The following is a 72,089-nucleotide window of genomic DNA, read 5'->3' as shown; positions in this document are numbered from 1 at the left end:
GACGTACCGCGCGACTGTTGACATTTATTTCAAAAATATGGCCGAGTTGGAATACTGTATAGATAGTATTACCGTGACCGAACTAAGCATCCGACGCCGGTCCGTGGCGAAATACTTGTGATTGTTTCCGAGCAGCGAAGGAAGTTGCAATTTTTTGTAGCGCCGGCAAAAAAATGTTCCTCTAAAAGTTCTGCGGAAAAAATGTTGCTCTGGAATACGTTTGCTCGGAAAATTGAGTTACATTTTAGTTACCTCTTGGGTATGTGACGTAAATATTTAAAGAGCTTTTTATCAAACGTTTTTATAATTACCTTAACGGCCAATTTGAAAGCGTTTGAGTTTGTTGAGCTCTTCCCTGATTACTATCGGAATGCTGATACAATTATGTTGCCTGAGACTGTCTCTAATGGCTATGCAAATAGGGAGTGAATTCATTTGCAAACACGCAATTACCTTAATGTGCACGGCCAATAGGCCACAGCCTCTGCTTAGCAACATGAATTGTGCGACCCGCACTATGAAATGGATGGTTCACGCTTTGTGTAACGAATTGGCCGAATAAACTAAGGGCCCGAGAGGTTTCATTAGGTATTCCGCACTGAGAATAAAACTAACAAGCCTCTCTGTCTGCAATAAGCCGTTTGTGCTGAATGTGTCGGCGCTTCAGAAAGTCTTAAGGCTCGTTTCATGAAACGACACTCGAGTAAATCTACATTTAAGAACAGGTTCTTTTGCTACCTTTTTAGTCTAAATATCGAAATTCAACCGCATTCACAGTTATTTTGAATCGATTCCTTTAATTGATTTGATCGATCGAGGGTGCGATTCCCCCCTTACGCAGTTCGATTTTTTCAAGTTATTTATTTTAGTTTGAGAAGCGACTCTAATTGCTAAGAAATTTTAATACCTACCTATTTTGAATCGAGTTTTTGAGTGGATTTTCATATTATGCGCCAAACTCTTCCTCCTTTACGCTCCATTCTAGAAGATTTGAAATACCTACCTTTCACGAGGAGATGTGTTCCAATATACATTCATGATAATCGATGGTTAATTAGCAGCTACATAGTTTCTAGACATGTACATAGTCATACAGGTGGGGCAATAATCGCAAACAAAGGAAGAATAACCATCGACCTAAAATAGGGGAGCATTTGAATAGGGATCTTGCGCTTGCAACAATTGCGATGCAAATGCAGCACGTAAAAGCTCATCCGCGATTGTGCAAGTTGTAAGAGGTGGTCGATAGCAGCTTGTTTAAGCTAATGCGAACAGCTAGGGACTGGAATTCGTTGCCTGCTGCTGTCTTTCCCGAAAACTATAATCCGGGCCTTTTCAAGGCGAGAGTGAATAGGCACTTACAGGGCAGATATGTACCATCCTAGACCGCATCCCACTTAACATCAGGTGCGATTGTGGTCAAATAACTGCCTTGTTATGCATAAAAAAAATACATACGAATACATTGGTTAGATAAGTTTGTGAAGTTGATTACAATTTACATTTAGGTTAGCAGGGCAATCAACAACAACCTCTATATTGAGCCATGGATCACATGGATATACCCACAGACCATAGAAGGGATATACGTAGGTAATACTTATAACAAAGGACAACAGTACCGTACCTTATACTCATGCGTGAGTGATAGATAATGACGAGAAAAGAGGTGGAAAAAGGTCAAATAATGATTGAGCCTTGTATTTTCAGTGCCAGGAACAGAAATGTTATTGTTAAAACCTATAAATTCGCATTCGTGACAATCAGTGGGTATACCTACAATTGACGTGACCTCAATCAATTTTATCATGATAATAATATTTGTTGTAAATTATGTCTCCCGAGCTGTGGGAAATGTATGATGGTACATACATTAATAAATCATACATAAAAAAGTACTATAGAGAATTATTCGCCTTAACTTTTACTTTGGTCCTTACCTAATATGAATAACACTAGCAGTGCCCGCGACTTCGTAGGCGTGAAAATCATTTTGCTCTGCACCTATTACTCGTAGCGTGATGGTATAAAGCCTATAGCCTTCCTCGATAAATAGGCTATCTAACACTGAAACAATTTTTCAAATCGGACCGGTTGTTCTTGAGATTAGCGCGTTCAAGTAAACAAACAAAGAAACAAACTCTTCAGCTTTATAATATTATACTAGCTGTGCCCGCGACTTCGTCCGCGTGGAATAATGACTTTGGGTAGGCGTTTTTAATAATTTTAAAGGTTTATCCGGTGAAAGTTACTCGGTGGTATTATCTTTTTACAACGAAATCGAAAACTACACCTACCGCAGTATTATTGGTAAACTTTTTATTTTATTTTCCTACGGGAGCTAGAATCACCAAGCTTCTAGCCTAGCATGCCACTGGCCGTGGGAGAAGAAGCTTTTCCTCAAGACTATTCCCACTACCTCAAGGGCCTCCGCCAAAACTCTCGCGCGAAAATGAGTTTATGTATACCTACCTACAGGCCCTACAGCGCAAGCAGGTGCCCGCGGCATGACCGTCATGCATTACTATGAATAATTGTTAGGCGAGCGCACGCAGCGGGCACCCACTCCGAGGTTAAGTGGAGGCCCCTAGAGTATGATAGTCTTTAACATGACATGATTGTAAAAAAATGCACTAATGAGTAATTAATAATATCAACTTTGAAGCAAATCACCTCTAAAATAACTTTCTACCCCTTTTTAACATAGTTAGGGGGTGCATTTCACTAAAATACGAAACACATCTTCCATTAATTCTGTTATAGAATGCTTATGCGAAATTTGAAGTAGATTGGACGAAGGAATCTCGTTATCCCATACAAACTTCGCCCCCCCTTTTTACCTCCTTAGGGGTAGAATTTTGGAAAATCCTTTCTTATCAGATGCTTACGTCATACAAAGAACACACCGTCAAAGTTTCAGGTCTCTACGATCAGCGGTTTAGGCTGTGCATTGATCCATCAGTGGCGCGCGCAGTACTTGATCATTATTTTGCTGCGATGATGTTTTAAAACTGCGATATCTCCTAAGATATTTAATGAAATCGAATGGTGTAAAGGGCAAGTATGTTTAAAATTAAATACTTGTGATGAATAACTTATTTATTTGGATAAGGATTAATATCATGTTTATGAAAAAACCTCCGTAAATAATGCATTAACTTAAAACAGATTTTTTTTGCATAAAAAAGGTTACTAAGAGCCAACCTTAAAAGATAGACATATGCTATCGCGGACTTTTTTTTAGAACTTTTAAAGGGGAACAATCCTGTCATACATGATTTTTGCGAAACTTTAACCGTTTACGCAGCGTAAGCTCTCAAAAGGAAAAAAATCACTGATTTGAAACATTCTTCATTGGTGCTCCGCTCCTATTGGTCGTAGCGTGATGATATATAGCCTAAAGCCTTCAGGAACTAACGGGCTATCCAACACAAAAAGAATTTTTCAAATCGGTCCAGTAGTTCCTGAGATTAGCGCGTTCAACCAAACAAACAAACAAACAAACAAACAAACAAACAAACAAACAAACAAACAAACTCTTCAGCTTTATAATATTAAGTATAGATTAGTAATAGATTAATTCAAGATTTAGATTTAACTTTACTTGCGATATAGCAGATTGATATTTAAAAAAACATTCTCACAAACTAACGCCCGTATTCACAAACATTACTATGAGATCTCATAGTGCACGTGGACGCACAAAGTGACACACGAACCAATCACAAAGCTTTAACGCTGTGCGTTCAATTTGCTGCTTCACTTAAGCAAGCATTGTTTGTGAATACGGACGTGAAGCTAGATCAACTGCCATGATTCCGCACAGAAATCAAAAACATTTTCATATTAGTCTCATAAGACAAGTAATAATATTTGAACTGGCTGTTGCACTGAAGCTCAAACAAAACTAGCTCCGTACAAATTAAAGGTCGCTTCACACTTCAACGTCGTGATTGAGAACAATCTTGCTGCTTCTACAATTTCAATGCAAATGTTACGCCCGCGGAAATCTGCACGATGTGCAGTGTGCAGCCGTTACGTAACCGGTCGATAGCCACCGTGTCTATCATGATGATTGTTCAGCTAGATGACATTTTTTTTTGTCAGACAGATACTGGAAACTCTATTAGTATTTTTTCATTTTTTTTTCATACCCAAATAATAACGATAGTGTACCTAAGTACAGACGAGTCAACGTAACCACTGTGGGTTCTTGTGCAGTTGTAGGTAATAGGGACGAGTTTGCAACAAAAATGGGTAACAGGTTACCCATCAGAATGTGCTGTCGTGTGTACATTGAGTAGAAATGCTGCGTGACGTAACTTCTATGAAAAAATCAAAAAAGTGAGCATTTCAACAGATGCACGGAGGCTTAAACAAAACTAGCTTCGGGCAAATACCCTAACCTAAATAAAAAGTTACACCTAGGATGAACCTTGGATTAAATTGACATTTCCTTACTAAATGACAATTTAAGCCAGAGTTCAACTAAGGTTTAACTTTTATTAATAAGGGGGTAAAACTGTATTTTATAAAAAAGGTGGACTGAAATAAATGATTTTAGGTTTTTTGATTTTGTGACAAAAGCAGCTTCAACGTCAAGATTGAGGATTTTCAATACAAATGCAACGACCGCGAAAGCTCACCCACGGATGTGTAGTGTGCAGCCGTTACGTAACCGGTCGATAGCCGTCGGGTTTCGGCGTCGAATGTGTTCGAAGTGTGTGAACAGGCTAAATGTGCTGAAATTTTTAGGTTTGTATTTGTCGACTTTCAGTACCATTTTAAGATATAAAGTGAAGTACGAGTACTTGAGAGCGCTTGGCATGGAGATACAAATAAATACATCGGTTAGGTTTTCATGTAGCTTCGTTTGCGTGTATTTTGGCCGGTGTTTGTCTTATTTCTCTCAAGATTATATAAACCCAAAAATTTTAAAAATGGTACTGTAAAATATTAAAAAAAGACATTTATTTGGGTTTAGCAGGCAGTTTCAAAGATCAAATCGAAAATAGAAAATCTCTAATTTTCGCAAATATATGAAACTTCACTAAGGTACTGAGATATTTGTTCACAAATTACTAAAATCTGCTTATTATTAGGTCTTTACGATAATGTATTCATCAGTTAATTTGGTTTAGCGCACTTTATATTCAAAACACGCACCACCTGGGTAATATACTAACGATTATGAATATCACATGTTCTTGCAAACTTCTCGGCAACCACATAACGTCTGAAATTCCACATCTCACTTTATATTCTGCTGAAACAGATATGCCACTATTCGAATAGTAAGTAGTTGGTTCAATAAAGATTTTCAGTTCGTAATTCCTTCGGCGTTCAGTTTTCAGCGAAATATGGCTTAGGGCTCTTTCCTACGGTGACCGTTTTTTGCATGATTTATACGTGTTTTAATTAATACTAACATTCACACGAACATCCCGTTTTCAGGATCCCGCAAAAGTTGGTTCAATTTTTAATTTGCTTTTGGCACTAAACGGCCGCTACCAATCGGGCGATGTGGAAATCATTGGGGCAGACCTATGTTCAGCAGTGGACGTCCTGTGGCTGAAATGACGATGATGATGATTAAACTGGACCAGTAAAAACAAGATCCCATTTAATTACACGTAGGTATTGTTTAATAGACGTGATTTCACTAACGACTGCCTGTATTTTTTTACTGCACAAAACGGTATACTGATAAGTACAGATTTGTAGAATCTAGTAATGCAGGATCTTGCAAAACTTTATTGCAGTAAGAAAGGGCCATTAGGCCGCTTTCACACTAGGGCGACAGCAGCGCGGAGCGGCGTTTTTATAATGTAAAGGCAGGCATCCGCTGTCATATTTGTGCATATAGTATGAAATTATAGGCAGTGCGTTTGTTGCGCGTTTGTCGCGCTGCTAAAGTCGCCTAAATGTGAAAGCGCTCTTATTCTTTCAGCGTTCAGTTTCCAGCGAAATATGTTAGGCTTAGAGACAGTCGGCCTTGCTGGTACTGGGGTTAATATACAGTACCCCTGGGGATTAGTGGGTGAAATGAGAATGTATCAGAGGCTTTTTGCGAGCTCGCTTGGGGCAACTCAGAATTCTAGGTAAAGTGAAATAAATCATTGAAAGTGTTTCAAATTAGGTTCCATTGAATCTAGCAAATTGTTTTTTTCTTTGAAAATATTGTCCAGTTCTTTTATTATTAGTCTGTAACAAAATCCAACAATTCAAAATATTTGCTGCATCTATTTTACAACAACAGTTTCTTGTACAATTTCGTTTTATTATTGACCTCTTTCTCTTTTTTCAGGTAAGTCCATCCCGTCCATAAAAAACGGTAAGTCTTAGGACTATTTCGAGAAATGCATTTTTTTTTTATTTGGAGTTCAAAACCTAGCCATTATAAGTAGTCGCATACTGCTTTGCCTCATTAAGTTTCTCCTTTACGCAGTTGTTGGAACAGTGAGTAATCGGGAAATGGAATAGATAAATCATATTATTCTGATGCTTCCACAGCATAGAAAGGATAAGGGTATTTCTCATCGCCACGGTTCTCATCGTCACCTTCGTGGCGAATTTCATTTCTAACTTATTTCAACTTTTTGTAAACAAAAATTGTAGCGCTTGATGTGAAGATTGTATTCTCAGTAAATCAGTCAAATAGTGAGTCTCGTTTGGAAGTTTTAACGTTTTGAATTTTTTGATGCCACGAAAGTGATTCTGTACTTCACAGCAATATTTTTTTCAAACTTTACAACTGTATATGACTCTTAAGTGTTTATAAAACATATATTTTGTCTTATTTTCATAGATAAATAGCAATAACATAATATAAATAGGTACCTACTTAAATCTATATAAATAAAAATGAATTGATGTTCGTTAGTCTGATTAAAACTCGAGAACGGCTGGGCCGATTGAGCTGATTTTGGTTTTAAAATGTTTGTCGTAGTCCAGGGTAGGTCTAAACGTTGAGCAAATACGCGCGCGATATTGTTTTTCTGTGACAGACAAAATTCCACGTGGGCGAAGCCGCGGGCGGGAAGCTAGTACAAGATAAAATTTTACCGATTACGTCACCTACTAAGTTACAAGATTCTACGCAATTGGTTTTAAGGGTGACACTGGTGGCATTCTGAAATGCTAAAGAAGCAAAAAACGGATTATCAGTACCTCAATAAAAAGAACTCTAACTGATTATCAGTCCCTCAACAAAAATATATTTTTTATTTAGGCCAGAGGGCCTCGTATTTTTGTTGTACAACTTTTAACTCAAACTTCAGATTAAATTTATCTTACAAACAGAAACACAGTCACATATATGTACAGACATACATACAGTCATACAGACAGACAACAAAAATACGAGGCCCTTATTTATTTATTGATGTACTGATCTCTACTTACCACGTATAATTTATTAGTTATTAAAATATTGTAAAAACATAAACACCAGTCACTATATTTTAAAATAAACCAAAGCGAGAAATCACTTTCGTGGCCTAAAATCACCTTCGTGTTTAAAACACCACGAAGGTGATGCCACGAATGTGACGAAAATTTTAGTTTTAAATGAATTATCCTTAAATTTGAATTTAACGGTGCAAGTTTAATAAATACTGATGATTGTAGGAGATGAAGAGTACAGAATACCAATAAAGGTGATGATTAGATAAACGTAACTACTTTTATTGCCTCATATATTATTGGTACAATTGACCCGTTGTAGGGGTCAATTGTAACATGAGACATCGTTCAGTTCAAATTGGTTTTTCATTAAGTATTCGAAAGAATAGTTCAACTCTGCATGCTTAAATTTGTAGCTTAAGAGTCTAGTTTTTACAGCATCCTAACAGAATAAGTTATATTTCATTAGATTTCTCAATATTGAACAATTTCCAAAAAATGGTACTATTGTCCCCGGTCTACCCATGACGAGACAACGTCCATCATAAGAAAATGCTTTCAGAATAGCAATATTTCAAAATACGTGCTAAGGAAAGCGCTGGACGCAGGCCGCCAATCGATCAACATGGAAAGCATTGGGGGAAGCCTATGTTCAGCAGTGGACGTCCTATGGCTGAGATTATGATGATGATGATGATGACGTGCTAAGGTACGAGTTTACTAAGCTTAAATTGCACCACCTTAACTTTAACCGTAACTATAACCATAACCACTTTGTATGGAGTTTGTCAGACTTTTGACATTTATTATGGTGTGGAGTATGCAACTCAGCCTAAATGTAAAAAAGATAATTTGCTTGAGTCACGGTGTGACGTATATGTCACCGTAATATTGTGAATTCCGTCAGATTATAATCTGACGTAGTTAGATTACAATCTAACCTAACCTAACCCACTGTGAGTTTACAATCTCACGTGTTATATAAACTGACGGAGTTCACAATTTCGCGTTGACATATACATTTCTGTGACAATACACCCGCCGTTCTGACGATCACTTAGGCTGAGTTGCACCATCTAACTTTGACCGTAACTANAGCCCTAACCGTAACTATAACGATAACCGGTGTTTTGTATGGAATTTGACAGATTTTTGATGTTTGTAACAATTAAAGTAAGATGGCGCAACCCAGCCTTAGAATGAACACTAGTTATACAGATAGGCTACAAACTAAATACGTGCGTTCTGGGACCAACCCTTTTCCTGATATATCTAAATAACCTCTGTCAGAGAAACATTCCTAAGGGTTCTGAGTTTTCTTACGCAGACGACACAGCAATTCTGTTCTCCGGTAAATCTTGGTCCGAAGTGAGGAAACTGGCGGAATTGGGGATGGCCAGTGTGGCAGCATGGTTGGATGCAAGCCTTCTTACTCTGAACACATCCAAGACTCACTATGTTTGTTTCAGTAAAAACATCAGATCCCAACCTCCTCTAAATTTTAATTTAAAAATTCACAAGTGCGGCAATCCATCGGTCACTAACTGCCCATGTTCTGGAATAGATAAAGTTTCTTACGTTAAATACCTCGGAGTCCTCCTCGATCAGCGTCTTTCCTGGCACCAACATGTAGAACTGACTGTGAAAAGAGTGAGAAGGCTAATCTGGACTTTCAAAAACCTGCGTCATGTCGCGAACAAAGAATTACTGACCCAGACATATATTGCCTTAGCCCAATCGGTATTGGTATACTGCATATCAGTATGGGGTTCGGCCACTAAAACTATCTTCCTAAGTCTGGAGCGGGCTCAAAGGTCCCTTATAAAAGTCATGTTGTTTAAACCATACAGATACCCCACTGATAATCTTTATGTAGAGGCCGACCTTCTATCGGTTAGAAAACTTTACGTAACAAATATAGTTCTTAAAATGCACAAACTCCTACCCTTTGATGACAGTCTGCTGACCGGTAGGCGAAAGGATAAAGTTGCCATAATTCCCGCCGTAAAATCGGACTTCGCTAGACGGCAATACCACATGCAGTCTGCTACAATTTATAATAGGCTAAACAAATGTCTTATTATTATTATTCCTTTATTCATCTTACTTTCTTATTTTTAATTTTTTCTTTTTACAATGTAATTATTATCAAAAAATAAAAATACATTATAAAAACAAAAATCTTAAAAATAGTTAACCCGCTGGCAGCGGAGCAGGGCCCAGGCTACCGGTGGTCAGGGTCACAGGCTGAGGAACCTCCGGACAATGCGTGCCGTGCTGAGGATCACCGCCTTTTGAATCTGACCCTTGAGCCAACCATCTAGCGAGAGCTTCTTTAGATGTTGGTCGAAGCTCTTCGCTATTAGCCCGTTTGCCGAGACAACTATCGGGACAATGATCGTCGAGTCAACATCCCACATGGCGGTCACCTCGTGGGCCAAGTCAAGGTATTTGCTTTGTTTTTCCTTTTCGGCCTTCACGAGGTTTTCGTCATGCGGGATGGTGATGTCAACGAGCACTGCCCGACGTTGGGATCGATCAACCACCACAATATCAGGTTTATTACAGACAATAGTCCTGTCTGTGATGATAGACCGATTATTATTATTATTATTATTATTATTAAACTAATTTCGAGCAGTCACGGAGGGATTCTGCAATTTATACAATTATCTCGTAGCTCATCAACGCTAGACTCGCTATAATGAGGCCACTGAACATTTAATTAAAATGTCGCGAGCGACACGTGGATCGCTTTTGGGTTAGCTTAATTATGAACTAGCTGTTACCTGAAACTATGTCTGTGACTTTAGTGATGTTTTTGTTTCATAGTGTCGAGCAATCGATGAAATTGCAGAAGTGAACATTTGAAGAACCACAATGTGAATGGTTTACATACATAATGACGAAATTACTTTGTTTTAAACATGTATACGAGTACATAGCTACAATATGACAACAATTAAAACATTTATAAAAAAATATTTTGAAAATAATCCATAGGTAATACTTACCTCAATAAATTCAAATTCAAGTATTTGAATAGCTCAAATTAAAAAATATTCGTAGGTAGGTATTACCTATGGATTATTTTCAAAATTTATTATTAGGTTTTTTAAATAGGTAATTGGGATTTAGAGCATAGGCAGGCATTACAGCTGTGAATATTTTTTAATTTGACCTATTCAAATACTTAAATTTGAATTTATTTTACCTATTTAAAATCTACTAACTTTAAATACTGAGTGTGATTTTAAAACACTATCGGCGCATTTTGTCGAGAAAAATAACTTTACCTCTCACAGCATCAATTCTTAATTTATCTTATCAAAGAAAGCCAGGGTGTGAAATCATTTTTCCAATCAATCGATTTTCAAGTGTTTTCCAGCCAGCATTTCCGTTACCGCGCCATAGTAAAATAAGAATAGTAAATCTTCTTTGAAATATCCTTTATTAGCGGTTTCTTACTGTAACTCGAAGCCACTACAGACGACGGAACTTCATGCTGAAAAATGTAGTATCTTAGATAATAATAGCTACGGCTTTGGAGTCATACTTATTTTGTAATCTGAGGAGCTGTTGATTGTCTCTGGTATTCTCACTTCAAGAGTACTCAGCAATCACAGCAGAGGACATGAGTATTGTAAATAACCAACAAAGGCCACTAAGTTTCTTCCTCCACTTCTTACTTCCGCCCTACAACCGGGCCAACATATTATGGGCTTGGGCTATGTGCTGCTATGGGGCTATTTGGTATAGCTAGTCTACTAACTACTAGCTATAAAACTTGCAACTTGTACACTTCCAAAATATTTGGGACGTGTACAAGTGCCCTGGAAAGGACCTAAGAACTGAATGAATATTTTGATTTTGATAGTGGTTGTAGTGCAAAACCGAGTATGTAGAATATTTATTTTTCGGTTTTACTATGGTCGTGCGCTGCGCTCGGCATGAAAGAGGGCAAAGCAATTAAACCGTCGAGCCGCGTCCGTCTCCACAGAAGCTCCACCAAATTGCTCTCGTTACTTGCACTTTTTTGACGCGCGGCAGGCCTGGCTCACTCCGCGCGGTACATCCGATAATTACCTACAGCGAAGCGCCCCGCCGGCGGGTATTATATCAGTCGAGTGTCACGCGCGCGCCCGTCAGGACGCTGGCGTGCGTTGTAGTACCTAATTCTACGATCGAAGTATTATTTAAAAATGGACATAAAGAGAAAGAAATTGTGCGGCGTTCAGGTGTTTAAATTCAAAAAGAAATCTACCGGATTTTATTTATCTTTTTTTTCGCTTCCCAAAGATGCTGAAAGGTATGTTGGCCATGTAGGTAATCAATAATTCTTAGGATAGTATAGGAACCTAACCTACCATGACTACTGCTCAGAATGCGTTCGTTCGTTTCAGCCAAATGATGTCCACTGCTGGACAAAGGTCTCTCCCAAGGTTTTCCATAATGAATGCGTTACACTACATACGTACATACGTACGTAATACGTACGTAAACCTACATACGTACCTCATGACATGTAGGAATGTAAAAGAAAACAAACTTTAACTTTTATTTGGATGATCAAACGAACTTACCAAGTGAAGTTCGATCTGAATTATCCTGTTTTCGCCGAAGAGATTTATTTTACCGTGTAGTACCCCTGTACGACAAGCCAATCCGCACACAATATTCAGCGTAGTAGTAGTAAAAAACAAAAGAGCGGGCAACCCCACCCCTACCACGCTGTGGGCTCGTTGTCCGAGCGGTCTCATTATATTTAGAGAAGAGATGACATTGACGTTTACCTCCAGGGAAGAAGATATAGAAATCTTCGGGTTGGGAGGGACCTTAAATCTCTTCGGCGAAAACAGGATAATTCAGATCGAACTTCACTTGGTAAGTTCGTTTGATCATCGCTAAAGTTATTAGAAATAAACGGTGTATTTTCACGAAACTGAAAGCTGAAGTTTCTCTTGAGAACCCCAGCCCTACAACTCCTCGTCCGGGATAACGACTTTCATCAGGGCTGGATCTCTTGAGATTGTACGACGGAAATAATCGTGGAGCGTGGCGTGGACGGCGCCATTACCGGCAATCACGAGCGGCAACGTGCAGAAATTGGCAACGTAAGGCGGCAGAGCACCAACGACGACGACGGCTTATTTTACGACGCTTTTGAAGAAGACAATATTACGACGACGATGGCTGAAGAAAGAAACGAAGATTATTCTAAAAACGACGACGCAAAAACCATTACCGGTCACTACATAATGGACGGTATACCTAAATTCACCGGCGATGAATTAACGTACTCATCAACGAAATGGGTGCAAGATATTGATGACAACGCAGAAATTTTCGGTTGGACAGGCCAACAGAAACTCATCATCGCAAGGAGGTCGCTCGCCGGAACGGCACAACTCTGGCTGAGAACTGAAAAGGTATTTAAGACTTACGACGAACTAAAGACTGCGCTACAGAAAGAATTCCCTGAAGCGATCAACGTCAAACAGATGCACGAGATGATGAGTGCGCGAAAAAAACGTGCAGATGAGACGTACTATCAATACATGTTAATCATGAAAGAGCTTGGCAGAAGGGCGAAGTTCCCTGACTACGTGGCTATCCAGTACATCATAGATGGAATATCCGATTTCGANATTATTTGACAGACGATTTCTACTCTCGACAAATGCATTTGAATTAGCCCACTGGCTCACTCCGCGCGGTACATCCGATAATTACCTACAGCGAAGCGCCCCGCGGCGGGTATTATATCAGTCGAGTGTCACGCGCGCGCCCGTCAGGACGCTGGCGTGCGTTGTAATACCTAATTCTATGATCGAAGTATTATTTAAAAATGGACATAAAGAGAAAAAAATATATTATTGTGCGGCGTTCGGGTGTTTAAATTCGAAAATAAATCTACCGGATTTATCTTTTTTTTCGCTTCTCAAAGATACTGAAAGGTATGTTGGCCATGTAGGTAATCAATAATTCTTAGGATAGTATAGGACCTACCATGACTACTGCTCAGAATGCGTTCGTTCGTTTCAGCCAAAAATGACGTCCACTGCTGGACAAAGGCCTCTCCCAAGGTTTTCCATAATCAATGCGTACTTACCTACATACTTACCTCATTACAAATAAGTAGATTAATTATTTTTTTACTAGACACTACTAGATAGCAACCCTAACAGCGTAAGAAGAGTTCAGAGGCACGCGATAGAAAGAGACAAAACTTGTAGGTGAATAAAATTGTAGGTACTTAGTGCTGTGCGAGCTGAATTCCACTGTATCGCGTCGTAGCATGACTCGCATTTATTTAAATCGTCTTGCGGAGTAATCGTTCTGTACCTGTACTATTACTTATTCTGTGTTAAAGGGAAGAAATAAACCTAATGCATCATCATCATCATCATCGTCAGGTCATTTAGTCTCCACTGCAGGAGCGCGACCCTCTAATTGACCAGAGGCAAATGGAGGACTTGGCCTACACTCCCCACGCTGGCCAGACGGGTTGGGGAGGCCTGATGTTCGCATATTTGTCCCTTAGTCACTTACGACATCCACGGGAAGAGTTGGTGTTATTCTAAAGCCCGGTCTGTGAGCACGTAGAATTTTGTCCAATGACCCCAAGCTACCCATCCTTATCGCTCGCGCGTCATTATATTGCTGTCGCGACTGTGCGACGGGTGCCCGTAGTGAGTGTGCGAGCGAGGATGGGTAGCTTGGGGTCATTGGACAAAATTCTACGTGCTCACAGACCAGACTATACTTACAATATTCATAGGAAAAGTAGGGGTGGTCCTATTCTACTTCACAAAGTACAGGATAAAACAATAACAGTTTTGTTCCTTACACCAAATCGTCGGTCTACCTAGTGGGAGGCTGTACACACTACATCGTCCGCCCCGTGGTCGCCACTCCAGAACTTTTCTACCCCAACGGCCATCAGCTCTACGAGCTATGTGCCTCGTATTTTTTTATGTATTTTCTGCCCTATGGCAATATGTTCGAAAACAATAAGCCACTTGTTTGGCTGGAGCTATACATATGTCCTGAGTAGGAATGTTATGGATATTTTATGTAGTTTCGGTTATGGATACGTTAACGGATATAGGAATAATATTATACCGGTTCCGGTTACGGTTACGGATATCCATAACATCCCTGGTCCTGAGTTTTATGTTGTCTTCGAGAGCCAATCAATTGCTGAACTTTCCAGCAAACTCTTCCTGGCTCAGTCTACAAATCTTTGGACGAGACTGGAAATGCCTTGTCTTTTCAGTCGATTGTACTGTAGTCCACCTTCTCCACTTAAGGCCTGTGCGAGTTCGTTTGCATGAGTTTCCAGTTTCTCCTGGTATTTCAGGCTTGCCTGCCTCGTACCTTAATTACGAACTCCTCCTATGTTCTTCTGATTAATTTCGTTACGGGTCCAATGACAGTTTAACTTTCCCCCGGGACAAACTTGACCTTCATTGGTTGGGTTTTTGTGGCGGTCAAGCTGTAGATCCTGGCTACACAGGAGTTGTAGTGGTGGGAACGAGAGGGGGGAATAGTTTATTTTTTGCCTCCCTCGTAATAACAGTAGAACAAGAAAACTCGAAGAAAAAAGAAATTGTGGACGGCAGAGCCACCTTATTACAGTCGCGTTGCCCATTGCAATGTGACCCCACTCAGCAATGTCCACTGTGACGAAGGTATTTTTGAAATTAAATTCAACTGTCGGGTGACCTTTTAAAAACTCCAAAAACAAGTTCTTAAAACACTTTTTTATCCTAAAAGATTGTTAAGTATAATAATAATATACTTAGTATGAAGATAACTTTCAGCCTAGATCAGTAAGATCCAGGTTATAGCAAAATAAATGTTCAGAAGTTATCCTTTAGAACTTTAGAAGAATGTCTTTGCCACAGCTCAAAAAAATCAGTATGTAATTGAAGAAAATTTATTCGCATGAATTCGAATTTTATCTCGCAAAGAAACACGGGACTATTACCACCTCTCATTCCCACCGCTGCAACTCCTGTACTCAGATACATGGCCACTTCAGCTTGCTAATCAGTCGGGTTATGTCAGCAACTTTAGTTGAAGAAGCTAAAAGTTTCACAGCGAGCAATGGAAAGAGAAATGCTCGGTCGGTGTTTCTTTACGAACCTTAACTTCAAACTCTTCCTATGTTCTTCTGATTAAATTCGTTGCGGGTCAATGTCAGTTTAACTTTCCCTCGGGACAAACTTGACCTTCACTGGTTGGGTTATTGGCGGTCAAGCTGTAGATCCTGGCTACACAGCAGTGCTGGATTTACAGTTTAGCCGACCGTAGGCTAGGGTTTCTATTGGTGATCAAGTTGTAGATCCTGGCTGCACAGGAGTTGCAGCGGTGGGAACGAGAGGTGGGAATAGTCCTGTATATGAGAGAATAGAGTCATATTCATCATCATCATCATCATCTCAGCCATAGGACGTCCACTGCTGAACATAGGCCTCCCCCAATGCTTTCCATGTTGATCGATTGATAGCGGCCTGCGTCCAGCGCTTCCCTGCTACCTTTACGATGTCGTCGGTCCACCTTGTAGGTGGACGTCCCACGCTGCAGTCATATTGAAGGTCTGATAAATATTGATTTAAACAAGTCTGACTGTATTTCTTAAGCTGTGACGCTGTGGACTTTAGTGTAATTAAATCAAAACATTAGCCGACTCTTAACCGACTTTGCAATTTGAGGTTAGCCAATTAAACTTTATGTTTAACCATGGGTTTAGTTATCTTAAAGGCGCGGTTACATGGGAAATAGTTATAATAAGCATTAATCTTAAGGGATACTAATAATCATCATCATTTCAGCCGTAGGACGTCCACTGCTGAACATAGGCCTCCCCCAATGCTTTCCATGTTGATCGATTGGTAGCGGCCTGCGTCCAGCGCTTCCCTGCTATCTTTACGATGTCGTCGGTCCATCTTGTAGGTGGATGTCCCACTCTGCGTTTCCCAGTACGCGGCCTCTATTCTAGAACCTTGCTGCCCCATCGGCCGTCAGTTCTGCGTACTATGTGCCCTGCCCATTTTAATGTAAAATAATAAAATAAACTTTAAAGCTCAATAGACACTAGCTGACCCAGCGAACTTCGTACCTTTCTATATTCATCAGAAAAATTTGGATTCTAATGGTGAAATAATTTTTTAAATCGGCCAGTAGTTTCGGAGCATATACAGTAGGGTGGTCCTTATTTTTCGACTTTTGATTTCTCCCCGGGGCACTTTCTCATTCGATTATATACCTCTAAATATGAAATTAGCTTTTTTTGTTTTTTTTTTGGTTAAGATTTAGAGGTCGCTACCAGCTGTCAAAATATTTACAAAAAGCTTTGAAGATCTTAAATCATGGTTTCATAAATGTTTTATTTAAGTGTTTATATCACATTTTAGGTGCAAATGAACATCGCATAGATAGAATAGACAATCGCTTCTTGTCCCCTTCTCCCCTCAACCCCTCTTCTGTACCGACCATGGTACCGACGCGTCGAGATACTAACAAGTAAACTCTTATATCTTAAAAATTATTGATCCAAATATGTACATTGTACATAATATCTTAGTTCATAGCAACAACAATAATTTTGTAATATTTTTACTTGGCTTCGGCTAAAAATAAATGAATCTAACAAATAAAGATTTTGTGTTTTTACTTAAAATTCAAACCTTGGTAGCGACCCCTAAATGTCTTTTAAAAATTAAAAAAAAAAACAATGAAAGACTTTCATATGGTATATATTCAAATTACGTGGTGCCCCGCAAAATATAAGAAAAAAATTTTTTTTCTTAGGAATAAGGACCACCCTAATATACAGGGTGTTAGGTAAATGGGTATATGAGCCGACACTAGCCCATGTTAACATGGGCATATAAATGGTATGGTGAAGTCAGAAAGATATCTTCGTTTTAATTATTTTAATTTTCATACAAATCGGATTTTATATGAAAATAAAAAAAATAAAATGATGATATCAAATTGTTTCAACCAGATGACAAAGGCCTCCCTCGTCAGTGTCTTTAGTTCTTTTACGGATCTCCTCACTTCTGATTCGATCTCGTAAAGAAACACCGAGCATAGCCCTTTCCATAGCACGCTGTGCAACTTTGAGCTTCTTTAGAAGGCTTAAAGTGACCAACCGGGTGATGTGAAAATTGTGCCGGTATGCACAATACTCAATCTCTTCATATCTTATCTTAATCACGTTCACTGTGTCAGCACATTTATCACGTATAGTGCTGATGCTGTGACGTCATTTACCTTTAATCTATATCGTATAAATAGTCACGCAGTTCATGTTAATAAACAGATTAATATCAGAGACTAACTACAACCCGTGTATCATTCATACGGTCTCCCAACATGGCACAAATTGGTGACCCCGACGACGAACCCGACGAAGAAGAACATGATCCCGACGAAGTTGCCACAAATTGGTGACGACGAAGATTCATGTTAATAAACAGATTAATATCAGAGACTAACTACAACCCGTGTATCATTCATACGGTCTCCCAACATGGCACAAATTGGTGACCCCGACGACGAACCGGACGAAGAAGAACATGATCCCGACGAAGTTGCCACAAATTGGTGACGACGAAGATGGCACAAAAATCATTGAGGGAGGCCTATGTTCAGCAGTGTACGTCCTGTGGCTGGAATGATGATAATACAAATCTACAAATCTTTCCTCTTTATATAATCTATACTAATATAATATTATAAAGCTGAAGAGTTTGTTTGTTTGTTTGTTTACTTGAACGCGCTAATCTCAGGAACTACCGGTCCGATTTGAAAAATTCTTTCAGTGTTAGATAGCCCATTTATTGAGGAAGGCTAAAGGCTATATACCATCACGCTACGAGTAATAGGTGCAGAGCAAAACTGAAAAATGTTGCGAAAACGGGTTTTCACGCGTACGAAGTCGCGGGCACAGCTAGTCAAACAGCCTTTTACCCAATGCGGTCAGTTTTCGGACAGATATTTAAAACCATGTAAGGTTTGTTTGCGGTTATTTTTCTCTTTGTCCCTTTGATCCGGTTACAAAGGGCTCGGGGCATCGTTATAAAACAGCACGACAGCAGTTTGTTATAAGATTTGGGTATTTGGGTACAAAATTCTCTATTAAGACTCTGTCCCCTGGAAACATCCCATTTTACGGTTTTTTATTGGAACTGTTTTTGTAAGAGCCTATTTAGATCGTTTCATCCACGAAGACGCGCCCCACCATTCTTCCGCTAATGTTTGAGTGTTATCGGTACACGCTAAATCATTAATGAGTGCACACGCACACTACAATAATGCCGCTCGGATTGCTCGGATCACACTCCCCGCACCCCGCGCGACCGAGATTCAAAATTGGTGGGGCGCGTCTTCGTGGATGAAACTATCTATAGTAGGTACATAGTATACTTGTTTTAATATTAAAATTTAACGGGACATGAAGTCCCGCAAAAAACCGATCCGTTCGAATTTTGGATTCGTATCTCAAAGCATAATTCAACTCTCACGCCCGTATTCACAAAGATTACTGTGAGGTCTCGCAGTGCGCGTGGACGCACAGGGTGACACATGAACCAATCACAGGGCTCTATTTAACGCTGTGCCTTCGATTTGCTTCACTTAAGCAAGCATCGTTTGTGAATACGGGCGTAAGACTCCTTCTCCCAGACAAGTTTTGTCACGTTTCTTGTCTAAGGGGGCTTTTGCATTACATCCCTTTAGTTTAACTAGGTCATCAGTCCACCGAGCCCGGCCTACTCGCGTCTTGCAGCTAGTATAATACAAATAATGGGGTATGTAGACAATTTACTGACATGCCTTGAGAACCACCGATGCTGCACTAATGGTATTGTGCACCGCTTATGAAGGTTGGGACACAGTGAAATTGAAGTAGGTAGTGAATCTTTTAATATCAACAGCCGTCAGTTCTGCGTACTATGTGCCCTGCCCATTGCCACTTCAGCTTGCTAATCCTAAAGGTAGCAGGAAGGCGTTGGATGCAGGCCGCTACCAACCGAGCGATATAGAAATCATTGCGGGAGGCCTATGTTCAGCAGTGGACGTCCTGTGGCTGAAATCATGATGAGGATCACTGGTTCAAATTCGCCGCCGCTGGATTACTGTGGTAAACCCACTCGTAACACAAGCATACGAGTATTTAGCTTACCACGAGGCGTTAATGACACTTATTTTCTAAAGGGGAGCCTTTCTTGCAACACAGTTTTTAAAGATTTACGAGACCAGTAAAAATAATTTTATTTAAAAGTTTATTAAAAACATTTCATTTCAATCCAAAATTGATAAACATAACACTTCATTTTCCCGCCAAGAATCCGCCATTCTTATTTGCAATTTTGACAGCTGTCATTATTATGCATAGAATGCATTTGTCACTCCACCAATAGAATTCTAATTCGAGTGGTTCGCTGCAAAGCCTTTGACGTGAATTTGGAAATAGAATATCCAGGAATTCGCGCACGATTTTACATTTTTCGCACGTGTGTCGAATTGAGCCCGAAAAGCTGACAAGTTTACATTCTAACACATACAGGGTGGAATTTTGTAATGCCACCTGAAGGGAAACGGGACTATTCCCACCTCTCGTTCCTACTGCAACTCCTGTGTAGCCCGGATCCACAGCTTGACCGTCAAGAACCCAACCAGTGAAGGTCAAATTTGTCCCGGGGGAAAGTTAAAACTGTCATTGGACCCGTGGTCTAAGCTGAAGATAGAAAATTTTACTCAAAGAAAGCAATTCTTTATTTTTTAAAAGAAGGATTCCTTTCATTTGATTTATGATGTTTGTTAAAGAGATTTCACCCTTAAAATTGACCCTAACGATCGATGATAGAAAAATATAGGGTGCAATTTTAACGATTTTAGTCACATCGATTTCCGGGTGTGGCAAGCGATTTTTGGAAATATTTGAATGCAATTTTCTTTCTTTTCAAAAATAAATGAACGTTTTTTTTGGAAAAATTTCTATCTACAGTATTCAGTACTTTCCCTTTCATGTGTGACATACAAAATTCCACCCTGTAAGTATATTATTATTGTGTCGGTCTGCTCGCTTCTAGAGAGCCATATACAAACATACATCTAATCGTACATATTCCATGCATAGTTAAATGACACAATTCCCTTTTTTGCACAGTCGAGTAAAAAATGGGACTTCCAACCAAGCACTTATTATTCTATTTCCAACGGACTAAATTACTTTCTTTCAAATACGACAACGCGAGTACAAGTAAATTAATTTCAAAGGGGAAAAGACAGCATTTTTCTCTATGCAGTTTAACCGGAAAACGTAGTGTAGGCAAACCTCTCACTCGGTGGACGGACGATCTGTTTTTAGTCGCGGGAAGTGCCTTTGTCTAGCAGTTGACGGCACTAGGTTGAAACGAGTGTAAACAATAAAATTAAATATTAACTAAAAAACAACACTGAAAACCAGGGCCGTGGCCTTCCTTACCGTGGGCCACGGCATATGCTGAGTGGGGTCCCATTGCGATGGGCATCGCTGTGCGACAGGGTGGCATTGCTCAGTTCACTTTATCTTCCATTGTATGTTTTATGTGTTACCTTCGTCTTTTTTTATTTACCTTTTTAGTCTTTGTGTGATGTCCATAGCAATAAATGTTTCTTTCTTTCTGATGAAACTAAACAAATAACTACAGACAAAGATCGGTGAAAATATTATTGCAATTAAATGATTAACTGAAATAGTTTATTCAGTACATAGGCCCTTTCCAGGGCACTTATACACGTCCCAAATATAACTTGCCCTACCACCACTTCGGGACAACATATGGGCTGGTGCTGAGAAGAAGTGGCGGAAGAAACTCAGTCACCTTTGTCAGCCTCTTTTTCAAACCAATACAGTAATTTATAGCTTACTAGCGGCCGCCGCCCGCGACTTCGTACGCGTGGATCCCGTTGTACCCCCTTCATCTATCTTACGCGGTTTAGATTTTTTCATACAAATGTTTTTTCCCGCTATCTCCCGTTCCCGTGGGAATTTTGCAATATCCTGTTGTAACTAAGCTTTAAGTTTACTAAGGTACCTGCATGCCAAATTTCAAGCGTCTAACTTAAGCGGTTTAGATTTTTCATACAAAAGGATTTTCCCGCAAATTCCCGTTCCCGTGGGAATTTCAGGAATTCCTTTCTTAGTGCACCTCTAAGGTACCTAAACTACGTCCCTTCCAGTCAGTTTCTCCTTTTATATATTTAGAAGATATTTATATGACACGTAATAACTGCGAACTAGGCAGGTAAAGTCCACGCACTCTTGTCATTTCATCAAAGAATTTGAATTTGAAATATTCAACTTAGATTTTGTTATATGATTAACATTTTCTATTCGTACAAACTACAAAATATTATTATGTACATTCACCATCATCATCATTATTTTCAGCCACAGGACGTCCACTGCTGAACATAGGCCTCCCCCAATGACTTCTACATCGCAAGCCCAAGCTTGCTACCGCTACCAATAGCGGCCTGCATCCAGCTGAAGTGGCAGTGGGCAGGGAACGTAATACGCAGAACTGACTGCCGATGGGGCAGCAAGGTTCTGGAATGGAGGCCGCGTACCGGAAAACGCAGCGTGGGACGTCCACCCATAGGGTGGACCGACGACCAGATAAAGGTAGCAGGAAGGCGCTGGATAAATACATTAACAAACAAATATATTAACCACCCACAATTGTACATGACTTCAAAGTATAATTATCACAAACAAATTCCTCCAAAAAAAGCTTCTAAAAAGCTTATTACACGCCTAAAACAGCGCTCCTTTAATCAAGAACAAAAATGTCCAAAACAAACCACTACAGAACCCTAACCAATTACAGGGGATCCCGAATTTCAGACTGAACCCTCTGGTATCCATATTATTATACATGTATACGTACATACTTTTATATTTATACGGAGAGGAGGTGCGGCGGAGGCCAGTCGATGCGTGGCCCTCTTAGAGAGAGGACATTCGTTCGGTGTTCGTCGCGAATGTGCTGTGTTTTCGTGTGTTAGAAGCATCTTGATGATTATCTACAAATAGTGTGTGCAGGTGAGTTCGTCAGCTTTTTTTTCCTGAAAATTTCAGCAGAGTTGTTACGGTTTTTGTGCCTGAATCGGTGTTTTAGTTCGTAAGATACGAGCTTTTCCGTACTTTCGTGAATTAAAAATGATTAAGCAATTATTTTTTAGGATATTTGTTGTCAATTAAAGTAAAATTAGGCTCGATAAGTAATTAAACTTAATTGATTACTAATTTAGGAGAGCTTAAGCTAAAAAATTGTTTACTTTAAGAGAGATTTAGCTCTGGAAAATTACAGAACGACAATGAAAAAGCCCATTGTGCGTCTATAGAGTAAGTTTATGTTTTAGAAAAGCTTTTTCAGGCGTGTAACGTAACGAGCTTTTGTACCATTACCTGATATTGTCAGCTTAAAAGCTTTTATAATCGTTGCGAAAAACTGGTCAATTTTAAAAGAGCTTTTTAAAAGCCGACTTTCTGAATTTTGACTTCTCCAATTTAGAAGTAACTAACTGACCCGGCGAACTTTGTTCCGCCTTAATGGCAATAAATAAGCAGACTTTTTTTTAATTTCTAACGGGATAAAAAGTATCCCATGTCCTACTCCTGGCTCTAAACTACCTCCCTGACAATTTTCAGCTAAATCGGTTCAGCCGTTCTTGAGTTATAAGTGGAGTAACTAACACGACTTTCTTTTATGATTATACTTACTGTATTAACATAAGGAATTTAGGTGACATTTTATCATTAAAATTAACTAATTTAATTACATAAATTATAATTTATTAGGGACTTTCAGGAGCCCTATGTGTAAGTTAGGTAATTACTGTCTTCCAAGTGAAATACTTGCTAAAAAACTAATTATTTTAAATTAAAACTTGTAGTAATAAAACAATAATTGCCTGCTACAAATTTTTGTCATAAAATGAAACTGAATTACTTAATAAATTATACTTTATTAGGGGCTTTTAGGAGCCCTACGTGTAAGCTAGGTAATTACTGTCTTCCAAGTAAAATACTTGGTGAAAAAACTTAAGTATTTTATGATTGAAAAGCAGTAATTTAAAATGTGTAGTAATAAAACAATAATTACCTGCTACAAATTTTAAGTGAATTTCTTGATGACCCAATATAATCTGAAACCTACTTAGATTATAGTATCCATAAATCAAACTATAATATCTAACAATCTTGGAACAAAATGACACCTATATGACTCTTAATGCGAACAGCTAGGGACACGAATTCGTTGCCTGCTGCTGTCTTTCCCAAACTCTATATCATCATCATCATCAGTTCAGCCATAGGACGTCCACTGCTGAACATAGGCCTTCCTTAATGATTCCCACTTGTAGGCCGGGTGGTAGCATCCCGCATCCAGCGCATTCCTGCTACCTTTATATCGTCGGTCCACCTTGTGGGTGGATGTCCTACGCTGCTTTTCGCTTAAATAATAATAATTTTAAATGTCATACGATTACAAAAGTATACCTTATCATCTATTAATGATAAAAAGATAAATATTGTTATGTTATCAGTGAGCTTAGTCATTCTAATGTGACCGCTGCATTTCATGATCTATACTAATATTATAAATGTGAAAGTAACTCTGTCTGTCTGTCTCTCTTTCACGCCTAAACCACTGAACTGATTTTGATCAAATTTGGCATAGAGATAGTTTGAGTCCCGGGAAAGGACATAGGATAGTTTTTATCCCGGTTTTTGAAACAGGGACGCGCGCGATAAAGTTTTCCTGTAACAGACAAAGTTCCACGCGGGCGAAGCCGCGGGCGGAAAGCTAGTAATATTATAAACGAGCTTTGCCTGCGAACTGGACTTAATAAACGAGTAAATAGCTTATTTAACTTTGGTCAAGTTTTTATCAAATCTGTCCAGTAATTTTTGAACTATAAAGAGACAAACGCAGCGTATCTACGTCGTGGACCAATGACCTCATAAAGGTAGCAGGAAAGCGCTGGATGCAGGCCGCTACCAACCGGGCGATGTGGAAATTGTTGGGGGAGGCCTATGTTCAGCAGTGGACGTCCTGTGGCTGAAATGATGATGATGATACTAATTATCACAGTGTAAAACAGTGGTATGAGACTAAAAGGTGACTCAGTGATTACACAGAGAGAGAAATTTAGAGAGTTCATGGACTTTACTTGCCTAACTCGCACTTAATACATACTAGCGGCCGCCCGCGACTTCGTACGCGTGAATCCCGTTTTAGTCCCTTAGGAGTGGAGTGCGTAAAATCCGTTCTAAGTGAGGACCTACGTTTTAAAAGGAACCCCCATGCAAAATTTGAGATTCCTAGCACTTGCAGTTTCTGAGATTTTGTGATAAGTAAGTCAGTCAGTGACCTTTCGATTTAATAGGTATAGATTTAAATGTATTTCCTGTATCTATTATGTACAGTCGCAGAATGAAAAGCTTCGTCACCTTAGTGTCGGTTTTCACTTGCACTAGGTACTGTAAGAGTCAAACCTGCCAACATAACCGTGCAAGAAACAGTGCTGCTAACATTTAAATAAATATGACNAGCGAGTGCCTCTTTCTCAATTTGTGGGTAATTCTGCTCAGATTTAGTCAAAGCTCTTGCTCCATAGGCTATTGGTTGACCTTCTTGAAGTAGTGCAGCTCCAAGATTTTTGGAACTTGCATCCACAGTTAAAGTTACGGGTTTGTTTACATCATACAGTCTAAGTACTGGGGGACTCTGAAGTACTTTTTTAATTTTATTAAGTGCTTGTTCATGGTGAATGTCCCATGTGAAACTTGCATCTTTGTGTAACAGATCTCGTAGTGGACTAGTAAGGTCTGACATGTTGGGAATAAATTTGTTTAGATATGTGATCATCCCCAATAATCTTTGTAATTCTGTTTTATTTTTGGGTGTTTTCATTGCNCCTGTAACATATACATGTACTAGGCATTTAATAATCTTTAAATAACTAACTAGATCTTAGTATAATCATAAATATGTTGTGCTGTATTAAATTGTGCCTAATCTTGAGTCATAGTCAACATGTAAGCAGTAAGTAAAGTAGGTACAACATGATGTTTTCTGTTTATTTACAAAGAAAGGGAGATGTAAAGTAAAGACATCACTATTTGCATTTCTGAACTGTCATTGTCTATGATTGTGATGTCTATGCCTGTATCGCATTTCGGAAGCCATTAAAACCACAAGTTGTCTTTTCTAAAATCAAGTTTTATTTACACATCCCAATGTGCCAGTAATCACTTTGAGTAACTCCGGTGACAAAACTATGGGTCAAGATTTATACTTTTGAGTTTTTTAATAAGAAGTAGTTCATAAAGTTTGCTGCTCGATTAGAAAACCGTATCTCAGATATATTTTTCACACTTCTGAGTAAATAAAATAGTTAAATACTCAAAAAAATATTTTAGTAACTTGCCAAAATTTTTCGCTCGTTATGTCGGTTAAAAAGTTGATCGACCCAGGTACAAACCTACATAATAATGTTTTTCCAATACAAGAAAAAATGACGTCATCTTATGTACCGATACCGATACAGTTTAAGGAAGCTCTTAGATTTTATATATAGGGTCCTTCTAAATCAGCTACGTTCCGTTTAATGGGAGCATGTATACGTCACACTGAATACGTTCCCAAAGTTTGAGCCAAAAATTCAGGCTAGTTTCCGAGATAATTAAGGAAACAACTTCATTTCTTATCAACCCAATACAACACCCTGTTCAGCTGATTCACTACTACACTGACAAAAATCCGCACGCACACGAGCTTACGTAATGGCCGCCATTGCGCTTGTGCTGCCGTTGGGCCACTGGCCGCGAACACAAGAGTGCCGCCGGACGATGGACCGGCGGGCGGCGCCACACAAGCTATTCTAGGGCTACTACTAGTTATTTAAGGAATTAAATTAAGCAGAAAATTAAAGTTTATTTATTTTTGGTAACATAAAAAAATCTTATGTGGTAAGTACTTATTTAGTGGCCTTAATGGAATGATGTTTATTCAAAAGTTCGTTAAAATACTTTTGCGCTTGTAAAAATCTTTTATTTCAAACGTAGCAACGAAACGAAGCAAAAAAGTTAGTTGCCGAAATCAATGACTTATTTTTATGCCATACACAAATGGGATAGTTACCATGACTATGAAATTTAGAATTACGGTTATTATTACGATAAAGCAGGCACATTTTTCATGTTAATTTTAATCGCTTAATATCCCCTTAGCAAATTAAATAAAAATGTGATTCGTAATTGACTCGATCATAGCAGAAACTAAACGCTATCGAATTATCTACCTGTGATTATTCGCAGTCTTTAGTATTCCGAAGTAAATAAGTAAATAATTGTTCCCAACTATCAATTTTAAACTGAAATAATAATCATTAAAATCATCGTAGAAACAAAAAAAAATTATAAAAGTAAATAATGATAGTTTTATTATTATTAAGATTAGAAAGAATTTTGGAGTTGACATCCTTATTTATGCGTGGCGGAGTCGGTGGTATCAAAGACAGCCGTCCCTCACAATAGCCGACCGCGCTAGTGTTGTAAGAACCTCGAGTCTTTAATTAAAGTCTTTATTTTGAGACTTGAGTTTATTTTTAAGACTAGGACTCGTTAGTCACATGAATAAGGGAATAATTGAGTCTTCCGAGTCCTTTCGAGTATTTTAAGTTCTTTGAGCTAGACTGAATCATGACATGAACTTGAGTTGGTGTATACTAATAGGCAATAATGAGTGATTTCATATCATCATCCGTATGTTATATCCTAATTGAAAATAAAATAAATCGCACAATACAAATGTAATATCAATAAAATTGCATTAAACGCAAATAATCGAATCAGAAGTATCCATCTAAAGACTGACGATTTTCGTAATCAAAAAGTTAAAACGGTCCAATAAAATAATAAACACACAGTCTTAATTCATAGCTATTTTATTTTCTTCAAACTTTTAATAAGTAAGATTCCAAGACTCGAGTGTCGTATCGTACAACACTAGCCGGCGCGCAGCAAACGAACTTTTAGACACGTGCCGCCGCCTTTAGACACGTGCCGCCGGCCGCCGGCTAGCGCAATGTACACTCACCAAAATAAAATTAAGAAATGCAACAAACTTTTTTTTACTATTCAAATTAAAATTGTGTTTATTGTTAAATCACAGGTACATAAGATAGGTCATAAATAAATACCAAGTTGGAACGGAAATGATTCGGAAATTTTATTTAACTAATTAGGTACCTACCTACCTCATCTACTTTTCTATTGTAATAGAAATGATGACATTAACGATTAATTTAAGAATGGACTGTGATTTAGGAATATAAATGGAATATCAATACAAACAAATTGAAGAGTTTTATTTGCTTCAATAGTCTAATTTAATGTTTCTAAATAATTGACTAGGCCATTGAATTACCTTCACAAAACAATAAGTTTGATTAATTTTTAATTATTTATCTGTTATAGGATATTTTACCATGAAATACTCAACACCATAATTTAGATTAAAATCAATTGAAATCGAAAGCACTCGAAAGCAAGCAGATAAAATAATAAACAAATAAGTTTCTTTTTTGTTGACTGTACGCTTATGCCAACTTTTCGGCTCTTGCTTTGGCGGCGTCGGCGTCTTTGTGTCAACAAAAGGCGTGCGGCTTGTCGGCATTTGNGCAATCTAGCTGGAGCTGATTGTATGTTTTTCTTGAAGATTGTTTCAAGTGGCTTGTGGTCTGATTCCACTGTCAGTTCTTTGCCATAAACATATTCATGAAACTTCTTACAACCAAAAAGTATAGCGAGTGCCTCTTTCTCAATTTGTGGGTAATTCTGCTCAGATTTAGTCAAAGCTCTTGCTCCATAGGCTATTGGTTGACCTTCTTGAAGTAGTGCAGCTCCAAGATTTTTGGAACTTGCATCCACAGTTAAAGTTACGGGTTTGTTTACATCATACAGTCTAAGTACTGGGGGACTCTGAAGTACTTTTTTAATTTTATTAAGTGCTTGTTCATGGTGAATGTCCCATGTGAAACTTGCATCTTTGTGTAACAGATCTCGTAGTGGACTAGTAAGGTCTGACATGTTGGGAATAAATTTGTTTAGATATGTGATCATCCCCAATAATCTTTGTAATTCTGTTTTATTTTTGGGTGTTTTCATTGCTTGTATGGCCTCAACCTTTTCTGGATCAGCTTCAAGTCCATTGGCTGACACTATATGTCCCAAAAATTTTATTCTTTGTGCCTCCATAATGCACTTATTTTTGTTAAGTTTGAAACCTGATTTATTCAAAACATCGATGACTTCTCTGACAGTTTTGTGTAATTCATCCTTACTTTTGGCATAAATAAAGATATCGTCGATTGCTACTCTCACATTTTGAAACTTACAGAGCAAATTACTGAGTATTTCTTGGAAAATTTCAGGTGCTGATGAGACTCCGAAGGGAAGTCTTTTGAAAGAGTATCTTCCCCAAGGCGTAGCAAATGTAAGTATCTTTTGTGTCCTCTCTGTTAATCTAATCTGCCAGAACCCTTTGGTACAGTCAAGTAATGCAAAATACTTTGAGCCTTTTATGTCTGCTGATATTTCTTCTATCGTTGTGAGTGGGTAATGACGTCGGAGAATATTTTTATTCACATCAGAAGGGTCAATACATATTCTAATTTTGTCCTTCTGCCTTACCACTACCATTGGGCTCACTGCAGGAGTTGGCTCAGTCTCTGGTTTTATTACATCCATCTTTACCATTCTATCTAGTTCATGCTTCACTTCTTTTCTTATTGCATGTGGTATTCTTCTAGATGGTTTTATTTCAAACTTTGGATTTTCGATTAAGTCTATATCATATTCGTAGTTCTTATAGCATCCTAGGCCGTTAAATATGTCTTTGGTGCTCTCTTTCAGTGACTTTACTCGAGCAATGAGTCTTAATTTCTTGCAGGTTTCGAGTCCCAGAATCGGTGTAACCCTCTCCTCAACTACTTTGAATGTTATATTGGTTTCTTCATTTTTTATTTTGCATAGTAGCTCTGCTTCACCTAAAACAGCCATTTTGTCATTTGTATAGCTTATCAAATTTTTTGTCTTACTTGCTTTTAAACTTGCTTCAGTTTTTTCCATTAGGTGCTTGGGCAATACATTGCATTCTGCTCCGGTGTCTAATTTTGCAGTGAATTTTACATTACCAACTTGTATACTTTCAGACCAGTCTTTTTTTTCTCCGCTACATAACACTGATATGAATACTTCGTCTTCTGAATTTGAGCTTTCTTCTGTTGCTGCTGTATTCACTCTGTTTTTATTCTTTTTATCATCATATTTCTTTTTTGATTTGCACATATTTGCGAAGTGACCATTTTTCTTGCACTTATTACATGGTTTGTTAAAAGCTGGACATTCTCTGCGTTTATGGTTTGTACCACATCTTTTACAGTCAAAATTCTTGTTTTGTTCTCTTTTGTAGTGTGTCGTATTTTTCACCACGGATACTTTATCTATTTTGTTTTTATTTTCGAACTCGTCCAATTGTTTTGAAGCTTGTTCACTGGTTTTGCAGATAGTTATCGCCTTTGTCAAGTCTAATTTGTCTTCTGTCAACAATTTCTCTCTTACTTGATTAGATCTGATTCCAAATACTATCTTGTCTTTCAACATTTCGTCGAGCAAATTGTCGAATTCACATTTTCTTGCTTGGGTCTTTATTCTGGTCAAGAACTCATTGAAATGTTCATCTTCGTTTTGTTCGATCTTGAAAAATATGTATCTCTCGAAAGATATGTTGGTTTTTGGCGCAAAATACTCAACAAACTTATTTATGATGGTTTGCAGGTTATTTTTGTCTGCGTCGCTGAGATTGAAACTGTTGTAAATTTCGATCGCGTCTGGACCTATTACAGCCATAAATGTTGCAGCTTGGACCTTGGCTGGCTTTTTCTCCAATTGAATAGCTGTGGAATACCATTCAAATTGCTGTAACCAGTTTTTCCAACATGTTGGTTTGTCCGAGTCAATTTGCAGGTTAGGTGGTGGCTTTATTCCAGATACTGCGTCGTTCGTGGCCATTTTTCAACTTTATCACTTTATGTTGTTTAACTTTTATACTTTAGTTTTACTTCTGACACCATGGCACATTGGGATGTGTAAATAAAACTTGATTTTGGAAAATACAACTTGTGGTTTTAATGGCTTCCGAATTGCGATACGGGCATAGACAATACAATCATAGACAATGACAATTCAGAAATGCAAATAGTGATGTCTTTACTTTACAGTTTCAAAAAATTACTGTAAGCAGCGGTTACTAGCTATAAATGATAATTCCCTACAGCAATTAATATACATTAGGTACTTACTCTGGTATTTCCCTTATTAGAAATAATACAACTAAACATTTAAGACGGTGAAACGAGCTGCTACATAGGTAGGTACTTGGAATTGCTCAAAAATAATTTGAAAGAATCCTATTTTGGGAGAGATTCATGAACGAGATCCATTCCATCTTTTTTATTACTTATTACATTTTGTTCTGGATGCCAAAACGTACGGAGGAGGGCGCCCTTCGGTTGTCTAGACGAATCCAATTTCAATATAAACACCGATATCTCATTATAACTTTGTAAAAGATATTTTTCCAATTTTACGCACTTGGGCCGCTTTAAAAGAGTTTCAGATAACATGAAAATAAATTATTTTCAGAAATTCAGAAACTTAGTTACTGTAACTTTGAAATAACTATTAGATAGCCCGGGTTATACGCTTGGCTGGATAAAACCTTTTGTCTTTTTAGAATGAATTTATCATTTTCGTCTAATACTTCAGTCGAGTTAGATTAATCTCTCATTTTAAAGCACCTAGCACAATTCCCAATGAAATCTACACAATTAAACAAATGATAAATGGCAAATTTAGGCAATCTTGATAAGTAAAAGGCCGAAAGCTATGGTTTCCACAAACGCAAACGCCATAGATAATATCTGTCGTATCAAAATTTAATTATATCCTGTACTTGGACGACACGCAGCATGTTAATTAACTCGCGCAATAAACGAGGGAGCCGGGGGACAGCTCGCGACAGCCTTGTCGTTCACCTTCCGTTTTTAATTGAAACAAAACAACCTAAGTTTCTTTTGAACATAAATACAAAAGGAAAAAGATGAATATAAAATAAGTAATGTAAATCTCTCTGGTAAAATTTGTACAGCGACACCACAGCTACATTTTTTTTTACAAAATCACACCATTAGCAACTTCAAAAGATGCTGCGGCAGTTTTTAGCTTGATGGACGATCAATACCTTTTTCTTCTTAATATTTATGTAGAAGTGAACAGCTTTATTGTCGACAAAGAAAAGACACAAGATAGTTCACAAAAAATAAATTACCTCTCAAATTGCTTCTCTTTATTATCTTCGGTCAATCAATAGCCGTATTCAGAGCGTTTTAGATACTTTTTTTTAAGTATAAAACAGGAAATAATGTTACAGAAATAAGACTCAAATTTTAGTTTTACATTTATTAAAACATACCTCTCTGTCACTGACGCAAATGATTATAATCTTCACAGGTAAATTAAGTGCATCGCATGCATTTACGTTAGTTAGACAAGCTACAAGAAGACACAAGTAACATGAATAAAATGGCGCTACTTAAGGTCAGTTATTTTAGAAACAGGTTATTCTATATGCTCAGCTCCTTGCGCCCATACTTAAAATTATTGCTCAAGAACCGGGCTTTCCAGTCTATCTAGTCAACACGAGAACACGGCCAAAGCATTTCAAATAAAACGCTCATTTGCAGTGAAAAATGTGCATGTACCTTAGATTAAACTTGCTAATAAAGACGAAACTCGCATGTCTCATGATTATGTACTACGCTTGGATATGTGGCCCACAATTAAACGTACATCTAGGGATATTATGGTATATTATTATCAAACATAACATAAAACTATATACCGCAAAACACAGGACAGTTTAATGAGGAAACTGTACCTAATCTAGATCCAATATCTAACAGCGAGTTTTAAGTAATTTAGGGTACCTACTTGAATAAATTCATCAGCAAAAAGCTGCAGAACGACTGACTTGAATGCAATTTACCAGCACTATTGCCTGCCCGGAATGGACCAATCAAGTTCTTTTAGAAGTTTTAAGACTAATCTGTAAATCAAATACTTAACTCAAAACACGGACACACCTGTTACTGCTGTTACTAAACCTACTGTCTCATAAAAAACCTAACACTATTTGAATTGTCTCACACATTTAGCTCATTTTCTTTATGAAAGAAGCTGACATCTCACTGATGACTGTGTGCCAATAGAGTCCTTTCATATACAAGTTTTGCTATGCCATTTTTGACCCTTTGTAATTTATTAAACGATGTGTCCAGTTGTCTTCAAAGCCTCAGCAACAGGCCTCGAGGCCAGCACAATCGCGCACGACGCCGATTGTCGTGTCGTAGCGCAACATTCACATCTCTGATAATTGTGTCGTAACGTTATTATGTTGCTTACCCACACCTCAAAGCTATCACGATTGTACGTACGTTCGCGGGATTTAATGTGTGAATGATTGTGAACGTAAGCTTTAATGTGCGAACACTTGACCATTATATACAATTGAATAACATTTGCGCAGATGTAGGCTATGATTAGGAAAATATTAAATGCTTGAGAAAAACAAATCTCGAACCAGGCTTCTTTCTTTCTAGTATTCGGTTGATCGTTAAGGCGTTGCTTTGGTTTGCACAGAAGCGTATGAGGTGACTAAGGGACTATTACGATAGTAAAAATAAGCACACTTGGTTTAGCGAGACGGGCAGCAGTGCTAAGGCCTTTACGGGAGCTCGTTAAGGGAACAAAGGCCACGCAACATCAAACGAACAACGGTTTCTTTGCTGGCTCTCCACGATGACATTAATAACAAATTCTGATTGGTTCCTCGATTGTGTTTATTGATGCATAAACTCAATGTTAATTACGTTTGATAGAATAGAACCCATAAAGATATTCTGTAGATGTATTTGGTGTGACGCCCCTATTCAAGCTCTAAAGATCAAAGTCAAGGCCGTTAGGTAGTTACTTTCTTATTTATTATTTTGTCCCCTTTACAACACGTTCTGTCGTCTATTACAAAATAAATATTATTATTTCCAAGAAAAGCTATTTTCTTTCTATCATCAACATTTAAACTAGCAATACTTATTACCTCCTTTGTAACTAAAGAGAACGAGTATAACAGCCCCCCTAGACAAAACGCACTTTTTGATCGAATCGAAAATCGAATCCGTCAAAACTCCATACAAAAAAGGGGCTTTTCGATCACTTTTCGACTGGTTTGCGATTATAATTTGCACTTTGTCTAGACCCACAGGGCATATTAGGATATTAGTAGACTAAATTTTGAAATCTTGTTGACAATTTACAGACCCACAAATGAACATCGGTGAAAATAATAATGTGCATGTTTGGCATTTAAATCTAGCTAGCATTCATGACCTGAACTGGCGGGTTGAATTCAATGCCTGCCAGCTCTTCCACTAATTACTACATGTACTGTGTCTATCTATAGGGAGGCTCCAGCACTCAGCAAATCATGGAATAAATTGCCACTTGAAACGAGAACTCAACTCATCTTGTACCTCATCAAAGTCTAGTTATTATCTCCTGGAAAGCATTATGTGAGGGGAGGGAGGCATTGAATTAGATTGCTACGTAGGTAATAGTATCATTAGTATTCGATATAGTTAATATCCTTGAATGCAAAAGTATACTTACGTCTTTAACTTAACGAGAGTACGTGTTAAAGTTCTGATGTTCGATGGGTAGGCGAACATGAAGCCTAATGCGCATTGATCTTTATGTTAGGACGTTACATTATATTTATGGCATACTTTGTACCTTGTCCGAAAATATGACCTAATGGTATTACAATAATAACAGACTATTCATTACACACGCATCGAATAGATGTTTCATAAATGTTCTCTCAATAAATTTAGGTAGGAATTACGAACCAATTCAGTTGTTAAAATGTAAATATGCCAGCCTGCAGGCAGTTAACAATCTCCGGTAGCCAGAACAGTCATTTGCCATGTAATGAGAGTAGCGACTGCCCCTGCAAACCAGTTCGATGGACGCGCCAAACAGGAATCGCGGTCTTCCGCACTCGGCCAATTGTGAATCAATTCGAGACCATCATGCGCTGACTTGTTCATTTTACACATGATGCAACATGAAATACTTAATATACAATAGACTGCACCACTGTTTTAATTTTGTGTAACATCAAAAGATGCGTATCATCAATGCAACGGCTGATGGTATTATATTCGATCAGTTACGGTTTCGATCATGACCGCACGGATGAGTCTGATCATAAAACGATCATCTTTCACACTAATATTTCGTAATGGGAACTGGCGAGACTAAGTGGGTTCCGTGAGATAAAGTCGCGTTTTCATTATTGCTGTGAAGAATTGGCGAACTGTCGATGCAAATGACCGGTCAAAATAGCTGTATTGTTGTCGGTCGGTCGCGATCAAGATGCTAGATGTGGAGGCTCGTGTCGGCTCCCCTGCCCGCGCGGTCCCGTTAGCCGGATGCCGCGCGCTCGCTTGTTATGCAACTGATGTGTCCCTCCATTGCGCGGCCGCCAGCGCACCGTCGCACACTGCTCTCTTCAAAAACGCTTTTGTATCTGTATAATAGGTACTATTAACAATTAGCTTGTTGGAAAACACTTTCCATCGATCATGCTACATTTTGCAATTCCAAAGTAGCTGTATTCTTTTAACTATAACATAACAGTCACTAACACCACATCAACAGGCTAGCTGGTTTGTGTATGTATTTTATAATTTAATGGAGATAAACAGCCGGAACATTTTAGATAATAAATGTATGCAATCTGCAGGTAACATCAGACATGTGACCCGTTTATATAACATTCATTAGTGGCTTCTCGCCGTGGAAACCTCGGTTCATAGATACTACACACTGATTGCAATATTAATTCATATAATGTAAGAACAATAGGAACGTAACTACAGATTTTTCAAACGTAGGAAATAGAGGCCTACTTATCATGAAGAGTTAAAACATGTTATCTTATATTAATTGACTTCTAACATTCGGAGGAATTCTCTGTATTTGATCCGCCGAATTAATCAAGCCAAAGGTTTTACTCCGATCTTACACGCCGATCCCGTTTTACTCCGCTTCTCTCAGCTTAATCACCCAATACTCTTAACGAGAACGGAACAAATTGAAATCCGAAAGTACCAATGTAGTCAGATTAAAAGAAAATGAGAACATTCCACCACGTAGCGGAAACTAATGCGCTCAGTAAGTAGATAGTCGCGAGTGAACCACCCCTCAATTCGCCTTGGCCCTCCAATAGCTGCCAGATTATCGTCTCTAGGAGCAATTTGTAGGGATTTGCGGTCGACCTTCGGGCCAAATAAAGCGATCGTCCGTCATTAGACCGCTGTGTACTCCCGCTAGACTAATTTGAGATATCTTCGGACTAAGGTGGGTTTTATAAAAACACGACTGTAATTTGTGATTAACCTTTTATCTACCCCTCCTTTTTGTGTGCACAGGTATAATACCAAGGTCTGTTAATAGTTAATCTCTAGGTAGCTTTTTGTGAGATCCTTGATGACGCCATGCGTAGGGGACGCGTGGCGCATTTGCGACAGTTTTTTACGACATAGCTCGGAGAGCTGATGGCCGCTGGGGCAGGAAAGTTCTTGAGTGGCGACCACGAGCCGGAAGACGTAGCGTGGGCAGGCCTCCCACTAGGTGGACCGACGATCTGGTGAAGGTCGCGGGAGGTGCCTGGATGCGAGCGGCGCAGGACCGGACTTTGTGGAAATTCTTGGGGGAGGCCTTTGTCCAGCAGTGGACGTCTTTCGGCTGAAACGAACGAACGAACCTAATAGGTACAATCAATTTTTATTCTTATTTCAGTAACTTTATCAGCTATCAGAAACTTACTAAATTATTATGAGAACAGGAATTTGGTAAAATTATGTTGTAATTTTTGTGTCAAAAACTGCTGTCTGGAAAAAGGATGTATTGCTAAATCATAATCAATTTTAGTAGGTATCATAATCAATTTTAGTAGGTATCTTAAAAAATAACAGCAAATAAATACAGCCACAGAACTTACACATTATGGATCAAGCTGTGTTTCTGTGTGTCATAATTAATAATCCCATACCATTTAAGAAATCAATATTTTAAGTATTAAATCAGACACATTCTATATACCTACTGATAAAACTAAAAGTTTATGTATTTTTTGTCTAATAACCATTTATTTACATATCAAGAGATTTTAGTTGTAAGATTTACTGGGTTCAAACAGAATTATGTAGAGTTATAAAAATATTAAGTCACTGTTAGGTGCATTTTTTACCGATTTAGTTCAATCCCAATAACTTAAAAAGTACAGTACTACTTGAAGTAGAGTTGAATATTAAACAGTAACTTTCAAAACTACATAATTTTTTCCAAAAATTAAGAACAATAAAATATATTTAAGATGAGGCAACTTTAGTATGTTAGTGAATATTATTCTATCACAAGAGTAAGCGGTTAGTTCTGATTTTAAATCACTCCGCTTTCTAAACATATTAATTGGAAGTATTTGTAATGGTGCAGATCCACTTAATTAATAGTATAGCAACACAAACAGTATCAAGTATTACAGGTAATAAAAAATAAACATGAAAGCACTAAAGTATTGTGACTCTGACATGTAGTTGTTAAGTAAAAGTTATCAAACTGCGAACACAAGTACAATTGATTAAAAGAAAAGACTTCAGTAATTAGGTACAAGCCACTTTATTAATTTAAAAATAACAAAAGTATTACATGTGATTTCTAGCTGTCAAACTTTAAACATAAAACAAATGAAAAAAAGGACAGGGAAGTTATTACATTCATAAAAATCCATGCAAGTTGACAAATAAGGCGTGCAGCAGCGCATGCAATGTTACCAACTATGTTAGTAAGCAGTGACATAGCGTAGGTGGCAGGCAAGGCTCCTCTCACCTTGGGGGATCGGTGGCCCGGGCTCCAGAGGCGTCGCCACCACTGCCACCAAGTGCGCCACGGCCTCCACGGCCCACAACACGCCCCACATGTCCCACAACCACATCACAACACTACACTATCTCATTATTGGCACAACATTCACACAACTTAACCAATACAAACACCTAACTATGCTAATAACTCCTATTGGCACAATCATACTTTGGAAAAATTCATGTCTCAATGCGGCTGCAGTACTGCATTTCGCATAGATTCTATCACATTATTACAGTGATTCCCATAGAATATTATCGGGATAAACTATACGAACAATACAGAAACAAAGACAGTTACTGCACGTCATAACATTCCTTCGCGAGCCACGACTAAACACACACTCTACGACTCGCTGCTCGTTCAACACTAAAAAATAGTGATGTTCGTGTAGCGGTGCCTGCCATGCCATTGCAGCCTCGGAGTGACGTTTAGAAATGAACCAACGATTCTCGATTATCGAATTAAACAATCGATACAACTAAAAATATGTTGTAATAATGAAATCAATGTAAAGCGTATTTTAGAATTTATGATAAATCTCTACCACACCTGTTTCTTTTTAAAGAATTTTGGTTTACAACAGCACGGATAGAACGGAATTACTTTTGGTAAATCGCCTTTTTTGAGATCCATTACATACTTTGCCATGTCTTCTAAATACGGTAACTTTATTTGAGGGTCTTTTGGTAATAAATAATCACTTGCGGGTGTCCAAACTCCATTGACTAATCTAGCTGGTTGTGAAAATGCACCCTTGAACTGTAATCCAAACGACCCTAAAACATTTGAAAGTATTTTAATTATACCTTTAGATATTAGGTACTAAATGCATAATTGGGTAGAACAAAACATAGCTATATTATGTTTAATGAAAGATAATTACCATCACATAGAATCCCTAAACTAGTAATATTTTGAGGGTCTGTATCAAAAAGCCAAAGCTTAACAACATTCAACACGGCTGTAGCTTTATTCAAATGAATCTGCCCTTCTAAAAGTTTATTCTGCAAAACAGAAACAATTTTTTTTTAAATGTTGTTTACGTGATCTTTTTCTTAAATGCTTTGATTTACCTTTTGCTCTGCTACTTTGATCCACAAAGATTCATCAAAATGCATCAAATATTCCAAAGTTCGCATTTCAGGTGTCAAACAGCCAATTATTAGCGAAGAATTTTTCACTTTAGTGTATCGAGTGTAAGGTTCAAAAGAGTTATATTTATGGACTGTTGTCTTGATATCTACTAATTGATTAATTCCCACAAATCCCCATACTGGAGGGCAAAACATGTTTCTCATGGGAACTTCTGCAATTTCTGCGGCTAATGCTGAAATATCTAAGCCAAGGTCGGAAGTAGCAACGACAATGTTTTTCTTATAAATATTTGTAATTGAATTCATAAGGACAGTAGCATTGTAGCAAGCTGGGCCGAGATTGGGAAACAGAACATACATTTTACGACAAGCAGAAGCATTTATTACTAGAGCTAGATCTTCCATAATTTGTTTATTAGCATATAACCAATCTCCCAACGAAGAATCATTACTGAAATAAATCAAATTAATTATACTTAGTAACTGATCGATCCATTGTCAAACTAATTCAATGGTTGATCAAAATAAAATAATAACTTACTCTAATGGTGCATGATCAAGAATAATGAATAAATCAGTATGAGTAAGTGCCATCCCAACTTTTTCCACGACTTTTACAACTTTTCCTGGATGGTTAGTGCCAATGAAGCTACATTCGCGTTCCACAAACTCCATAAAAGCTTCAGAACATTCGCTATCATAAATGTAAATTTTAGAAATGCTTTTTTCACCAACAGTCATATCCAACAAGCCTGATACTAAATGCATAGCCAATGGAAATCCAGTACAAGAAATGGTTACAATAAAATTATTTTTAGGGGGTCGTTCCACAAATTCTGCATTGGATATCCTGCGACTTATGACATCTTGGTCTGTCTTTAATTTCTTCTCGTATTGTGAAAAGTTATGTACCAAGCCTTCAAACTTTTCGGTTGAAAGGAATAGATCAAATTGATAATAGGAATGGCAATAATCTAAAAAATCCGAAGCCCCTCCAATGTAATAGGGTTTACTTCCTTTCATCAGTAACTCTTTCCATACAATTGGAGATCCTATATGATGCCATTTATTCTTTTGATTTATTTTACATAGCCATTGCTGAAACAAAACATTGGATCACGTCAAATACTGTAACTCCTGTAAAGTAATAAGAAATGTATTTATAAACTTTGTACAAACCTCCCATTCTATAACTGCTTTTTCTATTCTTTCAAAACAAAAATTGGGAAGATTTTGTGCAATGTAATCGGCAACTAAACATACTTCAGCAAATACGTTACACTGTGATTCACCTGCTATTACAATTCTTGCAGTCATATTCTTAAATAATGCAGTTAAACGGTAGCTAACCAATCCAAAAAATAAACAACGAACGACACACAGTGACGCAGTCAAAATGACAATTTGTCAGATGATCGTAGTCAGTATCTTATTTTTTATACAATCGGTATTATTTAATCGATTAATCGTTTTGAGGTGGTCGTACGTTTCTAAACGAAAATCCTTATGTCAAGAACCAATGCGCAAAGAACTGTCAAAACACAGTGTCAAACAAAACATAACCTAAAAATATTTTCATGTGTGTTGTTTGTTGTTTAACTTGATTTGTGTATACCTAATTTAATACCTAAGTAACAAGTTTAGTCAGTTAAACACACATTTAGAATAATATCCCGATCGAGTTATTATAGTACTGAAGCTTAAGTAAGGAACACTAAATCATCTCACATTTTTAATTTTAGTGGTGTTGTATGGTAAACTTTTAAATATACCATACATAAATTGATCAATGAGTTCATTTTGTATTGATTTAATTAAATATTATTTATTGATAAATTGTAGCTATTCTTCTCATAATTAATTAATAAAGTGTCTAAAACATACTAGTTCACCACATTCCAATGCTCAATTAACTTGATAACTAAAAATTCTGAAGTATTGAATAAAATGTTATTAATCTAATATATATTTTTATATTCAACAGGTTACAAATATGGCTAATCGAAATTGGGGGTTTTGTGACTTATCACTCGACAAAAGCTTTGACCTATCAAAGCTACATGTAATGGAAAAATTTGGGTACAATACTATCGCCATCAATACAGTAGTAGAGGAAGCAAGTGAAGAGCCAAAAAAGAAGAAAAAGAAGGGTGAAGTGAAAGAGAAAAAAGATTTTATACCTGCACCAATAGAAATACCCAAGGAAATAACTGATAAGACTAAACTCAATATTCTACAAAGAATCACAATACACTTTTCAGATTCAGGTATCACACACAAAATAAATAATTCAGAAAATATCAAGAAGTATGATATTGTGGCAGTAGTTCCCAAAACTTTGCAAGCATTCCAATATGCGTCTGGAACCATGGATGTAGATATAATAACGTTTGAACCTGAGTCACGGATCTCCTTCAAAGTGAGCAGAAAGCTGTACAGACAAGCTGTGGAAAGGGACGTGTTCTTTGAATTAATGTATTCGCCTGCTATAAGAGACACTACTTGTAGGAAAAATATTATAAGCACAGCTCACATCTATCACGCGGTTGGGAAATCTAAAAACATAATTATTACCAGTGCTGCTGAAAATGACATGCATGTCAGGGATGTACATGATGTTATAAACCTGGGTTTCATTTTAGGACTTAACAGTAATGAGAGTTTAGAAGCAGTCAGAAATAACACTAGAAGACTTATTATAAAGGCAGAAGGCAGAAGATGCGGTAAACACTACATGACTGTAACCACTCTGAGTGAAACTAACAATCAAAGTATAGATCAAGTTTAATTTGTTGTTATTTACAAATAATAAAAATCTTACAATATCATAGACATCTTTATCAATAAAACATTTACAAAATCATACACTTAATACTTATGAATTAACATTAAAACAAGCATCACAGATAAGGAATCATTTTTGAATCTTAACATTGCTTTTGGTATTTATTATTTAAATATCTTATCATCAGTACAGTTAGAGAGCTTGTGTGGACTTTTGATTCCATTGTACAAACTAGGAACTAAACTGACTTAAGAATTTCTTGTATTGATTACTCTGATTTCACATGTTCTGAGATATCTCCTGCTTGCGTCTTAGCTTCGACTTTCACAGTTTTCTCAGTAGACAATCTGCTAGTCATCAGACTTAGATTCGGTGTTTGGTTTTCTTCAGGCATAGTGAATATATTGGCTACCCACTTGAATCTAAACAAAACAAAAAGAAATATTAAAAATATGATAATGACAAAAATAAAACTAATGTAACCTAATGAGACTGAATAAAAATAGCAACTAAAAATGATGAAATAGAAGCCAAAACAAAACTCACAAAAAATGATAAAGCAGATGAATGCAGAAATGCTTACTCAAACTGGTGACTGGTGGGTTAGTAAGTTTCTGTGAAAAATCCAGGGTATTGAACGTGCTTAGCTACCATTGCAGATTGATTAAACTTAAAATAGCACAAGGGGAAAATAAAAAGATCAGTTAATTTTTTACATTGTATTCTTTCAAATGCAATCTCAACATTTGGTACAAGATATGTAATACAAAATGTATAAAAACAGCACACTTCAAATATGTTATGCTTGAATAACATCACTACGCCCTACATTTAACTGGTCTAGGCTACTTAGAACATGTGTATTACATTCTACATAATATCATGATGCCTCTAGATATATCGCCGGTAGCACCACAGACGTTTGCTTCACAATATTACTAGGTCTAGGCATATACTGTTGTTACATTATGGAGCATGATTAAGTTAACTGCAATAAGCTGGTTATTAATAATGATAGCCAGTGAAATTTCTGAGGGTTAATAGATTATTCAAAGGTATGAGTCTGATGCCTAAGATGGGTTTCAAAAAACCGATGATACAATTCACCACATCTTTAGTAGGTTATGTTAGGTTAATTAATAAACATGTATGAACCTTAAAAACAAAAACTGTAAAATAATCAAGACAGATTTATTGTTTGATCTGCAATTAACAAAGAGATCTACCACGACTAGAATTCAGGTTAAAAGCCTCAAGATACATACAAGATTCACATAAACAATCTCATAGCCATTGCAGATTAAACTGTTAATACCATTTTGAGCAATTTGTAGAATGCTAACTCATTGTGCACATAAAGTTCAAAGTATAAGTTACTGCAGTCTTATAAATGTCTTTTATCAATTTTAAAATAACATAAATCAACGAATGGCGCTGCAAATTAAACTAAACGAGAAACTATAATTTGTGGCATTGTAACTCGTTCCTCTAACTTAAAGTAAGACCATAACTGATAAACTAATTTTATTGTAATGTCATGGCAAATATCTAAAATACTTAACAATTAATATTGAATTTAAATCACCGATCACATAGCCTTATACAAAATAAATAATCTGCCGACTTACTAATCGTAATATTAACAAATTCAGTCTCATTGGTCATAAAACAATTTAAAAATTTAATCTAGTAGTCTTTCCTCAAGAACTTTTTATTCATATTAAATATGACACATTGATTACAAAACGTTAAAGGAATAAAAGTAATGGTAAAATATGATATGGATTAAAATAAATGCAGAAAATGTACCAAAAATTATTACAATGTCATAAGAATTATAATTACAATATTACATCAGCCATTTTGCGTATTTTACAATTTTTTTCGGGGTACAAAATAAATGTACCTACAGCCTACACAATATATCATAACGATAATATAATTAATTTCATTTCATATCTACACACGAAATAATATATTACTTTATTGTGCTGTTTTTTCAGATCTTAAAATATAAAACGGCACTGTTCTCACATAAAAGTGCCACATTCGAACACAAATCCCAGTACATACCGTAAAATGTACCTAAAGGAGCAAACACACTTGTAATTTAAATGGAATCTACTCCTTTAGGTACACATTGTTACATTAGCTATAATAAAACGGTGGCTAGTTCATTATTAATCATAAAATTTCAATAAAAGCAGTCAATTGTCAATCCGTCAAGTATTCAATTTTCAAGTAGCGCAATAATGTGTTTAGTATAGTAGCTGCCATTTCATAAAATTTCTAATTTGTTACACTGAATAATTTACGAATTGTGCTCAGCAAAGTTTAGAAATGACAACGTTTAGTTCTCGACGTGCATATTTTTATACAGTAGAGACAAGAAGTGAGCTAACGATCCACCTCATGCATATGGACATCTACGCTCACGTTCGTACGTACGTTTCCAAGGCGTTGTTAAACTTTAGTGACTTGTTTGTACACACGGCCACACTGTTAACTATCTATTTCCGTTTTTGCTCTCGCTCTAATCAAATGGTGATTCTTTGCGATAGAACGAGATGACATGACTGGCAATGGGCAGTTAACACTGTTGCCGATAGTACACTTATTTTGCAAAATTTCTTTAACAAAACAAAACACAGGTGTAGAGCCGAATTCAGACCATAGACATGTTTGGAGGCGTCTGTCGTATCCTACACAGAGCCCTGGCCAGCCACCTAGGTACATACTTGACGGATCAACACTTGACCGAGAGCAATCGTCAGTTGTTGAGGAAAGACACGCAGTGAGCGACCGTGTTCACGTTTTCCACCAACCTGTTGTATAGTTCGCGGCGAACGCTCGCCGTGAACTTGCTGACGAGGCAAAGGGTGACAGTGGCTGCGAATATCGCGTTGTATAGCAACACTAGCTTGAAGTTGCCTAGCCACTCGATGCGCCCGAATTCGCCGAGCAAATCGAAATTTGTTATACCTGAAAAAATAAGACAGATTTGTACAAATAACAATGGAAGTTGTATAATTTTAACGGTATTTATGACAAAAACAGGTAGATGAAAATAGTGAATAGCGGTTAAGGAGTTTATAAGTCGTCAAGCCCGGTGGTCCAAAGCGAGATAGCTCGCAAGCTAATCGTTCACACAATCTGTAATTGCAATTTTGTAATCAAAAGCATTAACAAGATAATGGATAGGTATAAACCATCGCATCCGGCTTCATGTTTCGGAATCATTGTGATCCGACAGCAACAGGTAAGTATAGTATTGTTGGTAATTTTATAATTCCTTGATGAATTTAGCGTGCGGCGACTTTGAGGAGGAATCCCAAAAGGGAAGTAAAACTAACGTTGACATAGTTATTTAATTTTTAGTGTTAAGAGTGTCGTGGGTTCAATTCCCGCCTTAGGCAGTTCGATTTTTTCAAGTTATTTATAATTTTCAAATAACGTTGACATGTCAATATTGCGGTCAAGCTTGGTACCTACTTGCTACACGCGCCGATGACGATCAGGGCCTGGATTAAATGTGTACGCACACCTTTGCTTTTCCACGAGTCTGAAAAGTGTGACTCTAGTCTGAATTTCTAAGCGCCTTAACCCTCAATCTTAATAAGTCAAGAGTAATCCAGATAACCCCATTATTTTGAACTAGCCATGGAACATTTCATGAATAGCAGGTGAAAAATCATATGAAATGAATTTCATTAATCACACCTGCTATTTTTCTTCACATAGACTGCTATAATTTCGCAGTCAACGAAATCACGAATCACATGAATTTCATTCATTCATTCGAGCGAAGTCCGTGAGCGCTGCTCTGCTAAGTGACCGAGCGAGTAAGAAGGAATGATTTGATCATGTGCGTGTTAGAAAAGGACAAGAGATGTGATGACGAACGAAACTGAGCATTTTAAATATGAACTTTAAACTCAAAGGAGTAAGGTTTAGATTTCCTTGTCATGATTCGTATGATTTCATTAGATAGCAGGCAGATGAAATGAATGATTTTTCACTAGTCGCGCGGTTAGTGATTGTTTTGTTGCATACATACTGTGCTGTGGAACTGTTTGTTTTTTGTTGTGCGACATAAAATCAAACAGATATTAAGTCACATTCAATATAGGTAGCTAATTAGCAATCGTTCATCATAATTCATACTTCATTAAAAGTAGCACATTATATGAAAGAGCTATATTTTAACACTGCGAATAAAAATCATTGCCTGTGAAATTTCACATGTGAAATCACATGAATAAAAATCATCATTTCATGAAATGAAAATGAACGGAAAATAGCAATCATTTCCATGCCTATTTTGAACCCTATCACCTTGTGGCAATGTCCAAAAACAACGATAAATCAAATAAGAGTCTTCTTACCTAATATCTTGACAAGCAGCGGCTGCGCAGTAGAGTGCGCGAGTAACAGCGCGCACGTGGGTATGATCCGGGCGAGCGGAGTGCAGCGCGCGCGCGGCAACACGCGCATTGCACGTAATGGCGCGCTGAGACCCGTGAGCGACGCCGCGTGCAAGTATAGTATGAGGAACGCTTCGAGCGTCGCGCCCGCCCAGCCTAGTTTTGATAGTGAGGCGATACCCAGTGTGAATTGCTGTAATAGAAACATTTAAAAGTTATAAATTAGTAGCTTTTACCCGCGCGGCCTTGCCGGCGTTAATTTCACAGAAAAATATGTCATTCGGGATTTATTTAGCTATCTATTGATGAAAGAAATCTTGAAATCGATTAAGTAAGTCTCTAGAGATTACAAACAAAGAAACCTTCATCTTTACTAACTTTACTTGTTTATAATATTTGTGATAAAATAGATGTTAGCCAAAGTTAAAGGCCACGTCATAAAGAGAATGACCTTTACTCAACATAATGTAAAATACATAATGTAGTAAGTACGGTTTATACTTGTGACTCATTTCGATTAATATTTTATATCGAACAAACTATTAGTTATCAAAGATGATAACGTCCATATTATGACGGTTGTATTGTTATTGTTTAATCTTGGATTTGACCTTTGCATAAAAATACTGGAAAATTCTGTGCAGAATTATATTTCTAGACTTAAAAAGCTTCCATTTATAATTAACGACCGGTTTATGCATTACATATGACGCACTGTAGGCGTCACACTCTTTGTCTCGCCAACTGTCTTCAAACAAAATTTGTGTACCAAGGAATAATACAAATTGTTGTCCATAGTTCTCTAAAATCTCACGATTGATTCAACTTCAAGTGATATTTTGTGAAAATTCCCCAAAACCATTCGGCATAGTAAGATCATATTATGAAAGTAAATTTTTTCACGCTAAAGCCGCTGAACTGGTAGTAAGCAGCAGCAGCCATTAGCATCGCCAGCGGGTACACCGCGTTGCTGTCACACAGCAACTCACTCGTGTGCTGAGCGGCACCGCCTTGATCCCTATGAGCAGCTCCAGCGTGTTCTGCAGTACCATCGCCGTACACCGCGTTGTTGGAGCGACGCCTGCTGTGGTCTACCTGCTGTGACAGCAACTCACTGACGTGTGACGTGTGCTGAGCGGCACCGCCTTGATCCCTATGAGCAGCTCGAGAGTGTTTTGCAGCACCATCGCCAGCTGGTACACCGCGTTGCTGGAGCGACGTCTGCTGTGGTCTACCTGCTGTGACAGCAACTCACTCGTGTGCTGAGCGGCACCGCCTTGATCCCTATGAGCAGCTTGAGAGTGTTCTAGAGCACCATCGCCAGCGGGTACACCGCGTTGCTGGAGCGACGTCTGCTGTGGTCTACCTGCTGTGACAGCAACTCACTCGTGTGCTGAGCGGCACCGCCTTGATCCCTATGAGCAGCTCGAGAGTGTTCTGCAGCACCATCGCCAGCGGGTACACCGCGTTGCTGGAGCGACGTCTGCTGTGGTCTACCTGCTGTGACAGCTACTCACTCGTGTGCTGAGCGGCACCGCCTTGATCCCTATGAGCAGCTCCAGCGTGTTCTGCAGCACCATCGCCAGCGGGTACACCGCGTTGCTGGAGCGACGCCTGCTGTAGTCTACCTGCTGTGACAGCAACTCACTCGTGTGCTGAGCGGCACCGCCTTGATCCCTATGAGCAGCTCGAGCGTGTTCTGCAGTACCATGAGCACGGTGATGGTAGTAAGCGCTAGTAGCATCAACATCGCCAGCGGGTACACCGCGTTGCTGGAGCGACGTCTGCTGTGGTCCACCTGCTGTGACAGCAACTCACTCGTGTGCTGAGCGGCACCGCCTTGATCCCTATGAGCAGCTCGAGAGTGTTCTGCAGCACCATCGCCAGCGGGTACACCGCGTTGCTGGAGCGACGTCTGCTGTGGTCTACCTGCTGTGACAGCAACTCACTCGTGTGCTGAGCGGCACCGCCTTGATCCCTATGAGCAGCTCGAGAGTGTTCTGCAGCACCATCGCCAGCGGGTACACCGCGTTGCTGGAGCGACGTCTGCTGTGGTCTACCTGCTGTGACAGCAACTCACTCGTGTGCTGAGCGGCACCGCCTTGATCCCTATGAGCAGCTCGAGAGTGTTCTGCAGCACCATCGCCAGCGGGTACACCGCGTTGCTGGAGCGACGTCTGCTGTGGTCTACCTGCTGTGACAGCAACTCACTCGTGTGCTGAGCGGCACCGCCTTGATCCCTATGAGCAGCTCGAGAGTGTTCTGCAGCACCATCGCCAGCGGGTACACCGCGTTGCTGGAGCGACGTCTGCTGTGGTCTACCTGCTGTGACAGCAACTCACTCGTGTGCTGAGCGGCACCGCCTTGATCCCTATGAGCAGCTCGAGAGTGTTCTGCAGCACCATCGCCAGCGGGTACACCGCGTTGCTGGAGCGACGTCTGCTGTGGTCTACCTGCTGTGACAGCAACTCACTCGTGTGCTGAGCGGCACCGCCTTGATCCCTATGAGCAGCTCGAGAGTGTTCTGCAGCACCATCGCCAGCGGGTACACCGCGTTGCTGGAGCGACGTCTGCTGTGGTCTACCTGCTGTGACAGCAACTCACTCGTGTGCTGAGCGGCACCGCCTTGATCCCTATGAGCAGCTCGAGAGTGTTCTGCAGCACCATCGCCAGCGGGTACACCGCGTTGCTGGAGCGACGTCTGCTGTGGTCTACCTGCTGTGACAGCAACTCACTCGTGTGCTGAGCGGCACCGCCTTGATCCCTATGAGCAGCTCGAGAGTGTTCTGCAGCACCATCGCCAGCGGGTACACCGCGTTGCTGGAGCGACGTCTGCTGTGGTCTACCTGCTGTGACAGCAACTCACTCGTGTGCTGAGCGGCACCGCCTTGATCCCTATGAGCAGCTCGAGAGTGTTCTGCAGCACTATCGCCAGCGGGTACACCGCGTTGCTGGAGCGACGTCTGCTGTGGTCTACCTGCTGTGACAGTTACTCACTCGTGTGCTGAGCGGCACCGCCTTGATCCCTATGAGCAGCTCCAGCGTGTTCTGCAGCACCATCGCCAGCGGGTACACCGCGTTGCTGGAGCGACGCCTGCTGTAGTCTACCTGCTGTGACAGCAACTCACTCGTGTGCTGAGCGGCACCGCCTTGATCCCTATGAGCAGCTCGAGCGTGTTCTGCAGTACCATGAGCACGGTGATGGTAGTAAGCGCTAGTAGCATCAACATCGCCAGCGGGTACACCGCGTTGCTGGAGCGACGTCTGCTGTGGTCCACCTGCTGTGACAGCAACTCACTCGTGTGCTGAGCGGCACCGCCTTGATCCCTATGAGCAGCTCGAGAGTGTTCTGCAGCACCATGAGCACGGTGATGGTAGTAAGCGCTAGTAGCATCAGCATCGCCAGCGGGTACACCACGTTGCGTTGGAGCGACGACGTCTTGCGCTGGTGGTCTACTTCCTGATGACAAAAGAAGTTCTTACAGTAGCCGAATGTGGAAGCGAGCTTCACCCTGATCCTCAATCACAAAGGAACTAGCTATCTTACCTCCAACTGCGGATATACAACAACGGTGTTAACATTGTCGTTTACGATAATTAATTTAGGCAGACTTAGAACAAGCCCCACCACAAACCAAATCGAGCAAAAAATTAACTCTCACTGGGAATCGAGCCCGGGACTCGATATCTAAGATAGATAGACTTAAAATTGAAATACGTAATACGCATATTTATTTTGAAAAGATGATGATGAAATATCGCGTTACATTACATAAACGGCATAACATCAATTTCATACACTGACGTGGCCCACGTGCTAGAGCCAAAAATAATCTTATTTATTAATCAGAATCATAACACGTAGAAATAGGTAGTAGACGTAATAAAAATGCAATCTTTAACGCGTATAATATTGACAATATTTTATAGATAACTGAAATCAGCATAATTATGATCGTAAGAAAAAAAGAAATGATTTTTTTGCCAAAAAATAATGATGAGTTTGCTGTTCTGATTTTGGGACCGTGATAGAGTTCACTATTAAAACTTTCGATACTACTTACGCTTCTTACACCCTGTATAAACCACTTTAATAAATTGTTATTAATTCCATACGTCATTAATGTATTACCGCTGAAACGATGATGGATTGCTCAATGAAGTTGTTAGTTATTATTTATTCACGAGTTTTGTGAATGACTGTTAATAAATGAAAGTGAAAGAAAACTAATTAAATAATTTTATTGAGTTATTTTTTACGGTACGAAAAGTCGATTAATCCAGTGTAAAACGCCCTTTCCTAAAAATGAGAGTTTTTGAGAATGGATGGATTGATGTTGATTAATTTTTCACCCAAAATCTACTAAACGGATTCTGCTGAAACTAGAGTATTTAGAATAACAACTAGGGTAGGTACGAATATCACGCTGACAAAGCCGCGGGCTAAAGTTAGTTAAAATATTGTTAGATTTTGGACTCTACCTAAGAAATATTGATGAACCGCTCTGTTGATTCAGAAAACAAAAGTAAACAGTTACTTGGGTGTTGATAATGATTATGAACGACAGCGCTTTGTTCCCCGCGAGGAGAAATATGTTTTGTAAACATAATTATTCATAGTTTTCTCGAACAGGTATGTGTAACGTACGGCTTATCACGATCGACTTCTTTCAAAGCGTGAATTGTGCGTTATTATCCACATTTACAAGGAAATTCATTAAAAAATTGGAAACCAGTTATAATACTTTTCGCTCGCTTCAAGTCGCTTCAGAAAGAATTATCTAATATCTCACATTATTTCGATAAATGAAAATCAACTTCGAAAACAAACAAAAAAAAGTTTGCGTCATCAATATACTAATATTTTTAGCAAAAAAAGTTAAAAAGATGCACATAACAAATTTTTGCAACTTAACAACAAGTTATTTTCCAATCCGTAGCATAGAATCATATTTATTTTTAGACATTCGCGATTTTTTTTTGTTTCTCACGAGGAAATCGACGATGAACTCCGAACTGAGGTATCCAATTCTGCATAGAGCGTCTTTGTAGGTGCATTGACGCGCAGCCACAGAATAAATTACTAGGCGTAGCCTATTTCCAATCTAGGTACATCTAAAAATAACAAACTTTTCCACTTATAGCTATGCCTGTGCACCCTGTCGCTAGGGCCATTCTGAGTGTAAGGCACTCTTTTGATACATGTCGATTTGTGTAGTTTGTCCTTCGAGAAGGACGATTCGGCGTCAGATTTTTCCACTTACGTGTTATAACACATGTATGTATGAGCAATATGACCCATGACCTTAGAGTCGACTGTCATAATCTCACTAACTAGGTAGGTAGGTACTTATGCCCCTGAGCAATCCTGGGGGCGTAGTGTGAGTTTACGTCAAACGCATTCGTAAAAAAGTGACATTAAATGTATGACGGATTGTACAGGGCCCCTAGCGGAAACGAAACAAGAACTAAAATCTTAATTTTTTTAACGCAATTGATATCGAATGCATTTGACATAAAGTCACACTACGGCGGCCCCTGTTCTGCCTGCAGAACTTCTTACTTATGTATTTTACGCGCAGCCTAAGCCGTCACGTCACATACCCGCTATACATATTATAATATGTATAGATCCATTTGTAACCTACATCTGAAAGTAACAAACTTTTCCACTTACTATTCTCTTAGCGACGACTTTTTGTAGTCTGTCATTAAGGCCGGCCTGTAGGGCGCCGTTTCTGAGCCGCAGCAAGGGCGTCTCTTTACGCGGGGAAGCGTGCAGTTTGTCCTTCGACAAGGACAAGTCGGCGTCCAACGGCGCCGATATGTCCCCACGGTCGGGGTACATCGGCTCCGGCGATATGTAACCTACGCCTGTAACAGATAATGGAACTTTACTGGATAATCGACCTTATTAAAGGACGGCAGCACATTATATTAAGACGGACATCTTATACGGTTGTTTTATATGCTATTTTTGCAACGAACATTGTGCTGGACCTAAATCGGCAAAGTCGACTAGCGGTGAAAATGCATTCAACTCATTCAATTTTGTTACAGTTAAGATACCTAATTGATTCGTATTTTTGTTTTTCAAGTATTGTGTGTGGTACAGTGGGTAATCATTCCTAAAATAATGAATGTTGTCTTACTCGAAACTAAATTAATCATCATCAATCTATAATATGTTTAATGGACCAAATGACGCACCTACGTAATTGACCGACACGCTAGAGAGGTTCATTACGTTAGCCCATTGAGATTCAGTCCGTATCGCTGCCTTTATTTTAACTTTAAATAATTTTAAACTTAGAATAACGGCAGCGATACGGACTAAATATTAATTTTCAATAATAAAGAAAAACGTGAACCGGGCGAAATTATTGCGATTTCACACGGTGCGATTTTATGACGCACGTTCGACAAAATAGTCTCGCACAAATGGTCATTCGTCACAAACAATTGAATGGGCAATGCCGATTGGTCGTCACCACGTTACATCGTCGAGGCGAAAGCGATTCATTGAGGAAAGCCATCTCAGAAAACGTATGCAAATTATCGTGGAAAAGGAAGGTAAAGATAAAAGCAGCACGTGCGTATTAATGGGAGCCATTGACATTTCGTCACAAATCGACATTCAATTGTTTTCGTAGAAAAGGTTCGAAAAGGTCTTCGAAAATCATATAATAATTGAAAGTCTGGAAAGTAAGTATATATGTACTAAGGAAATGAGAATTAATTTAAAACTTAAAAAATATATTGCCTCCGGTAGAACTTTGAACTCTGAGCTAAAATGAGCTAAGTAGCCAGCAAACGATAGAACGTACCTAAATAAGATAGTTAAAAGTCCTAAAATGACAAAAGATTTCAGGTGCAGACTTTACATTTTACGATACATGCGATTAAACTCATGACATCAAAGTTAACCTTCATTAACCAACCATTGGTTAGTAGAGGAATACGTTAATTACCTATCCCAAGATATCGTTCTAGGTCAAATTGACCGTCATCAATGTGGAGGTTTACTACGGAAAAATCAATAATTTGTCACTGAAATAGTAACATGGCTGTTTAAACAAGACAGGCAAGACACTTACTAATATCGACCCATGAACTTATTAATACCGACTGTTCAAATGGGAATAATACATTATTCATCACGAAGGTCACAGCTTAAAGCTCCAATATTAGCTTAGTTGTTTGTTATTTACAGTATCTTTTATATTTAGCACAAAACTAATTTACACAATGATTTTTTATTCAATAATTTAGAAAGCTTTATACTTGCACATACGATAGGCTTAAAAACTTTAGAAAAAACAGCATAAAAAGAACAAGAAAATTCCCAGCTAAAGTAAATAGATAGCAACTAGGTCTTCAATCAATGGGTGAATAAATAAAATAATCTTTAAGATCATTTAACGACTACACTCTTTTGATTTCAAAATCATCATCTTTGCAGCAACTTGACATCACCCTGATAAAGAACTAACTACGAACATCGTACTACAACATAGAGTTAACATTGACACCAATCACCGATTTAATCAATGGACTAAATCCGTAGCATACTCGTACATGGGCACTGGGACTAGACGTCACGGACCGTGATGCGTAAACCGACGGATACACGTGGCTTACCGTCTCTACAGTAGAAGTATCTGCCAACAGCAATAAATCCATTATAAAACTGATGTCAGCTGGTCTGTTGATAATGTGACCGAAGCGAAGAAGAAATAAGTTTACATTATCAACCAGACTTTTTATTCTTTCCAGTAAAAACAAAGACAAGATATCAAAAACATTTAACAAGTGTCATTATTTTAAGTTACTTTTGTGAACGCTACAATGTAACCTTGTTGGTGATCAAATAAATAAATAAACGTTTGATCCAGCTATCGGTGTGCATTTCTACAAACACTAAATAAATACTTATTTTGTTTCATCGCAGTTAAGAAATTACACTCCATAACCGTTTTTGTAAAAAAAAGTGAAAGTGAGCACAGAGAACTGAAGACGCAACCAGATGAAAAACGGGATAACAAGGATAAACTTATCCAACCGTGAAGTTACCAAGGTGAATCTCTGATGTTTTTTTAACTAGCATTATACACTCGACAGCAAATAAATCGCACCACCCGCGACGCGAACTTTAAAGATTTTCTTTTGACACAATAATGGTGCCCCAACAATATTGGCAATTAGATATAAATTTTAATAAATTGGAATAACTTAGATTGACCAGTCCCCGAAAGCAGCGCCTGTTCACAGACATGACGAGTGAACCAGCCATCGCTTCACTCAACCATATTAGAGGGAATGTAACGACCACTACGCCACCACCCCAGAAATCGGCCCACCTACGTTTCACAGGAAAACTCGTTTCTACTGACACAATTATGGTGCCCCAACAATATTGGTGGTATTTGAAAGCTCAATAAATATCCTTAAAGAAAAACACATTTAATTTCTTAATAAACGATTTAAACGATTAACATAATACAATAAATGTGACTTGAAAAAAGACCTCACTTTGGGCTCACCTCTGGAATCAATTAGACCAATTTTTATGGTTATAAAACCAAATAATGATCTCACGTGTCCTCTTTAACAGATTGATAGCGATTAATCCCAACTTAACAGTTTTATAGCCATAAAAGTTGGCTCAAGCGTAACTACCTATTTTTTGAAGAAGTGTCTCTGGATTCTTCTACAGACACATTTTTGGGGTAAAAACCTTTCCTTCAATATTAGTGGGAAGTGGGGATGCATACGTTTGAAAGTGCTTGTCGCGGGAGGGTCGATTTTTGTGATGACCAGTGTAGATTTTATTGTTATTCAGTTTTTTATCTCCAAGCCACAAACTGTGCTCACTTTGGTGTGATAATAATATTGGTAAAAATTCGTAACAATTTTAAAAGGTTTAAACATACAGGTATGCGACTTAAACTGCCATCTTGTTGCTAGCATGCATTATTTATCAACTCTGTTCCACCACGTTATGCTAAAGTACTGCAAATCAATAAAAACAATGTGCCTGCTTATAGAAATTATGTTGACTATTGAGTTATACATTATTTATTAACCCTTGTCATGTGGAACTGATTGTATGGGCCGTTAATGTATAAAAAAGCACAAAGAAATATTATTTTTATTGCTGCCATTTATATTCAAGTGTTGACTTTATTATCATTCAGATGCTATATATTATTTGCTGCAGGGCTTCGATTCAATGGGCCATATTTTAAGAGGCACCGTCTTGGCATCGATGTCTGATAACTTTCAAGGTTCAGGATGTGAGGTATTCGCATTAATTTACAATTCGCCTTGAGGAGTGACTTCAATTGTCTTAACGCTTGTTACTTTACTGATAAGCACTATGAATTGCATTAATTAAAAAAAAAAGAAACTTTTAGCCTAGGCCCAGACCACCGATTTTTAGTCTGCCGATAGTCAGGCCCGATTCTAATTTGTATGAAGAATCAATCGGTGTAATGTGCGTATTTCCATACATTCCCATACTGATTAACTGACCGACTAAACTATCGGCCGACGAAAAATCGGTGGTCTGCGCCTAGGCTTATTGCTATTGAAAGTTATTTTTAAAATATTTATGGCAAATTAGACATAATACCAGATTAGTCGAGCAGTCATTTATACTATTTCTTATTTCAAGCCTTAAAAACCTTAAATTAAAGACTTATCTTCGCCTCATTAGTACATAATGTGCTAGATCAATCTAGTAGCTTCCTGCTGCATATCAGGTCTGGTGGTATCGGTCTATACCACTTTGATCACCTTGGTGATATCACCTGGGTGTGCAAAAGATGTCAATTAGTGTTCTTAGACCAGCATGATAAGATAAGTCATCGGAAATCAAAGTACAGCAATTGCAAATTTTTTTTAAGTGCATGTTTGAAGCTTGAGTTTCTATCTAAAAAATCCGATGACTTGATACGTTAGGCTATTTGCAAATAAATTTCACAAATAGCCTAACCTCAGATTCAAAACAACTTTAAAATTCGGCCTGATCATCAATTTCCACCAACGAGATTCCTTGTTGTGGTTAAAAAACATCCCTAAACTTATAAAATCAAATCATTTTTTTTTTATTGAGCAACACAATAGTGAGTTTCAATATTTCTCGTATTATTACCTCGCTACTTACTCGGTTTCATGCACATTAAAATTAAAACTAATGAATCACTAGCCATCATCAGTGTGCATTTCCAAAAGGCCGACTCATTGACGGAAACCCACACCGACAGCTCTGCTGCCCGATATCGACAACCGACAGCTCTCGATATCGATAGCAAATACGAGACAGTTCCAAACTCGCCACTACTTGTCTAGCCGTCAGCGCGAACGTTTCAATGCGCTGATACCGCGTCCTAATTGACACGTCTGGCGGGAGCGGAAGTTGTAGTGAAGGGGCGTAAATAAATAAGATATCGATGATAAAATACTAATAAAATATTCTTAAAATGTTGAGTCCGCGTTACCACTTTAAGAGTTAGCTTCCGTTGCACCACCTTAACTTTAACGGCAAACATATCCATAACCGGTGTTTTTGTATGGAGTTTGTCAGACTTTTGACGTTAAAGTAAGATGGTGCAAGTCGTTAAACATCTGACAAGATTCCAGTTTTGTGTTCTTAGGGGGTTTCCATGGTTTCTATAAGTCATAAAGTAGGGTCTAAAACAGTAATTTGAAGCGAGCTGTGTTTATGTATTACAAGTGTGTCATTATCTTGTCTGTACTATCTCTTGGCTGTACCTAAGAATATTTTGTATGTGACATCCTGTTATACCCATGTTTATGAATGAATAAATGATTATGATTATGATCTTTAGCGTTATGTTCTCTCTGAACTTCATAGTGAGCATAAAAATCATAAGAATACACATCTGGGCAATAGTTCACTGAAACTTGGCCACATTACGTATCGACTTCTGAAATATGTTGCATCGAAGCTAAGCCACACTTATCGATGACAAGACAAAACATCGACATATCCCCATCACTACACGAGCTCACAATGACGTGCGGAAGTCGAAGACGGAAGCAATGGCGCGACAAGCAGACAGCAGCAAGCTACAAAGCTCGACGCGCCTCTAGCACTAGCTCGTCGCGTGGCACCACCTGATTGTCATTTTCGATGCAATTTGGGAAATGTTAAGTTGTAAGTTTTGGCACAGGGTCCTAGGTGAATAAGTTGATATGGAGAATCTTATTAAATAATTGTAATAGGTACTCACATAACTACAAAGAACTTCATTCGAAAATGAATGCTAAATAAGATTCAATAAGCGCTGGACGGACGCAGGCCACTACCGACCGGGTAACATGAAAAGCATTGGGGTAGGCCTATGTTGATGATGATGAAGCATTTGTTTTAGGAGGAAAAAAAAACATACCCATACAAACGTTTTGTTTATTCAATTCATGATTGGTCATGACATGACCGTTTATTGCTAGACTAGTTTATCCCAGAAACCGCCATTTACCTTCTCATCACTCGCCTGTCTTCGGCTAGTGGTGTCAAGCTTCTCTCATGGAACTTTTGCTAATCGTCACTCCACCTAACTGGAGAGCGTCCTACATTACGCTGGCTACTAACTGTAATATCATTTCAAAAAGTGAACTGACTCTCCCATTGCATTAAAGGTACTCCGGTAGAAGTGAAATAAATTAATATCGCTCTAAAGACCTTGTTCCTTCCACCTCACGTCACTTTGGCACGCATGACAGTGTTAACAGCGATTGTCAATTAGTTTGATATATCGCTGAATTCTATTATCACTGCCAATAACCAAATAGTGTTAATTTCAACTTTCACTTTTAACATTCTTGGCATCGATACTAATTAAAACATCCCACTTGTCGAAACCATATATCAATGAGCCGTCAACGATAATGTATTAGTAACTTTTCTCTAACATGTGAACGGTGTTAATAAATTATAATATAAACGAGTGACATTAGAGAATTGGCGATAATTTATGTCCAAGAATATAATTTCAATTCACATGCCGAGCGATGTTGACAACATTGTTTGTTTGTCATTGTCATCATAGTTTATCCCAGAAAAATTAATGAATTTACAGATCATTTAATTTACCTTTTTACTCAAGAAGAATCTGAGCCATTTTGTAATGGGAAAGCCACACATAAAAAGGAGGTATAATAAAATTGATCCAAGAGAAGAAAACTTAAAGTTTCGACTCTACTATTTAGTTTATTATTTTACTACCATCTCTACCTACTTACCGGGGAAGGTATTTTATGAACAAAGCCGCGTATTTTAGACAGTCGAAAGATAATTGAGTACAGCGCTGACAAAGAGTAATTAATTGACATCTATTGACAGCGAGCGCTGTCGGCCATCGGAGTGATGAGTTTGCGCGCGCGCCAACTCAAGATTTATGGGCTAGAGGTCTCCACTGTGAAATGAGTTCCGGGTAAAGGTCTAATTATATTGAATGCATGTGTTTTTATATAGGACCGCACGCGAGTAACTATCTACTTACAAAATAAAATAAAAAAAACAGACATCAAAATCAAAAATATTCATTTAGTTTAAACCACAAGTGGCACTTATGAACGTCAAAATATAGTAAATAATAAAAAAGAAAAGGTAGCCCTTATGGGGCACTTTATATGTCTCCCTTCCAGCGCTTCGAGACATACATACATATGGCAAGTGCTGAGAAGAAACGCCGAAACAAACTCAGTCACCAGTAATTGCCAGGAATTATCTAACGGTCTACATGACTTACTATAATTATTTATTTATTGTAAGGTTGCCAACTTTTCAGCTGCTTTTATCGTGCTGGTATTTTTTAGTTATGACGAGCTACTTACTCAATCTTTCGGGAGGAATTTGAATTAATAATTCCAGTTCTTGTGTGGTCACTGATCTTGATTGATAGCTCTCTACGTAATTTGTTAAAATTAAAAAAAGATTAAAATAAAATGTTAATATTGTTATCAACGACACGCCATTTTAATTTCTAATTATAGTTTCTCGACTAATTCCACAACGACGTATCATACCAACGTCATAAAATAACGCATTCAATCTTAATAATCGCCTCTGTCACTTAACCTATCATATAAATCAATGCGTTACCCAACCGGACTTCGTAAAACCGCGATTAGGCGAACTCATCGATCAATCAAAAGTCGGATTAGTTCATTAAGCGCTCACAGCATTGTTGTGTCAACTTGCGTCCGTCAAAACATCGACACCGTTGTCACGTCACAGTCACTTGTCAAACAGTGCTGTGCGTCACGATTGGCGATGATGTAACTGACAGACGGCACATGAAAATGGTTTGGAATGCGGTGGGTTGGTTTGTGCGGATGACGGAGCAGTTTTTAGCGAGCAGAAAGATTTTGGTTGAGTTTCACTTCACTGTAAAGATGAGAATGTGTTGCGAAATTCACGATTATTTAATTAGATAGATTTAGAATCCACAATTAGTCTAACTTTCTACAATTAAACTTTCCCCTGGGCCAAATTCTAGATCCTGGCTACATAGGAGTTACAGCGGTGAAAACAAGAGGTGGAAACAGTCCCGTTAAAATAAATCTAACTTTATTTTTCTTGGTAAGTATTTGTGATCCCGCATAGTCGTTGCATAAGCAATGCAAATTCACTACTAAAAGCGATATTACGAGTATTTGTCTTCAGTTTTAGTTTGGATGATGACCTCTGCTTGCTAAACAAAATTACCATTTACGACTAAGAAATTGCTAAACAAAATTGCCATTCACGACTAAGAAATTCGTTAAGTTTTAAGGCAAAAACCAACCTCCAGCTTTAATCATTATCTCTAGCCTGTGGCCCGGCATGGCCGCAGCAATTAGCTAATTACCGCGGACGTGCGACGTGACAGGACGCAGCTGGCGTGACAGAGTGACTTTTGTATGAGGGATATTAATTGAGTGATAGCTGCGATATGTTTAGGCTGTGTGTGTGATAACAGAGGCATAAAATAAGACTTGGAAAATGGCTACTTGATTGTTAATGTGTTAAGAACCCATCGTTAGAGGTAGCGCCACGGGAGGATGATCCTACTAATATTATAAATGCGAAAGTTTGGATGTCTGGAAGTTTTTTACTCTTTCACGCCAAAACTACTGAACGGATTTTGATTAAACTTTACAGTATTATCTATATCTATACTAATATTATAAATGCGAAAGTAACTCTGTCTGTCTGTCTCGCTTTCACGCCTAAACCACTGAACCGATTTTGATGAAATTTAGCACAGAGATAGTTTGAGTCCCGAGAAAGGACATCGGATGGTTTTTATCCCGGTTTTTGAAACAGGGACGCGGGTGATAAAGTTTTTCTGTGACAGACAAAATTCAACGCGGGCGAAGCCGCGGGCGAAAAGCTAGTTGTTTATAACCCATAATAACATATAGGTTATAATTTATGACGATCTTTGACAAACTAAATTTTACGCGGGTGAAGCCGCGGGCAAAAGCTAGTACTGACATAATAATAATTATGACGTGACACGGTACACAAATCTGAAGTCTCGCTGACATTTGACGACACAAAAAACACCCTTCTGTGCCGCTCTTATACCTCAAGCACTGACACAGTTATGATAGACTAGAAATAAAATGAAAACACCATGAAACCTTCAACCATAAACGTGACATCAGAAATAACAAATATTCCTGCCTTCCATTAGGATGTGTCAAATGAATGCAAACCTGCAAAAGGCGTGTAAAACGATCAACACTATGTCGCGTCATTCGCGACATCGTTTCGACTGCCAATTTTTCATCGACTCATGCGCAATAGTGAATCTTGTCTTATCGTAGGGCAGGTTCATAAGAACAGAAAAAGAATCCCCTTTATCAAAAAGGTTACTTTTATTTTTTACTAGCTTTCCGCCCGCGGCTTCGCCCGCGTGGAATTTTGTCTGTCACAGAAAAACTTTATCGCGCGCGTCCCTGTATATTATAATATTAGTTGGGATAGTTGGGATTTACACATTCTCACATTTTATTTTGATCGTCTGAAGATCTGAAAAAGCCCTTAATTGGACTGAAAGTCCTCTGATAGCTTCCTAACCAAAATGTAAAGGAAAACTGCCGGGTACTGACAATATGAAAAGCAAACTTCATCTGGTAGGTCTAATTTTTGCACGATCCCTAATCTCCATAACTTTCAAAGCGATCGCAAGACGTCAGCCCCTAATCGCCATATTGTCATTGAAAACGACTGCAAAGTTTCCAACTATAACGGTTGCTTCTAAAATGTGTATACCGACTAAGCATCGCACTGTCACGCATCGCGTCGCACTTATTTGAGTGGACGCATTTCGCGCGCGGCTGCGCTGGTTCGGTGTTACAATGTCGCGTGGAAATGTAACGGTGACACGGGCCGATTGCAATTTTCACGGGAATTCTTGGAATTCTTTAATTTCCATAAAGCATGGAGAAAGAAATCTGTCGAAGCGAAGAAAAATTATTGATGGAGTTTAAAAACTGTACAATATTTTGAGATAAAATGTGACCTATAAATATACTGACATGTTCACATTGCTGTGAATTATTTACTTACATACCTTATATTCACGCCGGAAGTCTGGCAGCTTGTGAATATGCCCAAAATAATGTGTCAAAATACAAACTGTGTAACTACACGGGCACGATTTTGGAAAAACCTGACAAGGAATGAAGCTCAAAATATGACGAAAGTTTTTTGATACGAAAATTCACTTTAAGGGACACCCTGTATAAAGCTACATACCTGTCTCACAGTATCTGTCTGGTATTACAATTAGTGTGAGTTTTCTATCGGCTCCCGGCTACAAATCTCTCAGCGAGCCGCAATGAATGGGCGCGCGGTAAGCGACAATGTTGATGCACGTTGATGTCACTATCTCAGAAGCTGAGTAATGTTCGATGAGGACTTATAAGAAGAGTATCAAATTAAATTATATAGTTTATGTTTACTTTAGTTTTAGGCCGTAAAAAGGCCATTGAGCTGTACATTAATTTTAGATATTTTACAAACGAATAGTGTTATAATGTAAAAAAAATGCAAAAGGGTTGTCCTAAACCCCATTTCAAAGCAGTTATTTTTATGTTTTTTGTATGGATATCAAGGAAGAATCACTATTTTCCCCAAAAGTGTTTGTTTTTAACAATTGCACTTTTTTGTTAAGGTTACCTAGGTATTTGAATTATTAAGTTATATATGTTACAGGAAATGTATGAATTCTAGGAATTGTATACTATTCCTAGGAAATGTATACAATTACGAAGCTATTTAGGAAATGTATAAAATATTGCTTCAGAGATTTTTTAATACGCACATATCCTAGGAAATGTATACTTTTCCTAGGAATTTTATAGAATTCCAATATTGTATTAGGAAATGTATAAAACTAAGCGGCACAAGCGCGGTCGCATGATCGGGTGCACTCGGTACGCCTAAAATTTCATTTAGCCAAACCACATTGGCCGATAGGTACTTTTAACTCACAATTATTATTGTTTAGCCTGACAGTTGTTTTCGCACTATTATACTTTGGCCGAAAAAAATATTTGCCTAAAATTTATTGGCTTATGTACCTACCTTTCTTTCGGCATCACGCATATTACGCTGAAGTATTGGAAATCCCTAATTTTAACATCTCTTTTATTAAACTATTATTGGCATGAAGGTTTTAGTACTCCTGTAGCTGGATAACAAAGTCTCGGTTAGGTTAGGTTAGACTTGCGACCTTACACATACACAGCTGCCGCTGCGCGGTAGCGCCATTTAAGTTTCGGAGAGCAAAAAGTGGCGTAATAAAATAATTTTGTTTAAAAAAATATCTTAATTACATTTCCGATTGCTGTTTAGGAAATGTGTAATTTTCCTAGGAAATGTGTCTAATATAATTTACATCACACATTTCCGGGTGATTTTAGGACTTATACACAATTCCTAGGAATTGTATACAATGACGGATTTCATACATTTCCTGTATCATATACATAAAAACAATCCCAAATTAACGCGCGTGCTAAAACAGCAGAACATTAGTGCCTAAGCCGTAATCTCAGCTACGGTCATAATATAACAAAAGTAACGGTAACAATTAACTTTTTAATGTCAATGTGTATCATTTAGTACCAAATAAATATTTTTTCTTTCTTTCTTTCTTTCTTTCTTTCTAACATCAGATACGATCTGCATCGCCTCGTTACTGTCGAGAAACAGTACGAAATTATCGCGTAAACATTTTCTAAGAACCATTATACTTTCCTCGCTGACAGACATCAAAACAGCTCTGTTATTATTAAAGACTGTAAACTAGGTGCGGGCATAGACTAATTTTAGTTACAAAACAGAAAGTCCACTTTACGGTTGAGGCTTCCCTTCTATGATCTAGGTTGAGGCCCTTTGAGCGTTATCAGTGTGAGCACTAATTACTAATAAAATGAGTTACGTGTGAGTGTCAAAATATTGCTTTTTATGTGAGTTAAATAATATGAAACAAAACATAGGTACTGAAAAAACTACGCATTTCAAATTTTATATTTATTTTAAAAAAAAAGCTTAAATTAATTAGTCTTCATCTCATAAAGCTAGGTCAGTACTTTTTGAAGATATTGAATATTTTCTAATCGACGCTTTTTCTTTGTTTGTTCTGAGTTTGTTCCGGCGTTTCTTCTCAGTACTTGCCATATGTTTGTCTCGAAGCGCTGGTAGGGCCCAAAAGATAAGGAGATATGTAAAGTGCCCCATAAGGGCTACCTTTTATTTTTTATTTTTTGACGTTCATAGGTGCCACTTGTGGTCTAAACTGAATAAATGATTTTGATTTTGATTTTGTGGCTCAGTGCTACAAGAAAAATAAGTGTATTTTCTTAAGTCTGAATCTCGAGAAGACCATGATAATTATAACAACTGTCACTGTGCATAATAGTGGACTCAACACGACTGCTTGTCTCTTCTGTTCAACCATCTTTGCCCCAACACTGATTGGCGTCTACACGTTGCCCGTCACGCAATGCCAGCCATGATTTATTACGCTCAGATCTGACATAATTACTTTGTAATTAGGTGTTACATTCACTTTGACTGGACGATGTTTTCATTATCTCCAGCTCTCTTGCGTTGTTTTATTTTAGAAGTGTCAGCCATTAACCGTCTGTCCGATCCTCTTTGATCTATGACAGGTATGCAGGTCGCGTGAGAATTGAGATGGCTTAATTTATGGCTAGTTCCAAATAGAAACTGAGTTACAAATAATTACAGCAACGTTCCTGACATATGAAAGTTGGCAATCAAAGTGTAGTTGTCATTTGTAATAATGGAGAGTGAGAGATGAATGTAATTTATACCTTTTATTTAGCAAAGAGAAGTACATAACTAATTTTATAAATATTTTCATCTGCAACCGCTTACATAATAATTCAGGAATAACAGAAATTAATCTAAACCTATACATCGCTTTAATTTCAACCTTACGTGCTTACATAGCGCCAGAAATTCCTAATGAACATAAATAAGGTTCTGAATGGTCAGAATCTTATCTAAGATAAGAAAATTCCATGTTGGAAATAGCTCATTAGTTACCTGTATTAAAGCATTTACAAACAATGGCCGATGCAATTGGGCTTAACGATGCCCATCCCAAAATAACAACCCCAAAATCTCTAACCGAAACCAAGAGCAGGCGAAATGCGCTATCATTAATCCACGGGACACTTAACCCAAACAAGCATTCTGGCGCCAATTAAAACGAAACAAAACACCATCTGCGATTAACGCCAGAAAGAATCAATTAGCAGCCCCAAATATTGGCTTAGTTGGCGTCAGTTCCAACGTGAGCCCCAACGTTGGAGCCAACGTTCCCAAACGTTGGCACATAGAGCATTAGATGAACGCCGACGCAACGCGAATCGTCAATCATCTGTACGCATTAATCTTGTGCAGACAAGTTGATAGATCATCGCTCTGAGCTCACGCCGCGCGAGAAGTAAACCTAGCTTTGGATGCGGCAACTTTGGGTTTATTCTTTTATGTGTAAGCCAATGATGAAATTTTTGACAGTTATTTATGAAAACAAAATCTTCATAAAAATAGGATGATCTAGATCTACGACTGTTAAAATATTTATTTGACTGAACTGAATCAGTAATTTATTTACAGACTTTCAAACTGTGACGCTGGCTCATATTCTACGAAGATTTACAAATTGTGCTTGTCCCATAAACATTTAACTTTATTATGTCTGGCAAACTGACTGCACACTTTATTACAATAGAGGTAAACATTAGACCGCCCTTATTTTTATAGTTCAACGCTGGCGATTTACCGTGTAACATATTGCTCCTAGGGGCATAGCGTGACTATGCACGATACTAACAAAATTAATTTATGATGAAATATTGCGTATGTTATGTTGGCTCAAAAACGTCGTATAATACCTTAATTGTATAAAAATGTAGAAGTAGTAAATACATATTTTACTTTCATAATTTATGTAGGTACTTATCATGTATTTTTGCTTAAATTCCCTTGAGCTAAGTCGCAGAAACGATAAAATATTTGGATTTTGTCTCCATGATTTCGCAGACCTCCAATTTCCTTCCCTGTTCCTCTCGTCTCCTCATATGGACGCAAGTGTACCCGTATGGACATTTCAAACGTCCTGTGTGATTTATGTTAAACGTAGGCATGTAGCCCACCTAGGCCTTCGGTTGTTGACATCGTTGATGTCAGCCCAGAGAGCTATGTCTCTGCTGAATATGGGCATCCCATACATCTGAACCGTCGATCCAGGGATAACATTATTGCAATCCAACGACGATTATCAACATACAGATGCAATAATTGGACCGTAAAACATAATGGCTGATGCTTCCGTTAAATTTAATGAACGATTGCCATCGTTAATCTGTATGTTTGGATCACAATCGGTATTCAAGTCGTTTCCGTATTCGTAACACTTTTACGATCTCTGTAAACGCTCACATAAATCAATCCGTTATTGTGATGTAACTGGTAGTACTATGAACTAATCGTTTTTAATTATTTATTACTTTATTACACTAGTCCATCAATTAATAATTATTTTGAAACAAATTGCTTATGGATATTTAAGGAATAATCTTTGTAATAGACAACATGGTCAAAGGCCTTATAGAAATCTATTGGGCCTTACGACTGTTCCCTGCGTGACACCTCCAAAACAGTTTCCGGGCTCCGGCGCTGGATGAACGAGCCCTCTCTCGCGGCTCGCAGGTAATAAATCGTGTTAAACAAGTAGGTTGCGCCGTTTTATCAAAGTCAATCGGTATCATGCCGCCAGTGGTGAGTAATTATCTCTACGCTTGTACAGACAGAAGCGAAAATATCAATATCAATTTCGACTTTATCGTCATACACTGAAGGGTACGTTGATAAATCTGTATCGCTGATGACTGTAATGCTTGATCGTGTAAGGGATCTTATTTTATTAATTTGACAGCAACATCTGTTGGCCGTTAGATCAAATGCCATCATGAACGATGCAATGAAAACATCCAAACATCCGTCAAATTGGAAGTGTGTAGGACTTAACGATGTAAAATGCTCTCTATCAGTGTCTCTTACATTGTACAATTTATTTGATTAACTAAGTACCTTCCAGTAAGTCTTGTCACTGTAAAGGGATTTTATTTAAACTAATTATCATTATTGTCTTGACATGGGTGGGTTGTCTGGAAAAACCGCTTTATATTATCTATTGTGCTGTGCCAGATTTTATGAGATTTTTGTATAGGTAATCTATCATCATTATGTTCATCATAATAACTAAAACTGCTTGGGAGGTTTCCTTAAATGCAAACATTATACGAGAAGTAGGTTACTGTTTTTAATTATTTTACAAATATTTATAATGCTAAAATATTGTAGACTCAATTTATTACATTATGCATATTCATTTCGAATATTTATGGCCAATTAAAGCTAAATTCTGATAACAGTTATTTTTCGACTAAATAAAATTTTGGCTAGTTTTTAACTAAATACGTCTTGTGGTGAATTTATGAAGCACTTTTATGATGTATATTTCGTATAATATACACAGTAAAAGTAAACACACAGTTCACACCGTTGATTTCACTTTAAACCTAACACAATATTGTTGAAAAATCGAGGATCATAACCTAAAACTTTTGTAATTCGAAATATTCACAAATTAATTGAAAATTTCTTCTCATTTGTCATTTTAACATGCAAAGAGTGGGCGGTTATAAGCGTCTGAGGAATGATACTCGATAAATCAGCCGTCTGCTTGTCTGTCTCTATATTTTGTTCGGATCGCGTTGGCGCAAACTGTTTATCTTGTCTACATTACTTAAGATTTATTTAATGGTTTTATGTAATGCAGATTTATTGAGCCAACAATATCAAGTAATCACTGATTCATAAATTCTCTGTAACTGCTATTTAGAGTCGACATGATTTTAATTGTTATGAATTATGTGCTTGTTTTTAATTTAATTTTGTAATAAACAAAGTCATGTTAAAATTATTATGTAATAACTAATATAAAAAATGGTTTCTTGAATCCGATCTATGCATTATGATTTATTCTACTTTATTAATGCTCTGTTATCGAAATTTTGTTAGTTAGTTAATTAACCGAGGGTTATGGGCAGCTAAATATATTTAGTGGCATTAGATAGATATTTTTTTATATTTTCAGCACTTTAACATTCTATCAGTTTATATGTTAATTTATTCTATTATTTTAAGTGTTGTTAATTTATTCCTTAACAAACAAATGACGTTGTTTGTAGATGTTATTGTAAGGGAAATTAAAATTAGTTTTTTGTCTAAACACGCAAACAAGACAACCTGTCATGAAAAAGTATTATTTTAAACCTTGTTTCGTTTCATCTCTTTATGAATAATGCAGTATTCAATGGTAATGAGGGTCAATTGTCTTAAAAAATATTGTCATTAATAAATTATCATTATTTCACATTTAACCAATCAGTTAGTGATGAAGAGGTAAAACTTCATAATTAAAGGTGGTTTTCCTTTAGATTTCCATAGATAAATCTGATTTCTTCTGTCTTCAGTTTCTATAATAGATTGAAAGTAATTTCCTTTAAGTGAACAAAATCCGTCAATGGCTAAATTCGTCACAAGACTGGTATACAGCAGTATTATTTGTGTTATAAGTTAATTTGAACAGCACATTTAAAATGTATTGTACAAGACGTAATGTTTGCTATAGCAGCAATAATTGCTGCTTTTATTACCAGATTGTTGACGTTATAAAATAAACTCGTATCTTACGTAGGCATTAAGTAATAGCACATACAATGTACCTAACATCTTATTTACTTGAAATAGGTGTCATTTTGCATAAAAAATGTATAAGAGTGATGTGCCGTCGACTGTACATAATATCCAATAAAGCAAGCACTCGAAACTGCCAGTTGAATTCACAAAAATATGAGTCTAAGTCTTGCGCAAACACCGCAAGGTCATCTCTATTATAACCATCAACACATTAATCATGCAGACAAACACGAAATCTAACATCATCCACAAAAAAGAACAAACGAATGGTCTTCAAACACATTATGCAATAGACGTACCATCGTAGAACTGACTCATTTGATTGATGAGTACCACAATCACGAGTCTCAGACATCCAGTTTACTAGACCTTTTGGACTTTTAAAAGTTCCTTCTTGATCCTCCATGGTTGTTCCATCTGAGGGGTCCATGGGGGGTCAGGGTATGGTGGTCTCGCAAAACGGTGATAAATGGTCGTCCGGATAAACATGGCTACTTTATTACAGAGAACGTTTATGATTTATTCATGTTGTTGTCAGATTTGAAAGGCAGTTGCACTTGGGAGCTTGGTAATAGCCCCTTTGTATTTTGTGTACTTTTTGAGTTATTCTGCAGAGCGTTAGGTGAATTGCTTATTTATTATTTGTGGGGAAAGTTTATTTGATATCAAGATAAACCCAAATTGGTTCGATATCAAGACATACATTTAACACTGTATATTATTGGCTTCTCTACTAATAAGAACTCAATTTGAGATGAAAATAAAAACTGTATTACTCAAGTTGTATTAATCAACTATCAGTAAAGAAAATAATATTTTCCTTACATTTCCCTTTAACATTTTCATCATTATGAAGGTAATTAATTAGAGTTTACTTCCTATTAGAGCTAATTGAAGTGATTAATTAAGTAAACAAACATCTATTAGTTTCTGTCTTACTTTTATAATAGCATAATTTAGATAAAAACTTTTATTGTTTATTCTTCGTAAAAATAATGATGGTTCAAATTAAAAGCTCAAAGCAGAATATACCGTGGGAGTCTCGCGTTATTATCACTGAAGGCTGCTGTGAGGATAGCTTTTGATGTATACCTGTATTTAATAAGCTTCGTCATAAGTATTTGAGGTAATATACTGCGTCGTTAAAACGTCAAAAGTATGTACTTTAATTAAAAAACCGTTTTGGATTTCTTTTATGTATTTTTAAGCTGAAAACGCTTGCCCATTTTTCGAAATGGTCCATCTGCCATAAAAATAAATTCAAAAGTCATATTCTTTATTAGTATGGGTTTTCAGGGCACTTATACACGCTTGCTCTATCAGAACTTCGGGACAATATATCGGCTGATGCTGAGAAGGAGTGGCAGAAGAAACTTAATCACCAAACTTAAAGAAATATAGAAAATATTTTTGTGGCAAAAATTTAGCTCTAGGAATAAATCTTTAGGTGTCTGAGAATATAATAATGATAAAGATCAATTGATATTTTATCCGAATCCTTATTCCATTTCAATATTTAGCATCCATAAATTTATTTTGACGTATGAATCCATTTGCGTGTTTGAGTGGCCATCATCATATTGCGATTGTCTTTTCTTAATCGCAGGCATTTAAACAAAAGACATGAATGATTGAAGATTTAAATACAGTAATTTTTATGAATTTGTATAAAAACACGCTTTTTTCAACATTCAAAATTACATGGTCCATTCATCATTGGAAATATCAATGAGAGTTTTTAACCTTAACCCGTCTTGTTCGTCTTACAATAAATCATTATAATGAGTATAATCACGTTTTGTTTCTTGTAATGTAAAGGTTGATTCTTACAAAACGAATTTATGCTTGTTACCGTAATGGGGGTTTCACGAGAAAATTATAAGTTGTCAAGTCAATCATTACCTTTTCCAAAAAGCAACTGGTTTTAATTATTATATGAATTGATGATAATCACTATGATTAAGAATACTTGGAGCTTCTCAGAGGTATTTGGTAAAAAGCTAATTTTCTCTTCCAAAAAAACTGAGTAAAATAAACCTGGGAGTTGTATCTGTTTAACACCTTTGTTTTCCAGTTATCTAAATGTATTTATTCTCTTTCAGTTAGTTGGACAAGTCGTTATGGAAATCCTTGGGGGAGGCCTTTGTCCAACAGTGGCCGTGATTTGGCTGAAACGAACGAACGAATGAACGAAGTTGGCTTTATATTTTTTTTATCCACAACGAGGAAGCTCTTGGCCTGTATCTCACCTGATGGTAAGTGACAATCAGGCCGAAGGTGGAAGCGAGCTCCACCCGGAATCCTCAATCACGGAGGAACTGGCTATCTTACCTCTAACTGCCGGAACACAATATATTTTTTTTTTTTTTTATTTTTTTTTTTTTTTNTTTTCGTTATAATGCTGTTAACATTGTTGTTATGGCGACAGACTTAAGTAAGATGGTGGTAGCTAGCCAGGCGGAATTAGAACAAGCCCTACCACCAACCAAACCGAACAGAAAAATCTGCCCCCACTGGGAATCGAACCCGGGACCTCTGCGTCTGGAGCAGGTAGTCTTACCACTAGACCACAGAGGCGGTTAATTATTTTACACGTTTCAACATTTCTAACTTGCAAAATGACATCGTTACCGCATCTCATTTTATTTCAGTCATTAATGTACGAAGCTGCAGGTCTTAATTAGTACCTGACTAAAGAGCAAAGAGTTAACGTCGGCCGACAAGCTGCACCCGTGTTAAGGCGACATTAGGTCGACATACGTCGCCTCCAGCCCAGTCCACATCAGAGCAGTTTCCAGGTGACCACATAAAGAAAGAACATAACCTTATGAGACAGCGCACACTAGGCGACACACCGCGGTGACAAAATGCGCGCGCGTCGCTAAAAGTAAAACTCATAATACTAAATACTTATTTATTTTTGCTAGTAGGCTTTTAAAAAGCACTTTACACGTCTACTGCTTCGGGACAATAAGTAGGCCAGTGCTGAGAAGAAGCAGCGCAAGAACTCAGTCACTATTATGGTGTCACTTTTGAGGAAGGCTGCAGACATTTAAATTTCAAGTTATCTTGTAATCTGTTTAACTTTCTCTACTATTCTGTAACTGAAACTGAACTTTCTAAAGGTTTTTGATTTCGATTATATTTCGATCAAACCAACTTATACCTATCCCAAGTATGGATAGTTTTTGACCAATTAAAAAAAAAATGTATTTCTTCTTCACTTCTGAAATAAAGATTAAATTATAGATAAATATTTCTATCAATAACTGGCTTTAATCTTTTAATATATTAGACTCTCTAAGCCCTGCCTTGCCTTATCTTCATTTATTGATTTATTATACTTCACTGATATTTATAAATCGATCATTTTAATTTCTCTATCGTTGGTAAGCTATAATCCTATTATAATCAAGTCATGTAGATAACAGCGATGTGCGTTATTTGATTGAATGGGAGATTAAGGCAATGGTTAGGTATTACATAGAGGGAAAATATAATGGTAGACGACATATGAAAATATGTATAGGTCTAGACCAGTCTTTCCCAAAGTGGGCGATAACGCCCCCTTGTGGGCGCTGCAGGCTTAAAGGAGGGGCGGTAAGAGACCCAGAAAAAAAATCGGGACGTTGTGTAGAGGCTTAGGAGGCGTCATTTACTACGAGGTTTCTTAGACACAGACTGAGCACTCGACTCTCGACTACAAATTGGGGCGCTAAAAAGAATTTATTCTCAAAGTGGGCAGTAGACAAAACAAGTTTGGGAACCGCTGGTCTAGACTGAGTCAGTGCCTGACGCATGGAAGCGGCACGTGAGGGTGCTTTCGTGACGGTCAAACCTCAGCGAGACTTCTGTAGGCCTAAGATGCGCG

General features: G+C 37.9%; 3 protein-coding genes across 4 annotated transcripts; 1 reads left to right on the top strand and 2 right to left on the bottom strand.

Moving 5' to 3' along the window:
- Window positions 1–37,339: 37,339 nt before the first annotated feature.
- Window positions 37,340–40,058, bottom strand: LOC114356457 (putative malate dehydrogenase 1B). Its single transcript, XM_028309643.1, has 5 exons — window positions 39,862–40,058; window positions 39,224–39,780; window positions 38,662–39,133; window positions 38,472–38,592; window positions 37,340–38,364 (listed from the first exon to the last, which is right to left on the bottom strand). The coding sequence occupies exons 1-5, from the start codon at window positions 39,997–39,999 to the stop codon at window positions 38,129–38,131; spliced, it is 1,524 nt and encodes a 507-aa protein (XP_028165444.1). The 5' UTR covers window positions 40,000–40,058; the 3' UTR covers window positions 37,340–38,128.
- Window positions 40,059–40,219: 161 nt separating this feature from the next.
- On the top strand, window positions 40,220–42,781 carry Rpp30 (ribonuclease P protein subunit Rpp30). Of its 2 annotated transcripts, none has more exons than XM_028309641.1 (2): window positions 40,220–40,436; window positions 40,667–41,512. In XM_028309641.1, exons 1-2 carry the CDS (start codon window positions 40,434–40,436, stop codon window positions 41,468–41,470), a joined length of 807 nt encoding a protein of 268 aa, XP_028165442.1. In that variant the 5' UTR covers window positions 40,220–40,433; the 3' UTR covers window positions 41,471–41,512. The 2 variants fall into 2 exon arrangements, with proteins under 2 accessions (XP_028165442.1, XP_028165443.1); XM_028309642.1 differs by having other exon boundaries at window positions 40,226–40,386; window positions 40,667–42,781.
- On the bottom strand, window positions 40,672–51,801 carry LOC114356454 (protein Lilipod-like; the record flags this gene model as incomplete). Its single annotated transcript, XM_028309640.1, has 5 exons — window positions 40,672–41,889; window positions 44,293–44,449; window positions 45,853–46,084; window positions 49,190–49,351; window positions 51,569–51,801. Coding segments are annotated over 5 exons (938 nt in total), but the record flags the coding sequence as incomplete, so codon positions are not given.
- Window positions 51,802–72,089: the final 20,288 nt, after the last annotated feature.

The sequence above is a fragment of the Ostrinia furnacalis genome, unplaced genomic scaffold, assembly GCF_004193835.3.
Source record: "Ostrinia furnacalis isolate ACB-3 unplaced genomic scaffold, ASM419383v2 OfSCF2809, whole genome shotgun sequence".
Taxonomy (NCBI): Eukaryota; Metazoa; Arthropoda; class Insecta; order Lepidoptera; family Crambidae; genus Ostrinia; species Ostrinia furnacalis.
This window is presented reverse-complemented; position numbering and strand designations above follow the sequence as displayed.

What these genes read in the sequence shown, in the direction of transcription:
- LOC114356457 (XM_028309643.1), bottom strand. Translation starts at nt 39,999, where the DNA reads ATGACTGCAAGAATTGTAATAGCAGGTGAATCACAGTGTAACGTATTT. An exon ending in AAGCAGTTATAGAATGGGAG is followed by an intron (nt 39,781 to 39,861) that starts GTTTGTACAAAG and finishes GTTTTGTTTCAG; the next exon opens with CAATGGCTATGTAAAATAAA. An exon ending in TCAAAGTAGCAGAGCAAAAG is followed by an intron (nt 38,593 to 38,661) that starts GTAAATCAAAGC and finishes TCTGTTTTGCAG; the next exon opens with AATAAACTTTTAGAAGGGCA.